The sequence below is a fragment of the Musca vetustissima genome, unplaced genomic scaffold, assembly GCF_032173495.1.
Source record: "Musca vetustissima isolate MV318-11 ecotype Yass unplaced genomic scaffold, APGP_CSIRO_Mvet_v1 utg10126, whole genome shotgun sequence".
Lineage (NCBI taxonomy): Eukaryota > Metazoa > Arthropoda > Insecta > Diptera > Muscidae > Musca > Musca vetustissima.
The window spans coordinates 1-72,089 of record NW_026889165.1 but is presented as its reverse complement, the minus strand read 5'-3'; the positions used below and the strand labels follow the sequence as shown (position 1 = coordinate 72,089).

Genomic DNA, 72,089 nt, shown 5'->3' with positions numbered 1-72,089 from the left:
ACCTTAAAAACTATTAAAACCAAAATCCGACAAACAAATTATTTAAAAAATATCGCGAAACCCCATTTTTCTAACTTCGAAAACTTTATGGTTCATTTTTACTGATCTAGGAACCAAAATATACCATGAAAATAGCAATAAGGAGGTCAGATTCAAATATATGGACGGTTTTCTGGCAATAGAAATACATCTTATTTCGAAAATAAATACATCGACCCGTTTATTCCCTACTGCATTTTATTCGCAACTGATGGTGTTAATCGGAGATAAAATATAGAATGCGTATTCGCCACCAGCAACCAGAGTTTTTCAAAAGACAATAGGATTTGACGAATAATGATGTTTTCTCCCAACTTCATGTATTGGTTTTTATTACTATTGCTTTAGAGCTGTTCATATCTTTGAATCTGACCCCCTTATTGGTATTTACATTGCACATATTTGTTCCTAGATCAATATTACTGGACCATACAAATTTCGAAGTCAGAAAAATTGGATTTCGCGAATTTTTTTTAAATAATTTGTTTGTCGGATTTTGGTTTTTATAGTTTTTAAGGTTCTGTCCTCGCGTTATATTTTGCAAAACCTCTTCTTTATTATTCTAAACATATTTGGGATGTTTTGAAGCCGCAATGACTAAGTTTAATACTCTCATCTTAAGATTAGGACGAGAAAATACCAAATATTAAATGAAATACTGATGGAGAATGTATTGAATGTAAATGTGAGAAAATACCCACGAAAAAATGCCGTGATGTAATGGAATCGTGGAATGGAATCGCTTATAGTATGTGGTTAACCGCAATTGTAACTATAAAAAGACCAAACGTGTTCAATGTAACAATTTTTTCTAAAATAATAATAACAAGCAAAATACTTTTTTGTGATAAACATTTTTGGGTTATTATATATTTCGGCCGATATCTTCGAGGCCAATAGGTCTTTCGCTGTGATTCTTGCAGAAATACGATCTAAATATGTCCACAAATGTACTCCATCATACATAATTCATTTTACATATTTAGTTTGCTGGCTTCAGGCGTATATATTCGAATTTTTTCAAATTTTTATGGAGGCAAAATACTTTTTACACTCACTGTATATACATATATGCAGAAAATAATCAACATAAGTCAATGTGTTGACATAGCCTCAATCCATAGCCTTCAGATCCCAATTGAAGAGTAAAACTAATTTTGTGCGGAAAATGGTCGACTTTATATGTCAAATTACAGCTGTTTCAGTTCATGATTAAATAGCACTTTCAACTAGCGCGGTACCCTCTTATCCATACATTGTGTGCGCTTACACACACACACCATATTCTCGGGATCTGAATTTAGGTAAATAATGGTATCTGGGAAGATTTGTCGAACATATGACACAGTTTTAAGAATAGGACGAATAAATCTACAGAACTTGAAGAGTTTCATTAGGTTAAGCCGAGCCAAGTCAAATAATCTAATGCCCGATTAACATACAATTTTGACTTCGAATTGAAATCAATGAACTTATTTAATGAAATTTTATCAAATTTAGATATAGGTGCAATATTTAATTAAGTCGTATTTTATGTAAATGATCATTAAAGTCCCAAAGTTTACCCAATTACATTAAATTTTGAATAGATCGCCCAGTTGAGGCAAGAATTCTAGCTACTTGGCGGTAATTACCTTCTAAAAGTGGACTTATATTTGGTATGATTTATATCGTCCAGGGACAAACCATTTTGAAAGCAAAAATCAATTCAGATTTATTTATATATCTCTTTGTCAATTTACATGTATAATGTGGAACCAAACCCCCACGTTAATTCGATTGTCAGAAAATTTCGTCAATATTACCGATTTTAATATAAGGCGACGTTGGCAAATTTTAATGACAAATAGTGGCTTTGTAAATACCAAAGTGATGTTGGGCATTATATAGTCGGCTTACCTCGACTGTGGTCCTTTCCTTACACAATTACCTAATATTTGTTCCTCTTCATTCTCTTATTTAAGAGATTTCTTTCATTTTATGCCTTTTAATAAGTTTACAAACACACTTCACACTTGGAAAGTGGAACAAAGTGTTATACGGCCTGTTTCACAGTAGCAACAACAAATTACTCTACACACACTTCTGGCTACTTGTCCATTATACTTGATCTAGTTCCCTCCTCCACGAATGATATAATCTCATCAATTGAAGTGTCGAACACTTAACTTCATTCAATGGCATTCTTGGGTCATACGAACTTCAGCGGCAGACTATATAAAATGACTTAAGCGATAACAGAGAAAACCAACTATAAACACACACTCATATTTCTTTTAGTTGCGTTCTTCTTCTAACCGCAAACAAAAAAATTGTTTTCTTTAGCACTCCGCACAAAAACAGTGCGGGCAATGCGTTTAGTGGTTACGATGAAATGTTGTAAAGGGTGCCAAACATAAATCTTCCAACTCATTACACTCGAAACCACAGCAGTACTCCACAACGAACAACTGGGGGAACTATAGACAAAAACAACAACTACTCATAAATAACACTTAATTTTTTTTCATTTGTTTTGTTTTTGTTTATATCGATAACATGCCACACTTAAGTTTAACGCATTCGAAAATATTCGAATCGCTTCAATGGTAGATTGTGGCAAGTTGTGAGCAATGTTTTTGGATGGGGGTTTCCGCTTGTTTGAATTTCTTAGTTCATTCATTAAGCTATTAAAAATCAATAAGTTGTTTACACAGCAAATCGACTGAGCGAGCAACTTTAAACCGCACAAACTATTTTAGACCATCTGTTATAGAATCCACAGCTAGATCGGAATAAATACCAACACACGCATTTTATTTTAGTAACATCACGTCATTTGTATAATTCCTAGAAGGAGGCGTAAAGCGAACACTTGACTTTCATGCACACTCTTCCTCCCTGTACTTCGGCACACTCAATAAGTGAAATTAACCCAAAAAGTATATTTTTGTTCTGAAGTTGTTTTATAGCTAGTTGCAACAATGAATTTAGAAATGTTGTCAACGAATTGATAAAATCATAGCTTCAAAAAGTGTTCCCCTAATTAGGATCTATTCAATCTCAGCTACATAGAACATCGATTTGCAACGATTGATGTTGGCTATAGATAAACCAGTAAGGATAGTTCAAAAGTCGGACCGGGCCGACTATATGATACCCTTCACCACTTTGTGTACATACAAGAGATGCTCATATGTACAATATCCTTTAGATAGAATAGACAAATCATCTTTGGAGGGCCATTGAATGGAAATTAACTGCGTGATGTACATTGATATTTGAACTATATTAAACAACCCATACACATCTGAAATTTATGAAACATTTAATGCCAATCATTGAGCAGAATATGTATAAGATCTACATATAAATAGACGTATATGTGGCATCCGACATTTGGTATGCTGCAACACAATTTATGCTGCAACAGAATTTATCTCGACACAAAATCCAATACACTTTATTCTGGGATCGATTTGGTACGTTGTGCACTAATTCGTCCTAAACTGACAAACTTTAGTTATTTGGACATCATTTCATGACATCGGAAAATATATATGGAAGCTATATATAAAGCTGAAACGTCTTCAATCCAATACGCTATGCAATATTTCATGTAAAGCGAACAGACAGAGGCTCCTCCATTTGCATAAAATCGGACAAAATTTATGACGGAGCTATACCTACATCGAACGTATTTCAACAACACAATATCGTGCAAATAGAACAGGATCTATGGTACGCCGCTTACATGAAATGGGAATAAAGTATAAATGTGAGCTATATTTAAATATGAACCGATTTCAAATTTAACAAAAAGTATTTTAGACTAAAATTCATACCCTAAAATTTCTTGAATATAGAACAAACATTGACTACTCGGCGCGCCATTTACATAAAATCGGACGAAAATATATAAGAAAGCTATATCTAAATCTGAACCTATTTCAACAACACTTCACGGATATCAAGCTGTAGTAACTTCAATACGGTATGCACAATTTTGTCCCAATTGGAAAACATTGACTGTTTGGGGATCCATTTACATAAAATTGGACGAACTATATATGGGAGCTATATCTAAATCTGAACCGATTCCAACAAAACTTCGCATTCATCAATGAGGACCTAATTCAGTACTCTGTGCAAAATTTGTGTGCCAATCGGCCTAAATTTGACTCTTTGGTGCTCCATTTACATAAAATCTGACGAAACTATATTTAGAAGCTATATCTAAATCATAACCGATTCCAACAAACTTCGCATACATCAATCTGGAACTAATTCAGTACTCTGTGCAACATTTTGTCTCAATCGGACCAATATTGGGAGTTTTATGCACCATTTACTTAAAATCGGACGAAACTATATATCGGAGCTATAAATAAACCTGAACCGGGTCCATCCATGGGTCAAATAAGTGACGTGTGCAAAATTTTATCCAAATCGGGTCATAAAACCAGTAAGGAAAGTTGAAAAGTCGGACGGGGCCGACTATATGATACCCTTCACCACTATGGATATATACAACAGATGTTAATATCTACAATATCCTGTTGATAGAGCATATATAGAATCTTTGGAGGACCATTGAGATGGAATCGGGCGAAATTAAATGTGCTATCTAGATAGATGTTTGAACCAGTTGAAAATCCCCATACACCTATGCATTCAGAAATCAATTAAAAATTGCATATCAAACGGACTTAGATTCTTTGGAGTACCATTTGTATGAAATCGAGTAAAATTATGTATGGGAGCTATATACATATAAACACATGGACCCAATTGACCAACCGTTGCATACACCATTTTTATTTTATTATCACTCTAAATTCAATTTAATACCCTCTGTCAAATTTTGTGTAAATCGAACAAACATAGGCCCTTCGGTGCACCATTTACATAAAATCGAACGAAAATATATATAAGACCTATATCAAAATCTGAACCGATTTCAAAAACCTTATCACAAATTTTACTCAATAGGACAAATATTGGCAAATATTGACAATCGTACGGAACTATATATAGGAGCTATATCTAAATCTGAACCTATTTTGAAAAGCAGACATCAGTCTGGACCTAATTCAATATTCTGTGCAAAATTGTGTCCCAATAGGACAAATATTGGGAGTTGGTGCATCATTCACATAAAATCTGACGAAACTATATATGGGAGTCATATATAAATCTGAACCGATTCCAACAAAACTTCACATACATAAGTATGGACCTGATTCAGTGTGCTGTGCAAAATTTTGTCCCATTCGGACAAATATTAAGAGTTTGGTGCGCTATTTACTTTAAATCGGACGAAACTATATATGGGAGCTATATCTAAATCTGAACCGATTTTCTCCAATTTCAATAGGGTTCGTCCTTGGGCCAGATCAGTGAACTGTGGCAAATTTGATCCATATCAAATCATAAATGTGACCTGTACTTTGTTCACAAAAATACATAGACAGACGGACGAACGGACATGCGTAAATCGACTAAGAAAATGATTCTATGCTTATTCTCAAAAGGAACCATGGGTCTATCTCGATTCCTTTTGCCTGTTACAACATATGCACAAAGACATAATACCCTGTACAAGAGTGTGTTGATGGTTATAATGAGAAGCAGCTTAAGGGAGCAGCTACCACAAACGAAGTTAAAAAAGAAGGAAGATCTTGACCGATTGGATTTATCATACGATTGATTCAACCAGTCCACATTTCAGTGTCAGTACTCTTTTCTGTCATTTTGATAGTTTTAATGTCCTTTTAGTACGAATTTACACAACTCCAGTTTTATCACACTCCTGATCCACATAAAAATGTTTAAGATTCCATCGTTAGCCTTTTTATATTTTTTATTATACCATTCACAACTATGTTGTCAGGGTATTATAGCTTTGTACAGCCCCTGCCCATTATAATTTGTAAACACGATACAAGCCACAGTTATGAACCAATCTTCAAGAAATTTTGTATGTAGGATGGGTTCTGACCAATGAAGAGCCATATTGTATTTGGTAAAGATACAAGCCACAGTTATGTTCTTCATTTCGGTAAAGATATTGGTAAAGATTGGTTATAGCGTATATATTTACCCCTGAAGGACATAGACCCGGGACATTTTGAGGATGAAATGGACCAAAGGCTTTATTTTTGTCTGTGTTTCTGGTTCCTCTAGAGGCCGTAATTATGGCACAAACATCGCCAATTTTTACATAGAGAAGGGGTTCAATATTTAGCGGGTCAAATGGACCCTGACTTTTGTGTGAAAAATTACAAAATTTGTATTCTATCCAAGAGGAGTGGGTGACCTTACATATGCTTACGTATTCATGTATTATTTATTTACCCATTACCACACTAGAGGGCGGAAATATTAATAGTAATATTTGTGGACTTCTAGTCGGTCAAGAGGGTGAAAATATCGCGAAATATTGCCCAAGTTTAGTATACAGAACCACACAAAGTTAGATTTTCGTGGAAGTTGTGTAGGGTATCATATGGTCGGCCCGTCCGACTATACTGCTCCGCTTACTGGTTAAATATACACTCCAAATCGAACATTAATTTTTCCCTAATAACCCATATATTATTTATAACTTCTCGAGAACAATTCAAATTAAACCTTTCGATTTCAAAATTCATAAACTTCCATATCACTGGCTATTAGCACGATTTTCACATTTCTAAACAACTATTTGTTTCCAGATTTAATAACGTCTCAAATGAATAATTAAAATTCTAATGCAGTTGAATGGTGTAATAAAAAATATTACTTTTTTATTGTACATCCGCAACAAAAACCAACAAACGAACAGACAAACTCGTAGGTAAACACGTTGCGTGTGTCCAGCATAAATATATAGAGTCGTAGCTGCGGACTAGATGGACGGATGGATGACACGATGTACTTTTCCAACAATTGAAACGTTAAGTCAACATTTGTTTAATCTTTTTGTTCCGACGCCATATAGCAGAGGAGCATGTAGGCGCGCACTCTGTAGGACGCGAGTGTATATATGGACGTACATACTAAACAACAATCTGTTGCTGTGGCATAGTATCTCAGTCTCTTTGGTCGTGAAAGGGGTGGGCAGAACAAGTGTGCATCAACAATAACTGAGAACTAGAAATAAATTCAAGCTACATAGCAGCATTTAAATCTTTTCACACATCATTGTCGGTAGTTTGGAAGAGTCAGACAGGCGTAGTGGCGGGCGGGCTGGTGGTTGTATGTTGGATAATTTTGGCATATCTTAATTTATTGTGTAGTCGTCGTCCAACGTCGTCTATTCCAAGCGTATAAAGTTTCAGACTCAATTTCAATTCATTCTAATCCCGTCTATTATATTTCAGTCTTCTAGACGAGTGTAAGAGTATGTGATGTGGTATGGTTGTTTGCTTGGATGGCTTGGATGGCTGTTATATCTCAATTTGCAAATAATGGATTTATGCATTTGATCTCATTTGCTTTCTGGATTTTTTTGTTCTTTTTTTTGAGATAATTTTGTTTATTGTTTTCATGAAATGTTTCATCCTCTGTTTCATTTCAACGAAATGGATTTAAACATTTCAATCAAATTGATAGATGAAACCTCAACATGCAAAATACTTGCGGTGTCTGTGCCGATTTAATTGATACAATTCGTAAGAATCGTAATGGTTGCTTTCTCACGACGTCTACTTAGATGGCTATTTGCTAAGATTTGAAGTGGTCAAAGTATTTGGACAAGTGGTCACAAAAAAATTAAAAATATAAACACAGAATACATTGTTCAATACAATTATATTCATTGTTTTCTGTTTAGACATTTTTGTTGTATTTGGATGGCAATTGGATTTGTTTTAAAATTATGTGTTGAAATATAACAAGTGTTCGGTATACATACATCTGTCATTAAATCGTTTAAATCTTTGTAAATATATAAAAATGCTAGGCAATTGGAATCATCCAGACATTGAGCTTCACTTTGTTGCATCCTGATATAAGTAGTATAAAATAAACATGTCGGACTTTTTCTATCCTCCAATAGAAGTAACAAAAAATTAAATGAACAGGTGGGTTATAACCTGAAAATCGAAAATGCAAAATAACATCCACCTCAGTTGGACATCTGACTAGAGACGGGCATATTTGTGAATGTACTTAACATTATCTACGAGGAAGTCTGTTATCCACTGAGAATCTGAATTTCTCTAATACGGTCACTTCAGTTGGAGGATACGGTTAGGACCTGGGATATATCGGTCAACATTTTGGTATACCCCCTTATGGATAGTAAATCTTTCTAATAAAATACAATATTTGTCCATTTTTAGGGTAACCTAAAATTTATTATTTTTTCGGCAGATGGCTGTACTAATAGATTTCTCGTAAAGTATCTATCAAACAATTTCATATTTATGCGCGTTGGAAGGGTGACATTATGCAGTAAAAAATTATTTTGCTGTTTTTTGGTTGGTGCATTCAGTTGTGGGTTACAGGGTGTTAAAAATGGGAGTGATCAAAGAGAAAATTCGGTACATTTTACAGTTTTTCTTTGACAAAGGCGAAAATGCAAGCCAAGCGGCTAAAATTGTGGATGGTGTTTATAGTTCCGATACTGTTCCGTATGTTCAATTTTTGTTTCGTAGCTTCCGTTCAAGAATTTTTTATGTTAAAGATGCACCTCGCACAGGTAGGCCGGTCGTCGAAGATGTCGATAAAATCGAAGAATTTATCGAAGTTGACCGGCATGTCGCCTAGGAGCTAAAAATAGACCATAAAGCTGTTTTAAACCACTTACAATTGACCGTGTAAAATTGAGATATGTAGAACATTTCGGAAATTCGAACTAATGTGTCATTTTTTGTGAGAAGGATTGAGTTATGTAGATAGCTTTGATGGATGAACCGATAGAGCTGGAGTGCTGAAATCGGGAAATAAGATTTCCATTGTTTGTATGGTATATGGGCACTTTCGGCAAAAGGTAAACCAAAGTCAACGAATTTGTTTCTTTAATCGTGCTTAAGCAGTAGTTGAAAGGAATCGACTTGGCAAAAATATTTGGTTGTTCGAAGCAGATCGACCGGAGAATTTTTATCTCAAACACTCCAAGAGCTACTTCAAATCCATAAAACAGCACGGGTAATACCAGCGTCTTGTAGAGTGTGAGTTTGGTCTGGCGAGATATGGCCTTGCCGAGTTGATTACTCAGACCATATTAGCATCTGTTGGCCAACACGATTCCCCTCCGGATTTCAAAGCTGATGTTATTGATTTTGTTGATGGCGGTACCGAGGTATATAAAATAGTTCACAACCTCGAAGCTGTAGTTTTCAAGTTCCAGAGTTGCTCCGAGTTTACTGGACGTCTTGCGCGTTGATACCATCAGCATAGTCTTTTCGCCATTTACTGCCAGTCCCACTTTGGCAGTTATTAAGAGGGAGTCTTAATTCATTCAAAGGTTGCAAGCGAAAAGCATGCAATGTTCGACCCATTATGTCGATGTCTTCGGCATAGGCGAGTGACATATACTGTTTGGTTTACATAGTGCCATTCCTGTTCACATTTGCATCTCGCATGACCTTTTTCAGTATGATGTTAAATAGTTCACACGACAAACTGCCACGTTGTCTGAATATCCGTTCGGTATTGAAGGGCTCCGAGAGCTCCTTTCGGACTTTGACTGCTGACTTTGTGCCAGTTAAAGTGGGAAATTCCTTATGGGGATAAAATCCGTTGCAGAGTATATTAAGAATCCAGAAGGAAAAAATAGGCTACACTTTAGAATTATGGTCTGATGATTATATACTTCACCACACTGTGGTAAATGGTATTACGTCTTTGTGCATATGTTAGTTCCTTTTGAGATTATGCATAGAATAACTTTCTGAGTCGATTTACGCATGTCCGTCCATCCATTTATTTTTGTGAACAAAGTACAGGTCGCATTTATGATCCGATTTGGATGAAATTTGGCACAGTTCACTTATTTGGCACACGGACGAAATCTATTGAAATGGGAGAAAATCAGTTCATATTTAGATATAGCTCCCATATATAGTTTCGTCCAATTTTTTATGAATGATACACCAAACTCCCAATATTTGTCCGAGTGGGACAACATTTTCCATAGCGAATGCAATTGAGGAAAGAATGATGTGTTATAAGGTTTGTTGAAATCGGTTCAGGTTTAGATTATATGTAAATAGTGCACCGAAGAGCCTATGTTTGTTCGATTTACACGAAATTTGGCAGAGTGTATTAAATTAAGTTTAGAGAGAAAAAAAAAAACAAATGGTGTATGCAATGGTTGCTCCATTAGGTCCCTCTAAAGTTTTTTTTAATTGGTTGAAATATATATGTAGATAGCACATTTAATTTCGCCCGATTTCATCTCAAAGGTCCTCCAAGATTCTATTTCTGTTCTATCTACAGGATATTGTATACATAAACAACTCTTGTATGTACCCAAAGTGGTTAAGGGTACCATATACTCGGCCTCGTCCGACTTTTGAACTTTCATTACTGGTTTAAAGTTGAATTAAGGAAAAATTTGTTTATAGAGCTACTACAAATGTGAAATCATATTTTGAAAATCAAATAAATAGAAATCAAAAAGATCCGCCTTTTTCATAAACTTGAATTATCAATAATAGGTGTATCGTTCATATGTTACCTACCCCGAAATTTAAGTCAATATTGATAGTTTTTGGTACGAAGATTGAAGAATTCTAATGAGAATTCAAAACAATAAATTAATGGCAATTAGCTTGGCACTACGTTCTTAAACTATTTTCTTAAATTATATTTATGAGTTTCATATGCGAAATTGTTTTTTGAAATTGATTTCGTGTCACTTGTAAACCATGACCCACGATGTTATAAACTTTTACTGGTATAAAGCTGAAAGTCTCTAGATTTGAAATAAAATTGTCTGAAATTGTCTTTTTACCAAAAAAAAATTGATACCTGGTACATAGTGAAATATTAGTAACATCTACAAAATTGTGAACACTTGTATGCCGAATTTCCAAAACCACCTAGTAATCTCAAACCCACCTAGTAATTTATTCTTAACAATACTTTTCATTAAGATCAATTCCCCATATTTTTTAGATGTCTGTTCTATTCGCCCATTTCTATACTATGTAACCTTTATGTGTGCGACAAGTTATTGATCGAAATATGTCCACAAATTAAATAATTTTATATGATCCATCAGTTAGCACCTCACAGTTATAAACATTTGGATATTGAATTAGCATGCACACCGTTATTAAATTATTGTTACAAATTACATATAATTTAAGAAATGCCGGTAATAATAAAAACCAGTAAGCGGAGCAGTATAGTCGGACGCTGCCGACCATACGATACCCTACACAACTACCACAGAACTCTATCTTTCTGCGGATTTTTTTTCCGAGCCTGGGTAGTATTTCGTGATAGTTCCACCCTCTTGCCCGATTAGAGGTCAACAGCACCTCTTCCTTATACTGACATATTTTCGAATACTACCAATATTCAGTACAATCCCTTCATATTCTCCATATTCCTTTCACCGTGGGTTTTGTTGTGATGCTCGGCTTATAATAGATTGAATCGGAAAAACACAAAGCAAATAAGTTTTCGGCCCACTTCATCCCAAAATTATTATTTTATCATCACCGAAAATTATAGGCGTTTTACTTGACCATAACTGGAACCTCATGGAATATTTCAAAGCGATCAGCGCTATATTTCCGACCTCTAGTGTGGTAATGGGTTACTAAATAATATCTGCGTACGTAAGCACCTGTAAACATTTAAGTGTAATTCACAGTTACACGAGTACATACGACAATACAATTGGTATCAATTTAAAGGTCAACCACCCCTGTTGGAAATACTACAGGAGTAAATATATACGTAATAGAATACAAATTTTGTAATTTTTCACACAAAAGTCAGGGACCATTTGACGCGCTAAAAATTGACCGATCTATATCAAAACAGGCATGCGTTTTCATTGGCCATGTAAAATTTCACGATGTTCGGGCAGTAATTGCGGCCTGTGGAACGACTAGAAAAACCGACAAAAATTAAGTATTTGGTACATTTTATCCCCTAAATATTAACCGATCTTTACCAAAAACAATAGGGGTCTTCATTGGCCAGAACCCATCCTACATGCAAAATTTCGTGAAGATTGATCCATAACTGTGGCCTGTATCGTGTTTACAAATTATAATTGACAGACGGACGGACGGACGAACACACATGTCTAGATCGACTCAGCTAGTCGAGTTATGACGATCGGTATACTTAAAGGTAGAGTATAGAAATATGTCATATATACAAAAGTGATATTTGCTGACGATCCAAATATATATCTTCCAAAAAAAAAAAGATAACACAAGAAACTACCGGATATAACAAAACAGAAAACATCTTCATCCCATTGCATTCGTTATAAACATGTTCGACCCTGTTAATTTTACAAAATATTTATTTAAATAGGAGATAAAAAGACATAAAAAAATCATAAAACGTCATACTTACGGTTGCATGGATGGTGTTGGAGGTGAACTGCTACTGCTGCTGGCACCAATACCACATGTTGTGGAATGCATTTTCGTTGAATTTGTTTTGTGATGTCTTCTAGCTCAGCAAAGAACAAATCATAGGAAAACAACAATGTGTTGCTTAGTTCACTCAACACGTAATTTTTGTTGTTGTATTTTTTCTTTGATTTTTTTTTTTTTTTTTTTTTGTTATAAAATTTGCAAATTATGAATACACCCGTCCTGCTAATTTTTACAATGCCACGAAATGCGTTTGCTGCTGCTCAAATCCGATTAATAATTTTGTTTACATGAACGCATAGTAATCACTGTGATATTAGGCGATAAAATTCGAAATGCACATATTTTTATAATTGGCACGTACCATATGGATTTTTTTCTATTTAGTTTCTTGTGAAGACGCTGTAACAATAATAACAAAAAATTCAAAGATCAGAATTAGCACTCATTGCACTCGTTGATTTTTTTCTTTTTGTGTTTTTTTTTATCATAGTGCAATAAAGACGCACGCGACACTTTTGGCACGGAATTGCAAATTTATACCCTCCTCCAAAGAAAGGCGTCCTTGTAGGCGTTGTCGAATCGTTTGAAACAATTATATAAATTTAGCAAAAAGAAAAATATTGAGTATATATTCAATGTCAAATATGTGCAATACAGTAGATATCGGATATAAGAAACTCAAATAAAAGCCGGAGATTTCTTTCTTATATGCGTTTTTTTCTTATATGGATATAAGAAAGTATAAGCTCAGTTCTTTTGATAATCTGTCTTATATGCATTTTTTTCTTATATGAGATGTGCTTATATCCGATATCTACTGTATTGAACATTTTTATCCTTCTCTCTTATGCACAGGTTTGATGAAAAGCAAACAAAAGCATCGCTATATAATATTACGATGTACAATCAATGGTAATTATTGGCCTAAAAACCAAGTGACAAAAAAATTGAATAAATCGGACTAACATTCAGTATAGTTTCCATATAATTGACAAATTAGGTTGGGGAAAAAGAAATCCATTATTTTTTCGGCAGATGGTTGTACTGAAATATTTCTCGTCATTTATCGATCAAAAAATCAGATTTAAGCTCTTTGGAAGGGTGACATTTCACAGTAAAATAATTTTGCTGTTTTTTGTTTAGTGCATTCTGTTGTTGGAAATGAACAAATGGAAAATTCGGTACATTTTACAGCTAAACATCGACCATAAAACAGTTTTAGGTCATTTACACAAAGCTGGATTCAAAAAGATGAGAAGTGGATCACATAAGATAACCATGTGCGAAAACGATCGAGGTCAAAGACGGTAAAGCACCTCAAACGGTGGTCAAACCACGACTAACGGCCAGGAAGGTTCGCTATGCATTTGGGGGGACTGGAAGGGGATTACATGTTATGAGTTGCTAAATTCTGATCTCTACTGTCAACAACAGGACCACACACATCAACAGTGAATCGCCAGAAACTTCGGGAGCCTGGTTGGGAAGTTTTTATGCATTCGTCATACTGTGCGCACTTGGCACCAAGCGATTATCATATTTTTCTTGCATTGCAAAATTTCTTTAATGATAAAAAATTGGTATCTACGTAGTATTGTGAAAATCGACTACTAGAGTTTTTTACAAATAGAGAGCAGGACTTCTATGAGAGAGGCATTATGAAGTTACCTTAAAAATGGAAACAACTCATACAACAAAACGGTGTCCAAATCGGACATTCGACGAAAAACTTTTATTAATTTCTCTTTCGAGATGAGCTACATGATCGGAGTTGCAATGAAAAGGAAAGCCAGAGAGATACTACATTCCCACCACTATGCGACGCGTTTCGCGGCTCATCAGGCATATTGGGTAATGTTGCTTACCAATATCTTTACTTGATAAGTTATGTCGACTATTGTTGCGAAATTGCATCTACGAATTAAATTCAACCGTGTCAAGGTTCGGACATTTGGCATCACACCGGAACATTCCTTTTCAGAGCAGATTTTTCTTGTAGTGACGGACTTTTTTTCCATACAGACTACAATATTTTTCTTCAATAAGGAGGTGGCTTTGAACGCAAAGGCGCCGGACACCAACAGATGAACCAGGGTTCAAATCCCAGCCGGGCTCAAGCTGAATTTTTGAGTTTCGTAGATGCAATTTCGCAACAATAGTCGACATAAATACAACTTATCAAGTAATCCACATTGCCCAATATGCCTGATGAGCCGCTTAACCAACGGCGAAACGCGTCGCATAGTGGTGGGAATGTAGTATCTCTCTGTCTTTCCTTTTCATTGCAACTCCGATCATGTAGCTAATCTCGAAAGAGAAATTAATTAAAAACATTTACATGAATGATCCTTCGCCCTAAAAAGGCATAAAAACAAAAACTCGAAAAACTTTTATATTTGGTATATTGAGATATATATTTATTAGTGTTCGTAGATATATTGGAAAAGGAGATGAAAATATCGATTCTCGTCTTTGGGGAACCTTTCTAAAATCGGATGAGGGAAATTTTTGTAGAATATTTGGTGGCAAAACTTTTCGTCTTGAGGTATTTAGATTACGGTTCAAGATAATAAGGACAAAAAATACACACATGGACTTGATATAGAAGGAGGATGCGTTTTCCAAAAATATTCCTCAGTCGATAGCCCTTAATAGCCGCATACCAAGATGTAAATGTTTTTCTTCATCGACTTTCGAGTTTCGATGAAAAAGCACAAAAACTTGATTAAGGGAACACCACCCATTCTCGATTTTAATTTTTCAAGATTTTCAATGGGCTGGCAAATCAATACCAATGCTTGTTAAGGTTTGTAACTTTGCACATATATATTTGAAGATTTAAAAGAGAAGAAAAATAATTTACAAAAGATTTTTGTTATTGTTTTGTTGTTGTTTTTTGTAATTAAAGAAAAGTCCTTATTTTTGATGGCGGGCATGATAACTCCTCACTGGAACATCGGAATCCGAAAATTCCAACGATGTTAGAAAGAGTACATGTCTGGCTCTCGTATGAACTAGGATTATTGACTTCGCTCTAAAATTAACAAAATGGCGGACCGTTAAAAAAATATTTTTGGAAAACCGCCGATTTTCGCCCAAACACCAAGTTAAAAAATACGGAAGATCTTTACCGATTGGCTTTATCCTAGTTCATACGATAGCTATACATTCACAGAGAAACGTGTAAAAATTTGGAATCGATTGGGTTATTAGTTTTTGAGTTATCGTGCCCGCCATTCGCAAAAGAGAAAAACGCATTTAAAGTTTGAGAAGCCCTTTAGCCGTCACTTGATGCTGACACAATAAATCGGCTATATCATCAAGAGTTGTTGAGATTTTCACTTGAGACTAGAGACATTCTTGAATTAGTGTAGAATCGAATTAAGTCAAAAATTTTTTTTTGACCCCGAGAATGGGGGGGTCCCCTTAATGGCGAATTTGTCCTTCTCGGTTGGAATTGTCCATATACTAGACCGTGAGCTCCATTTTGTGTCTCATTGTAAACCAACACGTATAAACTCCTGTTTTTGTTTAAAATTCAATATCCTTTATTGGAGAAGCGGATCTATAATATATCCGCCTTATGATTCACTTTTATTATTGTTTTTCTTAGAATATTAATATTGATAATTTTTATTTCGATATTTATTTATTCATTCACTTCTTGACACATTTATTAGTTTAAACCAAACAATAATGCACACTCTTCGGTGGAGGATATTTGCAATTCATGCTGGCCGCATATATATTTATTATATATCTTTTTTACTTTTTTTCACTTGCAATTTTATTTTCTTCCTGTGGCGTTTTCAATGTTTATATTTTTTTGTTGTTCTTTATTAATATACACGTTTTATTTTTCGCCAACTCAAATATTATTTATTATTCGGCTATTTTTACTAGCAAAAAGCACACACCGAAAAACCCAAGAAATTGTCTCACACGCAAAAATTTCGTTCGAATTAAATATCCAAAAAATTAGGTTTCCAATAAAAAAAACCTGGAAAACAAAGTTCTAACTTTGCTGACGTTTAGTTGAACACTAAAATCTCGATATCCGTTTTTAGTCAAATTCACCCCCAAATGATCTGATCTTTACATTTTTGGCGATTTGTGAGTTTTCACACCAGCACCACAAATAAATCCAAACAAAGCGGCAGATATATACGTAGATAGATAGACAGACAAACGCATGCATAGATTCGATAGACAAAAGTAATTGTATTTTTTCTGCTTTTTTTGCTTCTTCTTTAAACATTTGTGAATTGGTTGTGTGTGAATGTGAGTGCGGGGATTTATATTTTGGAAGCTGTGTGAGTAACCCACCTCATTCAAATATAAAGGTTGTTGAAATATTTGTTTGTGTGAATAAATATCATTTGTAAATTTTTGAATTTTTAAAATTTTGCTTCTTTTGTTGTTGTTTTTAAGCTATGGAGGGAGACTACGTGGAAGAGCTATAATTGCGTTGATGTGTTGGTTAATTTTATTGAATCAAATTCATTGAATTAGGTCTATATGGTTTTTCATTTAACCCTTTCAATGTAAACAAAAAATCGAATTAAATTAAATTAAAGGAGAAAAACCATTGAGAACTTAATGAGTTATTTCCTAAAATGGATTACATTTTAAATAGTTCTATAACTGAATAAACAATGCGGTCGAGACTATGCGGTTTCCCAAAAAAAGTTCGACAGTTTATTCGATATACGTATGTATAAATAAAGTGGAACTGACACGTCTGTCAATTAAAAAAGGATTATTTTTATTGCATCTTAAGTACATTATATTTATTCTTAACATATAGTCGAAATCATTTATAAAGACATATCGGCTATAACAACGAAATCCAAAAATCCCGAATTTCTGCCCTTTATAGCGCACACAAAATAATATAACTTGTAACGACGACATATCGGTTGTAAAGACCTTGGAAGCAGTTATAACCGATTTCGATTGTTTATATATTCTTCATAATGTATTTCTATTCCTGAATATTCCAAATTCAGAATTTAATTATAAATATTCATAATTCAGGTACGTGGAGAATGAAAAAAGAAATTTGCAGGAAATGTTTTACATAAGTTATTGGTCCGTTTTTTCAATGTCCACCTCATGGTGAGGGGTACAATGTGTTCGGTTCAGATATAAACCCTATATAAAGGTTCAGCTCCATTTTTCGAACTTTCCCACAGAATAAATTATAATTTTACTGTCCGGTTTCATGAACAAATATTTCTTTCCAAAAGTTTGTTATTATACATCCACGTTTCTAAATGCTTTAAATTTTTTTTCCTATTTCGATGCTAGCACCCAGCACTATTCTCAGAGTATAAAATGTCGATTTAAGGGATTTTGAATGCACGCCACATAGTGAAGGGTATAAAAAGTTCGGCACGCTATTTTGGACCGTTTTTTATGCTGAAGAATTCACATAAGCACAGTTTCTTCTTTCTGTATCGTTTAATATGTTTCTATACCCTCCACCGTAGTATGGAGGGTATATTAATTTTGTCATTCCGTTTGTAACTCGTCGGAATATTCTTTTCCGACCCTAAAAATATAAATTATTGGTCAGAGTAAAATTCTAAGACTATCTAGCCATGCCCGTCCGTCCGTCTATCATGCTCTTCTGAAGGAATTGAGATAGGGTGCTGAAATTTTAAATACGGTTGTCTTTTGTCTGCAGGCAGTTCGAAGATGGAATATATCAGTCCACGTTTAGGCATAGCTCCCATATAAGGGTACCCCCCAATTTTCGGTATTTTGGGGTTCTTGAGCTCGTTTTTCATCTGAATTTTCTGAAATTTGGTTTCTTATTGGCTACTTAATTTCTCCACAAAAAAATTATAAATATAGATCCGTTTTTTCTGGTAGCCCTCGTATAACGGTACCCCTTAATTTTCAGTATTTTGGGAGTTTTGTTCGTATTTTTTCTACCTACAATTATTAATATTCGCCCCCTTTTTGGGATGTGGTACAATGGTAAATGGGGCACCAAATTCCCTATATATCTTTCGATTTGCACGAAATATGGGAGATGTGTGTTAAGTTTCGTGAAAATCGGTTTAGATTTAGATATAGCTCCCATATATATTTTCGTCCGATTTTAGGTAAATAGTGCAACAAATTCCCTATATATCCTTCGTTTTGCACAAAATTTGGCATAGCGTACTGAATTGAGTCTAGAATGATGCATGGTAAGTTTCGGAAAAATCGGTTGAGATTTCGATATAGTTCCCACATATACATATATATTCGTCCGATTTTAGATAAATGGTGCACCAAACTCTTAATGTTTATCCGATTAACACGAAATTTTGCACAACGTATTAAATTGAGACTTGGATGTCTTTATTGCGTTTTGTTGAAATTGGTGCATATGCAGCCATAGCTTCTATATGTATGTATGAACGGGTGTCTGATTGAAATTAAATGTTTAATAGTGCGGCGTACCGAATGGAGTGTATCAACTTTGCTATAAATCGTTTTCCATAAATTTGTCCGATGGTACGCTGACGACTCTAAATCTATCCGAATGAAATTAAATTAAGCATAGGTTGTAGAGAGACATGAGTATGAACATTGACATGCAATTGTAAGGATACATATGTACACAATGTTCGGTAATTAAGGTATAGCCTGCAATACCAATTTTCATATTGAAACAGCAGCTTCCACCATATAGGTCCACTTTTTGGTATGTTCCCTATATTATTATTTCAAGTACCTGCGAGTATACCTATGGTGGAGGGTATCCAACGCTCTTTCGCTTATTGTATTTGAGATGGGTCCCTGTATCTGTAACGTGAAACATTGTATAAAGACCATGCCAGGAAAATCAGTTTCACACAATTTGGTTGTCAACTTCGCCACCATCCAAAGTGTTTAACTGCATTTATGGTAAACAATATAGGATTTTCCGCCTTGGTGCGTCTTACACTTATGCGGTAGTTGTTACCGAACAAGAACAATTATTTACATTTTATTGATTGCCATTGCTCATTTGTTTACCCCTAGTCTTATCCGATATGTTTTGGGGAATATAACATTAATGATGTCAACAAAAATTACCCAATATAATTTAAAAAATTGTATTTAGCGAGGTCAACAATGCTTTTAAGTGGGTTTCTTCGGGTTTGATTTTTTTGATCCTAATGTGTTTTGGACAAAATCCGCCGCCTTTCCAATGATTAATGCTTATTTCGATTCATAAATGATGAGGTACGATATCCAACACTTAGTAAATATACTTATTTATTTGGTCATGTGTGTCTTTACATATATAAACCCTTGGAAAACCTGAAGCACTATATTACATTTACTGCTGTTGAAAAACCGGTCGAGAACTCCAAATGAAGGCTTTTTGATAACTTTTTGCCATGAAATTATATTTCAAATTACAGGTATATCAATTTTCCATAACAAACATGTTAGTTACAATATCGGCACAACTATTCAGAACTCTATATAAAATAAGAGTGTTTGTCGTGATTTCAACAGATACTGTTCAATTATTGTTATTCTCCATCATTGCAATTTCCATTTAAAAATATTTCCACTCAGCGTTGTTGTATACGGTGTTAGTGATTTTAGGGTTAAGTAAATACATAAATCAGCCATCTTGATATTTATTGTTTTTCTTTCCACATTTTATTGAACATTTTGTTTCGTTTATTTTTCACATTGCGAGTGAGTCATTGATTTGGACGAGACCATTCACCGGCATTGTATCAATGTTTACATTAACTTTCTCTACATCATTCAACAATATTTTGCTATCCAAAAGTAAGAATGTCTTATATATATTCAGATATTAATGTATGTAGCGATACTTTGCTTTGGCAAGGAAAATTTATTATTCATTACTACCTCAGATCATATGTGATTATGTTTTTTACTCTCGTTTTGGAAATTATTCAAAATAACACATCACAAGAATATTTAATACAATAGGGTGGAACTTGGATACAAAAATACAATGTATGTTGCCAGTTACAATTGTACAGAAATTAAAGAGAATATATACACATATTCTATTTCGAATATGAATCAAAGGAACTCCATTAAATTAATAAACTATTCACTAGTAACTGAAATGGCTAATATTGTTCTATCTCGAAGACAACACATCTATCACGAACCTGTCAAAAATTGTTGATCTACATCATAAACAAGAAACACAATCTTCTTAATGAAACAACAACCAATTTGATGTCTAATTGATTCACTATCATTCATCTAAGATATTTTAAATAAAATTATCCATATCATTACACTGTGCCGCTACAAAAACTAGGCCGTCTGTCTGTCGGCATTTTATTTGTTTTATGTGCAGGGTAATTGTTAGCGTTTCTATTGTTGCTAGTTTTCGCTTCCATTTCTTGTGGCAAAGTGTTATGTGAAATTTTCCATATGGCCTCTCCCACAACAAGCACACAGCAAATCTCTATAGACCTTAAAGACCACATTAATTGTTTTCAAATATGGATATGCGGTATAAATATAAAATTCCTTTTATACCAACATAAACGCAATGCCAGTGATAGTTTACATATCGATATATTTATGAAAATATGGACACGTACATAGATATAATTGTTTTATAAAATAATTTTCTATCGATTTTAGAGAAAACTTTTAAAGGTTGAATGACTGATGTCTAATGAATGAATAAAGTCCATTCATTTGATATTTTTCACAATTAAAAAATATTAAATCAGCCCTAATTTCTTCTGGTGTGATCAGTGATCTCGAAATATTGTCCTTGAAATGTTCCTAGAGACTATTTTCAGGTTTCTGCTAGCAAATAGATTTAAAATGGATAGTGTTATAATACTTTAAACACGTGGGTAAATATCCGAGTATTCACCCAAATATTGGGTAAAAACTTGACGTAGGCTGCCAAAAATTGTATTAAATATTTGTTTATATGAAAACAATTTTTGATATGAAAAATGGGGTCTCTGAGCACATATTATCCACATTTTACAAATTTGGCTTTAGTTTGACATAGAGAGTTCTAAATGTATGCGAAATAACCTTGCAGAAATTTGTCGGTGTATGTCCACGTTATCGTATAGCCTTAATACGATGGTAACCTACTTTTGAGTATTTACCCAAATATTGGGTAAACTTGATGAACAATTTAACGTATACTTTTGAATTTTTTTTTACACTTTGGTATAATCAACATATGCATCCTAACAGACATCGCATTTTCAAAGGACTTTGACATCAAATTAGACGAACTGATATCTGCTATATGTGAATTGACTTACACATATGTAATTTTGCAAGCTATGCTAAATTTAATTTTTATCGGCAGTTTTAGAGAACCGTTTGTTTACAAAGTGCTACAGCATACCTTTATACCTTGTGCAAAATGTTGTATCAATCTGACAAAAATGAGGAGGTTAGTGCACCATTTATCTAAAATCGGACGAAAACATGTTTGGATGCACTATATTAATCTGAACATATTTTAACAACACTTGGCACATGTTAGGCTATACTAACTTCAGTAAATTCTAAAAAATTGTGTGCCAATCGTCCACACTTTGACTATTTGTTGCACGATTAACATGAAATCGTGACAAAACGGTTGTTCCATAGGAGTTCCCAGTGCGACGGTCTACTTGATATTGGGTAAATATTGGGTAAACTTGATGAACAATTTAACGTATACTTCCGAATTTTTTTTTTTTACACTTTGGTATAATCAACATATGCATCCTAACAGACATCGCATTTTCAAAGGACTTTGACATCAAATTAGACGAACTGATATCTGCTATATGTGAATTGACTTACACATATGTAATTTTGCAAGCTATGCTAAATTTAATTTTTATCGGCAGTTTTAGAGAACCGTTTGTTTACAAAGTGCTACAGCATACCTTTATACCTTGTGCAAAATGTTGTATCAATCTGACAAAAATGAGGAGGTTAGTGCACCATTTATCTAAAATCGGACGAAAACATGTTTGGATGCACTATATTAATCTGAACATATTTTAACAACACTTGGCACATGTTAGGCTATACTAACTTCAGTAAATTCTAAAAAATTGTGTGCCAATCGTCCACACTTTGACTATTTGTTGCAGGAGTAGGAGTTCCCAGTGCGACGGTCTACTTGATCTTTCCATCGGATTCGTGGCCTTCCCCTTCTGTGTGCACCATCACTTTGCTCGTTTTTTTTTTTTTTTTTTTTTTTTTTTGAATGAGGGTATCCCCTCCCCCATTTTCACAACATGGCCTAGCAGATCGATCCGTCTGACTATGTCGACAAGAGCTGCCTCATCTGCTTGCGCAAGTACCCATGCTTCAGATCCATACACCAGTACGTCTCGTCTTATATAGTTTGGTCTGACGAGAGGTGGCCTTGCATTGAGTTGCTTACTCAGAACGTAGAAGCATCTGTTGGCCAGATAGTAGCATTCACCTCCATAGTAGCATTCACCTCCATAGCAGCATTCAACTCCGGATTTCAAAGCTGATGTTATTAGTTTTGTTTTTGGCGGTACGAACCTGTAGTATTCAAGTTCCACAGTTGGTCCTAGTCTACTGGACGTCCTGCGCTTTGATACTATCAGCTCATATTTGCATCTTGTATAATCTTTTCCAGCAGGAAGTTGAATCCTCTTTTGGTATTGAAGGGCTCGAGAGGACCTTTCCATTCCGTATTAATTTTGCAGAAATGCCGAACGCAGTCATGGCTTTAAACACCTCTGAACGGATAGGGCTATCGAATGTGGCTTTATAGTCGACGAATAAGTGGTATGTGTCGATGTGATTTTCGTGGGGTTTTCCAGGATTTGGCGCAGAGTGAAAATATGGTCAATGGTGGATTTGGCAGATCTGAAGCCGCATTGGTATGGACCTATTCCTATATATAGTTGGCACATATCGTCTTGTTTTTTTTTTTTTTTTTTTTTTTGTGCACGGGACACAGGATGCTGAGATCCTAATCATTGGACATGCATCCCTTTAGTCAGATTGTACTAATCAGCTGGTGCATTCTGATGACCAGCATCTGACCACTGGTCATGAATAGTTCGGCTGGCAATCCATCGGCACATGCCGCTTTATTGTTCTTCTTCACCGCCACTATTTGATACCAGAAGCTTTTGAAAATGTTTGTTCCAGATCCTCAAACACGTTGTCAGTATCTGTAACCAGGTTTCTTCATCTCGTTGGTAGAATTTCCGGACTTCATTCTGACACCTGTACATTTCGATTTGATTACGTTCAGGTTTTCTTGTTCTTTCTTCGCTTTTTCTGAAAATACGTTTCTCCTCTCTACCTTTCTCCCGATAATTCTCCTTCGCATTACGTGTTGCTACTGTCTGCAGGGTTGCCCTATACGCTGCGTTTTCACATCAGTAGCATTACGACACTCCTGATCGCACCACGGGTTTCTTAATTTTTTTATTAAAAAATCCTTTATGATGAACACATAATTGCAACCTTTACATTTATTACAAAAAATAACGGACAACCCACATATCTAAATAGATTTTGCTAGTAAAAATATGAAAAAAAAATATTCGACATACATTTTTATGCAACACCATAGTCAAAACACACATGTAAAATTTAATAGTTTTTTGTTTCTTTAAAATGTTTACAGTCTCATTAGACCTTTTATGTACAAAAACGAAAATACAAAAATGCAATACTCCCCCAACAAAAAATAATAAAATTTAAATTTTTTGGTGGTAATAAAAAATTCTAGAAATTTTATAAAATAACATATTTTTTCAGTTTTTTATTACCATTGATGTGTACCGCGTTAACCGCAAACCAATTTTTCTTCTTTTCTCGCTCTATCTGTGATGAAACATATATACAAACCATAACTTAGCCATTATAGTTTGCGGAATTGAATTGAAAAATTGTGCTCACCTTCCCACTGAAAACAACAAAAATCATTTAAAAAAAGAATACCACACGAAAAAATATATATAAAACTTAAATTAAATCGAACATCAACGACAAACACTAATTTATGTTATTGGCCAAGTTTAAGGTATAAACGGAAGTTATAACCAAAAAATATGGCCAAACTGCAAAACGAAAAAAAAATAGTAATCAACAAACAAAAAACCAAACACGACAAGTAAAAAATATATATTTGAATGATGGCCAAAAAATCGGTTTTATTCGACATCGAACAAACAGTTGGACATATAGGAAAACAAATGCATGCGCACATACACACACTCATATTTATAGCATTTAATTAAATGGTCAACAATAATGGCCAACAAATATCCCAAATTTGGCTGTGGCGTTGTTTGTTCTACGATTATGTCCACCATTGATTTCGTTATATTCGAAATGTGGAACCCCCAACTCTTAACACACAAAAAAACGTTGTTGTTTATTTGTGCGAATGCAGAAATGGATGGATGGATGATACCACCACGAATACCGATGGCACATTTAATTGGTCAAGAAAAATGTTGTTTAACTGTCAGTCAATTTTTGATGTGCTGACGCCACGTTGACTACAACGAAATGTGTGAACTGTGGACGCGTGCCTTTAATGAAATGGTGTTCAATGTTGTCATCGACCTGGTGAAAGAATGTTTTGAGAGACTTTATGTTTCCTTCCAAAATATGATGAGTATATTGACTTTGTCATTCTCTTCGTACCTCTGAGAATTTATAATTTCAGAACGACTCATTGGTGATAAAGACGAATATTTTAGAAATTATCCTCTTCCATATATAATTTAGGATAGGACCCGTTCGCATCACCTCGAAATATTCACTGGGGACACTATAAAGTATACTGTGGTTCAGAGTATTATGTCTTTGTGCATATGTTTGTAACAGGCATACGGAAACGAGGTTCCCTTTGGGAATATGCATGCGATTTATGCATGTCCGTCCGTCTGTCCATGCTAAAGTGTAAACAAAGTAGATGTCGCAGTTTTTATCCGAATTAGCCTACGGACGAATCTTATTGAAATTGGAGAAAATCGTTCAGATTTACATATAGCTCCCATATATATTGTTGTCAGATTTAAAGTAAATGGTGCACATAAGACCCAAAGTTATACCGATTGTTACGAAATTTGGTATTGAGTCTAGATTGATGCATGCTAAGTTTCGTGAAAATCGGTTCAGATTTAGATATAGCTCTCATATATATTTCGTCCGATATTATGTAAGTGGTGAACCAAAGCCCCTGGATTTTTATTCGATTTGAACGAAATTTGGCATAGCGTACTGTATTGAGTATAGAATGGCATGTATTAAGTTTCATTAAATTCTTGGCCTTTCCCTACTATATGAACCATCGATTATATGCCTTTTGAGCTGAGACATTTTCATCCATTCTCAAAACATGGTCTAGACACCGTTGTCGCTGCAGCTCGATATTCTGACTATGTCGATGTCCGTGTATAGAGTGAATAGCTCGTGGTTCATTTCTTTGACTACCTCGAGCTGCAGTTCTCAAGTTCCACAGTTAATCCGAGTCTACTGGACGTCTTGGGTGTTGATACCATCAGCTTGATACCATCACCGTTTACTGCCTGACCCACTGTGGCAGACTCCTTCTCAATTTGTTCAAAGGTGGCTGTTACCGCTCTGAATGTTCAACCCATTATATCCATGTTGGGTATTTACTATATTGAATCGGTAATACAACTACTTACACCCTATTTCTGTTACCAAATCAATTTAGAATGGATAGTTTTAAGATACTTTAAAGACGTGGGTAAATACCCGAGTATTTACCCAAAAATTGGGTACTTACTCATTAACTGCCGAACCACCTGACATAGGTGGCCAAAATTTTGCTTACCTGTTTTTAATGTCAAAGCAAATACTGAAATGGAAAATGGGGGTCCTGGGTCCAAGTTTTGACATAGCCCCCCTAAAAACGGTACCTCCCTATTTAAGGTATTTTTTGTCTATTAGACACATTTTACGATCAAATTGACTGTAACTTCAAAGTTCTCTATGGGTACCAAATATCCATGAACAAATTTATAGATGTAAGTCCGAGTTTTCTGGTTTCCATTTAAAAATTTGCTTTGACATTAAAAACGTGTAAACAAAATTTTGGCCGCCTATGTCAAGTGGTTTGGCAGTTAATGAGTTTATACCCAATTTTTGGGTAAATACTCGGATATTTACCAACGTTTTTAAAGTATCGTAAAACTATCCTCTCTAAATCGTTTTGATAACAGAAACCTGGAAATAGGGTATAAGATGTTGTATTACCGATTCAATATAGTAAATACCTTAAATAATTTACCGGGAATATACCCTGTGGGTATTTACCCACTTCCCATCTCTAGTCATTGACTATTGGCTTCAGTCGTTCACACAGCTCGTTGGATAACATTTTATATGCTATGGGAAGGAGACTAATTTCACTATAGTTGGTACACATCGTCTTGTCTCCTTGCCTGTGCTAGGGGCACAGGATGCTGAGGTTCTAGTCATTTTCCATGCATTCCTCTAGCCAAATTGTACTAATCAGCTTAGGGATACGCATTCGAGCCGACTTTTCGACTTTTGCCTCTGAACAAAAAAAAAATTCTGACATTCATATTCGCTCATATCCTGGTCAGGTTTCAATAGTGGGACAACTCTACATTCTTTTCAGGAACTATTTGTGTAACATATGACAAATTGAGGTCTAATGTCGAATACTCAACTCCGGGTTGTAAGCAGCTGAATAAACCTGAATTTCCATAGATGTGCCCCGACCGAACACAATCCTTCAGATGACTCAACGTTTTTATGAAGTATGTACATGTTCATCCCCATATTGCGGTGGTAACTACACGGCTGGGAGGGCTCTTATTCGATGTAACTTTTTGACCTATAACTCTTAGGCTGATAAGTCAAAAACTTCATCATCTATAAACGTCTGATTTGTTCTATCTTTGACTTATGAATTAAACTTTTGGGCCAAATCCCATTTATTACCCAAGTCGAAAAATTAATCAAAACTATTTGGCAATATTGTTCGCAATACTTTTCTATAAGAAAATTACTTCCCAAAACTTACGAAAATATCTCAAATCATTATGAGCGATGCGCTAAGTAATATTCGTCTGTTCTACTTTTCAAAAGCCAATATTCGTCATTCCTTTACACTGTACTTTGTTGGGTTGACGTCAACACCTCATTTTCCCATAAATTCACTGCCCGCAAAAAAAACATACCAACACCACTCGATTTCTATGAAAACCCAACGAAATTGTTACATTATTTGTATGCAACATTACTCAGTTGTGGTATTCTTTTTGTACATGTGGATCCACGTGGGTGTGGGTGGGAGCTATTGTCTGTGTTTATTTTCTTTGCTTGCCAATAAAACCAAACAAAAATGAAAATAATTCCGAACATTTTCCATGTTTACACCCGCATACATATTTTTTTGGCCCAGCAAATAGATGTTTTACACCCAAATAACAAATAAATTGCAAATAAATACTTCCACAGATGAATCAGCAAAACAGAAAAAACAATTATTTGATTTTAAAAAAGTGTACATATTTTTAAAATTTTTAAATTGGTTATGGACTTCAATAGGCCTAGTCTGTAATTTTTAACAACATTCGATATTGTTTACATTTCTTTAGTTATTGTAAAAACAATAAAACAAACAAATGAAGTTGTTGTAAAATAAACAATGTCGAATGTTGTTAAAAGTTACAGAATAGGTCTACAGGGCTTAGAAATTTTTACTGAAAAAGAAGTAAAAAGGTGTCAGTCGGTGTTGCCGACTCAGCCTATGGATTGCGGTCTTCTGAATTACCAGAAGAAGTGGACCAATGGGTCCCATCTTCGAACATTGATCTAGGCTTGGTAAAGATAATAGGCTCTGCAAAATTTGTTTCAAGTCTGAGATTCCATTCCCCTGATACTTGATTCATAAATATTAAATACTCCAAATTGTGAAAAGAATTTGGTCCAAAGAAACATGGGCTCTAAAACAAATATTTCGAGAGACATATTTTATATACCCTTATTAGCCATAATGTTTTTTATAAAGAAGATAATAAAGAATTCCAGCTGATTTTTAATAATGCTCCTGTATTCAGCTCTTTTATAAAGACTCGCCGCATCCAGCCGTTCTCCTTGATTTTATTTCCTCTCCCTTCCTTTATTTCTTCTATAAAGAATCTCTACCTTCAGTTTACTTATAACGACTCCTGTCATCGCTCTTTTATAAACACTCCCTGCCTTCAGCTCTTCTAAAACCACTCCTTGTCTTCATTTCTTCTATAGATACCTTGTCTTCATCTTTTCTATAAAGACTCCCTTCAGCTCGTTAAAAAAACACCTTTCTTCAACTTGTTAAAAAAACTCCTTTCTTCATCTCGTCTATGAAAGAGACTCCTTTCAGCTCGTCTATGAAAGAGACTCCCTGCTTCAGCTCGTCTATGAAAGAGACTCCCTGCTTCAGCTCGTCTATGAAAGAGACTCCCTGCTTCAGCTCGTCTATGAAAGAGACTCCCTGCTTCAGCTCGTCTATGAAAGAGACTCCCTGCTTCAGCTCGTCTATGAAAGAGACTCCCTGCTTCAGCTCGTCTATGAAAGAGACTCCCTGCTTCAGCTCGTCTATGAAAGACTCCCTGCTTCAGCTCGTCTATGAAAGACTCCCTGCTTCAGCTCGTCTATGAAAGACTCCCTGCTTCAGCTCGTCTATGAAAGACTCCCTTCAGCTCGTCTATGAAAGACTCCCTGCTTCAGCTCGTCTATGAAAGACTCCCTGCTTCAGCTCGTCTGTAAAGACTCCCTACTTCAGCTCGTCTATAAAGACCCCTGCTTCAGCTAGTCTATAAAGACTCCCTGCCCTTCAGCTCGTCTATAAAGACTGCCTGCTTCAGCTCGTCTCTGAAAGACTCCCTGCTTCAGGTCGTCTATGAATAACTCCCTGCTTCAGCTCGCCTATGAAAGACTCCCTGCTTCAGCTCGTCTATGAAAGACACCCATCAGCTCGTCTATAAAGACTCCTTGCATCAGCTCGTCTATAAAGACTCCTTGCTTCAGCTCGTCTATAAAGACTCCTTGCTTCAGCTCGTCTATAAAGACTCCCTGCTTCAGCTCGTCTATAAAGACTCCCTGCTTCAGCTCGTCTATAAAGACTCCCTGCTTCAGCTCGTCTATAAAGACTCCCTGCTTCAGCTCGTTTATAAAGACTCCCTGCTTCAGCTCGTCTATAAAGACTCCCTGCTTCAGCTCGTCTATAAAGACTCCCTGCTTCAGCTCGTCTATAAAGACTCCCTGCTTCAGCTCGTCTATAAAGACTCCCTGCTTCAGCTCGTCTATAAAGACTCCTTGCTTCAGCTCGTCTATAATGTCTCCTGCTTCAGTTCGTATATAGAGACTCCCTGCTTCAGCTCGTCTATAAAGACTCCCTGCTTCAGCTCGTCTATAAAGACTCCCTGCTTCATCTCGTCTATAAAGACTCAAATCTTAGCTAATCTATAGAGACTCCATAAATTCCGTGTCCCTCGGGTCTCTCTAGAGAATTCTTCAGCTTCATCTATTGATCTTTTGTATAAAATTAATAATATTAATGTTATATTGTATTTTATTTTTAGGATACCTGTAAAAACGCCACATATTTTTGGCCACTGAAATCCAATAAAAAAATGTTGTAAGTATTATTTTTTATTATTACAAATTTCCCCATATGTACATAAAAATCATGTAAATAAAAATATGTATGTAGTAACATAATATTTATTTGCATTACATGTTTGTATTTTCCACCCACTTCATTGAATTTCTTTTGCATTACACCATAAATATTTACATTAACATAATTTACATTTGGTTTCATAAGAACATAAACTCAAGACAAATTTGGAATACTATGAACACAAAAGGCGGTATTTAGTACAAAATTCTAAATTCACCTCATTCAAAAAATAACATAAAGTGCATACATACCAACACCGGGTATTCGGTGTATATATTTTTCTGGTTTAAATATTCAAACACAGCATGTGATCGACCGCATTTGTTTAGATTTGGTTTTGCCACAAAGTGTGGCAAACTGCCTATTTCCGTAACCACTTCATTTCTCACTTTGGTTGCTCAATGTAAACGATGTGAAAGACTAAAATTAGAAAAATCACTATTTTGTTAACATAATTCCATTCAGAACACCAATACAACGCATACATTGTAATGGTGTTACCTACACATGTCAAAATTGAGATCATTTTTTTTATTTCTCGTGAAGTAATCTTTGGTCATTCAAAGAATAATGTATGAAATTATAGTATCAACGGGAGATTGATGATCAATAAAGATGGAGTTTTTGCGAAATCAATGAATGAATTATGAAAATAGCCGTATGTAATGTTGTAATGTGTCATCGCCTAAGTTTATGTCGAACTTGTGATTTTTCCATTTCTAAATAATAGCCTACCCCAATATGTCATTAAACATAGCTAAGCAAAATCGATATAAGATTATCTTAAGGAATAAGGCAATCAATCAACGAAATTTATATCACATAAAACTTATTCTAAGAACTATGGACGCTGAATCTATCTAGCGTCCAGTTTCTAGGGTTATTTTCTTTAACGGATCGATGTCTATACGGATTTTATATATTAGAAATTCATCTCCCAAGTAAATAACTTCTAAAAGGCTCAGAAAATCTTTAAGTAGCATTTTAAATAGACATTGCTCTTTGTTTCTAAATCTTTTATGTAAATTAGAAATACGGCTTACAAAATTGAAAATAGAGTTTTATGTAAAAGGTGCTCCTGATGACCTTTTTCTCCTGTGCACCAATCGGTCGATATGTTTTGCTTCGAGTATTGGCCATCTATAGAGTAGAGCCCTTTTCATACCCCCACCATAGTATGGAGTGTATATTAATTTTATTTTTCCGTTTGTAAGTCATCGAAATAATCATTTCCGAACCTATAATGTATATATTCTTGATCAACGCCAAATTCTATGGATGGAAAGCCAAAATGTTGCACAGAGTTGTCTTTTGTCTGCAAGTAGGTCAAGGTTCATTTTTTCTGATAGCTCCCATATAACGGCACCGCCAATTTTCAGTATTGTTGGGTTATGGAGGGTATTTTTTGACCGAATCGGCTTTACAAGATTCCCCCCAGGGAGTCTTGTAATTTGGTATTTTATAGTCGTATATGGTATTTTAATATTTTTAAACCCCTCACCACATGGTACAGGGTATTATGTCTTTGTGCATATGTTTGTAACAGGCAAAAGAAATCAAGATAGACCCATGGTTCCTTCTGAGAGTATGCATAGAATCACTTTCTGAGTCGATATATGCATGTCCGTCCATCTGCTCAAGGATGAACCCTATTGAAATTGGAAAAATCGGTTCAGATTAGATAGATATAGCTCCCATATATAGTTTGAGCGATTTTTTGTAAATGGTGCACCAATGCCCCAAAATATGGCCGATTGCCACAACATTTTGCACAATGTTCTATAGTTAGTAAACATACTGTGTGGAAAGTTTCACTGAAATCGGTTCAGATTTAGATATAGCTCCCATATATAGTTTAGTATGATTTTCAAAATATGACCGATTTACACAAAACTTTGCAAAACGTAATGAAGTTATTATAACACAACGTGTGTCAAGTTTTGTTGAACTCGGTTCAGATTTGGATATAGCTCCCATATATAGTTTCGTCCGATTTTCAGTAAATGGTGCACCAAAGGTCCAAAATATGGCCGATTGATACAACATTTTGGCACAAAGTACTGATGTTAGTATAAACTAATCGTTTCAGATTTATATATAGCTTCATATATATTTTCGTCCGATTTTAAACCAACATTAAATTTAATTAAATTAAATTCTTAGCTGAGGTTTTTAGGTCTTTTATTCAGTAGAACTCCGCAAATCACAAGCTGAGTGTATATATCTGTCGGCAACACCGCCTGATACTTTTTTCTTGTTGTTATAACAAAGTATATATAATCTTATTAGTTATGAGGCAAAATTACGAAAATACCCCATATTCGAGGACAGAAACTCTATCACAAAAAAAGGCGAACAGAAAGAAACCCGAACTTGGGTAAATAAACTTAAAATTATTATCTCCATCTTATATCCTATCACACATTTCCATATCAATATTCCGAGACATTATTATAGAAAATGTCCGAAACATTCTCATGGCCTAGATGGTATATTTATCTGAAATATATGCCGATACTTTTCACCGATCACATAGTTCTAAGTAGGATGAACCGGCAACATAACAATCTATCCCAAAGAAAAATGATATAAGCAAGTATGCATGTGTGTATTTATTTTTTAAATAACTCGTAATTTTGAAAATGAAATGTTTATAAAATATTCAAATTATTCAATATAAGGATAAACCTGTCCATCTGCATTAGGTATGCTACGTGACTTTGTAAACATATTACGTAAGTTTTTCTGATATTTTCGATGAGTTTTACGAACGCGTTTCACCCAGTTTTTCTTTTTCAAATCAGTTGCAGAAACATCCATTTTATATGAATCCTTTGTGAGCCACTGTAAATAATAATATCCCTTTTTTATATTATTAATATCCAAAATAACCAGACAATTACCTTTATTTCATTTTGTCTACGCCTCTTTTCCAATTCAATAGACCGGGCAGCACAATAGGGTCGCACAGTTATATAATAGACAATTTCAATTATGGAAAATATACTAAAACCCATAAAGAGACCCAATAGACCACCAGTATTGGCTGCAATTAGAAAAAGGGGTTAATATTCTTAAATATGTTAATTTATTTTCTTTCCTACACAAAAACTCCGTAAAACCAAACATTTCCGATTTTGTTGTGCCACGAAATGTATTCGACAAATAATAGAAATGCATTATCGACAAATCGCTAATCTTTGTATCTGGCGTAAAAATACCCGGTGGAAAATCATCTGAAGTACGAAAATCGCCCAAAACCATTGAGGACGATGTCAATGTCGTTCGATAATTCAATTCAAAACATCCCGGCAAACAAGAATCACACGAAGCACTCTTATTGGATGATTCAATCTCCGATTGCACCTGAGTTGTACAACGATTATCATTTGGTCCACAAATCGGTACCGTCGGATCAATACGTGGTAAATAATACAAAACACATGAACATTTCTTCATCAAAATTTTAGCTTCACATTCCAATTCACAATTTTTTCTAGAATAGGTTCGATAGTAAACCAAATCTCCTTCGTCCGAGAATAAACAGCGACGTACAGATTTTTTAATGTATCGAATGCTATCCACAGCATCCTGATAGATGGGTTCAATGGGTATGCGAGCCTCACGACCTGCCGTCATCAGGAATCCATAATTGCTGATTTTTGGTAATTCAGCAGGATTGTGCACCAAGACCTGTAAATGGTAGGAATTAGGACAAATTAAATTTTTAGTAAAATTAACTTCGGTGAGAATTACCTTAAAACCCACACACTTCGTTTTACTGCAATAATATTCACTCGATGATACATTCAATACAACTGTGAGACCCATTCTGCTACCAGTTCCACCTGAAACTCTTGGATAGTAATGTAAAGGCAAATCCTTTGGATAACCCTTTTCCGGAGTCCAATCAATGGCTACATAATGACTATCCGAATTCGGTATGAGAGAGTTTTCTTCACTATAAAACGAAACAGATTTTATTAGGAAACCCAAATATTTGCAGAACTTTCTGAGCTATAGGCGTGGATTTTTTAAAGAATATTTTTACGAGGACTTTCACAGCTATAGGCGTGGATTTTTTAAATAATATTTTTTCGTGGACTTTCACTGCTATAGGCGTGGATTTTTAAAGAATATTTTTTTTCGAGGACTTTCACAGCTATAGGCGTGGATTTTTTAAAGAATATTTTTTTGAGGACTTTCAAAGCTATAGCCGTGGATTTTAAAGAATATTTTTCTAGGACTTTCACAGCTATAGGCATGGATTTTTTAAATAATATTTTTCGAGGACTTTCAGAGTTATAGGCGTGGATTTTTTAAAGAATATTTTTTCGAGGACTTTCACAGCTATAGGCGTGGATTTTTAAAGAATATTTTTCGAGGACTTTCACAGCTATAGGCATGGATTTTTTAAATAATGTTTTTCGAGGACTTTCAGAGTTATAGGCATGGATTTTTTAAAAAATATTTCTTAAATGATATTCTTGAAGGACTTTCACAGCTATAGGCATGGATTTTTTAAATGATATTATTGATGGACTTTCAGAGTTATAGGCGTGGATTTTTTAAATTATATTCTTGAAGGACTTTCAGAGTTATAGGCGTGGATTTTTTAAATGATATTCTTGAAGGACTTTAAGAGTTATAGGCGTGGATTTTTTAAATGATATTCTTGAAGGACATTCAGAGTTATAGGCGTGGATTTTTTAAATGATATTCTTGAAGGACATTCAGAGTTATAGGCGTGGATTTTTTAAATGATATTCTTGAAGGACATTCAGAGTTATAGGCGTGGATTTTTTAAATGATATTCTTGAAGGACTTTCAGAGTTATAGGCGTGGATTTTTTAAATGATATTCTTGAAGGACTTTCAGAGTTATAGGCGTGGATTTTTTAAATGATATTCTTGAAGGACTTTCAGAGTTATAGGCGTGGATTTTTTAAATGATATTCTTGAAGGACTTTCAGAGTTATAGGCGTGGATTTTTTAAATGATATTCTTGAAGGACTTTCAGAGTTATAGGCGTGGATTTTTTAAATGATATTCTTGAAGGACTTTCAGAGTTATAGGCGTGGATTTTTTAAATGATATTCTTGAAGGACTTTCAGAGTTATAGGCGTGGATTTTTTAAAAGATATTCTTGAAGGACTTTCAGAGTTATAGGCGTGGATTTTTTAAATGATATTCTTGAAGGACTTTCAGAGTTATAGGCGTGGATTTTTTAAATGATATTCTTGAAGGACTTTCAGAGTTATAGGCGTGGATTTTTTAAATGATATTCTTGAAGGACTTTCAGAGTTATAGGCGTGGATTTTTTAAATGATATTCTTGAAGGACTTTCAGAGTTATAGGCGTGGATTTTTTAAATGATATTCTTGAAGGACTTTCAGAGTTATAGGCGTGGATTTTTTAAATGATATTCTTGAAGGACTTTCAGAGTTATAGGCGTGGATTTTTTAAATGATATTCTTGAAGGACTTTCAGAGTTATAGGCGTGGATTTTTTAAATGATATTCTTGAAGGACTTTCAGAGTTATAGGCGTGGATTTTTTAAATGATATTCTTGAAGGACTTTCAGAGTTATAGGCGTGGATTTTTTAAATGATATTCTTGAAGGACTTTCAGAGTTATAGGCGTGGATTTTTTAAATGATATTCTTGAAGGACTTTCAGAGTTATAGGCGTGGATTTTTTAAATAATATTTTTTCGAGCACCATCTAAGCGTAGATGTTTTAAAGAATATTTTTTCGAGCACCATCTAAGCGTAGATTTTTAAAGAATATTTTTTCTAGCACCATCTAAGCGTAGATTTTTTAAAGAATATTTTTTCGAGCAGCGTAGATAAGCGTAGATTTTTTAAAGAATATTTTTTCGAGCAGCGTAGATAAGCGTAGATTTTTTAAAGAATATTTTTTCGAGCAGCGTAGATAAGCGTAGATTTTTTAAAGAATATTTTTTCGAGCAGCGTAGATAAGCGTAGATTTTTTAAAGAATATTTTTTCGAGCAGCGTAGATAAGCGTAGATTTTTTAAAGAATATTTTTTCGAGCTAAGCGTAGATTTTTTAAAGAATATTTTTTCGAGCTAAGCTAGATTTTTTAAAGAATATTTTTTCGAGCTAAGCGTAGATTTTTTAAAGAATATTTTTTCGAGCTAAGCGTAGATTTTTTAAAGAATATTTTTTCGAGCTAAGCGTAGATTTTTTAAAGAATATTTTTTCGAGCTAAGCGTAGATTTTTTAAAGAATATTTTTTCGAGCTAAGCGTAGATTTTTTAAAGAATATTTTTTCGAGCTAAGCGTAGATTTTTTAAAGAATATTTTTTCGAGCTAAGCGTAGATTTTTTAAAAAATATTTTTTCGAGCTAAGCGTAGATTTTTTAAAGAATATTTTTTCGAGCTAAGCGTAGATTTTTTAAAGAATATTTTTTCGAGCTAAGCGTAGATTTTTTAAAGAATATTTTTTCGAGCTAAGCGTAGATTTTTTAAAGAATATTTTTTCGAGCTAAGCGTAGATTTTTTAAAGAATATTTTTTCGAGCTAAGCGTAGATTTTTTAAAGAATATTTTTTCGAGCTAAGCGTAGATTTTTTAAAGAATATTTTTTCGAGCTAAGCGTAGATTTTTTAAAGAATATTTTTTCGAGCTAAGCGTAGATTTTTTAAAAAATATTTTTTCGAGCTAAGCGTAGATTTTTTAAAGAATATTTTTTCGAGCTAAGCGTAGATTTTTTAAAGAATATTTTTCGAGCTAAGCGTAGATTTTTTAAAGAATATTTTTTAGCTAAGCGTAGATTTTTTAAAGAATATTTTTTCGAGCTAAGCGTAGATCTTTTAAAGAATATTTTTTCGAGCTAAGCGTAGATTTTTTAAAGAATATTTTTCGAGCTAAGCGTAGATTTTTTAAAGAATATTTTTTCGAGCTAAGCGTAGATTTTTTAAAGAATATTTTTTCGAGCTAAGCGTAGATTTTTTAAAGAATATTTTTTCGAGCTAAGCGTAGATTTTTTAAAGAATATTTTTTCGAGCTAAGCGTAGATTTTTTAAAGAATATTTTTTTTTTAAAGAATATTTTTTCGAGCTAAGCGTAGATTTTTTAAAGAATATTTTTTCGAGCTAAGCGTAGATTTTTTAAAGAATATTTTTTCGAGCTAAGCGTAGATTTTTTAAAGAATATTTTTTCGAGCTAAGCGTAGATTTTTTAAAGAATATTTTTTCGAGCTAAGCGTAGATTTTTTAAAGAATATTTTTTCGAGCTAAGCGTAGATTTTTTAAAGAATATTTTTTCGAGCTAAGCGTAGATTTTTTAAAGAATATTTTTTCGAGCTAAGCGTAGATTTTTTAAAGAATATTTTTTCGAGCTAAGCGTAGATTTTTTAAAGAATATTTTTTCGAGCTAAGCGTAGATTTTTTAAAGAATATTTTTTCGAGCTAAGCGTAGATTTTTTAAAGAATATTTTTTCGAGCTAAGCGTAGATTTTTTAAAGAATATTTTTTCGAGCTAAGCGTAGATTTTTTAAAGAATATTTTTTTGAGCTAAGCGTAGATTTTTTAAAGAATATTTTTTCGAGCTAAGCGTAGATTTTTTAAAGAATATTTTTTCGAGCTAAGCGTAGATTTTTTAAAGAATATTTTTTCGAGCTAAGCGTAGATTTTTTAAAGAATATTTTTTCGAGCTAAGCGTAGATTTTTTAAAGAATATTTTTTCGAGCTAAGCGTAGATTTTTTAAAGAATATTTTTTCGAGCTAAGCGTAGATTTTTTAAAGAATATTTTTTCGAGCTAAGCGTAGATTTTTTAAAGAATATTTTTTCGAGCTAAGCGTAGATTTTTTAAAGAATATTTTTTCGAGCTAAGCGTAGATTTTTTAAAGAATATTTTTTCGAGCTAAGCGTAGATTTTTTAAAGAATATTTTTTCGAGCTAAGCGTAGATTTTTTAAAGAATATTTTTTCGAGCTAAGCGTAGATTTTTTAAAGAATATTTTTTCGAGCTAAGCGTAGATTTTTTAAAGAATATTTTTTCGAGCTAAGCGTAGATTTTTTAAAGAATATTTTTTCGAGCTAAGCGTAGATTTTTTAAAGAATATTTTTTTCGAGCTAAGCGTTGATTTTTTAAAGAATATTTTTTCGAGCTAAGCGTAGATTTTTTAAAGAATATTTTTTCGAGCTAAGCGTAGATTTTTTAAAGATAATTTTTTCGAGCTAAGCGTAGATTTTTTAAAGAATATTTTTTCGAGCTAAGCGTAGATTTTTTAAAGAATATTTTTTCGAGCTAAGCGTAGATTTTTTAAAGAATATTTTTTCGAGCTAAGCGTAGATTTTTTAAAGAATATTTTTTCGAGCTAAGCGTAGATTTTTTAAAGAATATTTTTTCGAGCTAAGCGTAGATTTTTTAAAGAATATTTTTTCGAGCTAAGCGTAGATTTTTTAAAGAATATTTTTTCGAGCTAAGCGTAGATTTTTTAAAGAATATTTTTTCGAGCTAAGCGTAGATTTTTTAAAGAATATTTTTTCGAGCTAAGCGTAGATTTTTTAAAAAATATTTTTTCGAGCTAAGCGTAGATTTTTTAAAGAATATTTTTTCGAGCTAAGCGTAGATTTTTTAAAGAATATTTTTTCGAGCTAAGCGTAGATTTTTTAAAGAATATTTTTTCGAGCTAAGCGTAGATTTTTTAAAGAATATTTTTTCGAGCTAAGCGTAGATTTTTTAAAGAATATTTTTTCGAGCTAAGCGTAGATTTTTTAAAGAATATTTTTTCGAGCTAAGCGTAGATTTTTTAAAGAATATTTTTTCGAGCTAAGCGTAGATTTTTTAAAGAATATTTTTTCGAGCTAAGCGTAGATTTTTTAAAGAATATTTTTTCGAGCTAAGCGTAGATTTTTTAAAGAATATTTTTTCGAGCTAAGCGTAGATTTTTTAAAGAATATTTTTTCGAGCTAAGCGTAGATTTTTTAAAGAATATTTTTTCGAGCTAAGCGTAGATTTTTTAAAGAATATTTTTTCGAGCTAAGCGTAGATTTTTTAAAGAATATTTTTTCGAGCTAAGCGTAGATTTTTTAAAGAATATTTTTTCGAGCTAAGCGTAGATTTTTTAAAGAATATTTTTTCGAGCACCATCTAAGCGTAGATTTTTTAAAGAATATTTTTTCGAGCACCATCTAAGCGTAGATTTTTTAAAGAATATTTTTTCGAGCACCATCTAAGCGTAGATTTTTTAAAGAATATTTTTTCGAGCACCATCTAAGCGTAGATTTTTTAAAGAATATTTTTTCGAGCACCATCTAAGCGTAGATTTTTTACAGAATATTTTTTCGAGCACCATCTAAGCGTAGATTTTTTAAAGAATATTTTTTCGAGCACCATCTAAGCGTAGATTTTTTAAAGAATATTTTTTCGAGCACCATCTAAGCGTAGATTTTTTAAAGAATATTTTTTCGAACACCATCTAAGCGTAGATTTTTTAAAGAATATTTTTTCGAGCACCATCTAAGCGTAGATTTTTTAAAGAATATTTTTTCGAACACCATCTGTGTTATAGGCGTGGATTTTTAAAAAATATTTTTTCGAACACCATCTTTTTTTTAAAGAATATTTTTTCGAGCACCATCTAAGCGTAGATTTTTTTATAATTTTTCTTACCTGTAATTTAGCAGTAAAAATTTCGAATCCAATGCATTAAATGTGCAACACAATCCATCATCCGTTAATACGGAATCGAAAATATTAGAACAATTTTCAACGAGAGAACCAAAGCTACAAAATAGAAGCATGCGGTCACAAGGTTGAGCCACCTATAAGATATATATTACTTCGATTGACTAAAAAAATATTTAGATCAACTGCGTACCTCAATTAAAATGGCTTTAAAATATTTCCAAAATCCCAAATATGTCATCACCACATCGTTAGCATCTTGATCGCACAAACTCATTAGCAATGAAAAATTTGAGCTGGTCCTAAAAAATATTTACCAGGTCACTTAATTGGTTCTTATAATTTTCTTTTAAAATTCCTCACTTTGGAATATTTTGTACTTTACTCTTCTGAGCCTGATTCAGATTACATATGGTTATTGCAGGAAATGGTACCTCAGTGCTTAGGGTCTGCTTTGAGCTAGTCGATATAATTATGGGTGTAGCCGACCACTTCACATATACATTGGATATGAAAAATCCAGATACAATAACCACACAAACAAAGGCCAAGCCAAAGAAAACTCTTAGAAGACAGCATACATTTTTTTAATGGAAAAATAAAATAAGATTGGAAAAAAATTAATACAATTGTAACAGGTCCTGTCTAATTTATCCAACCTTTCCGATATGGTAATTTTATCTTCTGCAATATATTTCAAACCATGTAGAGATGTATTTTCCAAATAATCTTTGATATTCCTTTTGACAGCCTCCTTGGTGCAAATATTATCCTCATCACTGGAATAGTTTGGTGGTGGTTGGTCATAATCTTAAATAATAACACGAATTTCAAAAGAATTCTTCCACCAAAAACACATTTACACAAACATACTTATAACTTTACTTTCGCTTAACTTTTTATTGTTATAACGACTCAAATTGTTTTCCTTAACCGACCAATCCATTATCACTTTAAGAATTTCACTTCAACACTTTTCACAATTTTCTTTTTTGGTTTTCACTTTTATTTTTACCACTCCTTGAATTGCGAACGATTTAACACACACAAAGTTAATTACTTTTATGATTTTGCGGAATGGATGAGTTCTCCTTTTTATAGTAGCACTGATTTTGATTTGCTATTTTTGATAAGTTTTGAAAAGTTTTCCGAGTAAATAAAACGAGCTGTTTACTGTATCGATATAATCATGTTGACATAAAGCTGTTCCAGTGTACACCTTTTTGAAAGCGATTGCATAAGCACTGGACAAATGACATTTGACATGCGAAGACATACTGTATAGACTGGATTCAATTGACTCAAATTCATTTATGAAATGGAATTTTTGCGAGGATAAATAGTAGACATTTAATAGCAAGGCTAGACTCTTTAAAAAGTAGCGGGTCAATAAAGGTATGGATTTTGCTGTGGATGTTTTAATTAATTTATTTCAAGCACTTTCAGACACATAGGCGCGGATTTTTTAAAAAAAATATTTGAAGCTCTTTCAGCCACATAGGCGTGGATTTTTTAAAGAAATTATTTCAAGCTCTTTCAGACACATAGGCGCAGATTTTTTAAAAAAAATTATTTCAGCCACATAGGCGTGGATTTTTTAAAGAAATTATTTCAAGCTCTTTCAGCCACATAGGCGTGGATTTTTTAAAGAAATTATTTCAAGCTCTTTCAGCCACATAGGCGTGGATTTTTTAAAGAAATTATTTCAAGCTCTTTCAGCCACATAGGCGTGGATTTTTTAAAGAAATTATTTCAAGCTCTTTCAGCCACATAGGCGTGGATTTTTTAAAGAAATTATTTCAAGCTCTTTCAGCCACATAGGCGTGGATTTTTTAAAGAAATTATTTCAAGCTCTTTCAGCCACATAGGCGTGGATTTTTTAAAGAAATTATTTCAAGCTCTTTCAGCCACATAGGCGTGGATTTTTTAAAGAAATTATTTCAAGCTCTTTCAGCCACATAGGCGTGGATTTTTTAAAGAAATTATTTCAAGCTCTTTCAGCCACATAGGCGTGGATTTTTTAAAGAAATTATTTCAAGCTCTTTCAGCCACATAGGCGTGGATTTTTTAAAGAAATTATTTCAAGCTCTTTCAGCCACATAGGCGTGGATTTTTTAAAGAAATTATTTCAAGCTCTTTCAGCCACATAGGCGTGGATTTTTTAAAGAAATTATTTCAAGCTCTTTCAGCCACATAGGCGTGGATTTTTTAAAGAAATTATTTCAAGCTCTTTCAGCCACATAGGCGTGGATTTTTTAAAGAAATTATTTCAAGCTCTTTCAGCCACATAGGCGTGGATTTTTTAAAGAAATTATTTCAAGCTCTTTCAGCCACATAGGCGTGGATTTTTTAAAGAAATTATTTCAAGCTCTTTCAGCCACATAGGCGTGGATTTTTTAAAGAAATTATTTCAAGCTCTTTCAGCCACATAGGCGTGGATTTTTTAAAGAAATTATTTCAAGCTCTTTCAGCCACATAGGCGTGGATTTTTTAAAGAAATTATTTCAAGCTCTTTCAGCCACATAGGCGTGGATTTTTTAAAGAAATTATTTCAAGCTCTTTCAGCCACATAGGCGTGGATTTTTTAAAGAAATTATTTCAAGCTCTTTCAGCCACATAGGCGTGGATTTTTTAAAGAAATTATTTCAAGCTCTTTCAGCCACATAGGCGTGGATTTTTTAAAGAAATTATTTCAAGCTCTTTCAGCCACATAGGCGTGGATTTTTTAAAGAAATTATTTCAAGCTCTTTCAGCCACATAGGCGTGGATTTTTTAAAGAAATTATTTCAAGCTCTTTCAGCCACATAGGCGTGGATTTTTTAAAGAAATTATTTCAAGCTCTTTCAGCCACATAGGCGTGGATTTTTTAAAGAAATTATTTCAAGCTCTTTCAGCCACATAGGCGTGGATTTTTTAAAGAAATTATTTCAAGCTCTTTCAGCCACATAGGCGTGGATTTTTTAAAGAAATTATTTCAAGCTCTTTCAGCCACATAGGCGTGGATTTTTTAAAGAAATTATTTCAAGCTCTTTCAGCCACATAGGCGTGGATTTTTTAAAGAAATTATTTCAAGCTCTTTCAGCCACATAGGCGTGGATTTTTTAAAGAAATTATTTCAAGCTCTTTCAGCCACATAGGCGTGGATTTTTTAAAGAAATTATTTCAAGCTCTTTCAGCCACATAGGCGTGGATTTTTTAAAGAAATTATTTCAAGCTCTTTCAGCCACATAGGCGTGGATTTTTTAAAGAAATTATTTCAAGCTCTTTCAGCCACATAGGCGTGGATTTTTTAAAGAAATTATTTCAAGCTCTTTCAGCCACATAGGCGTGGATTTTTTAAAGAAATTATTTCAAGCTCTTTCAGCCACATAGGCGTGGATTTTTTAAAGAAATTATTTCAAGCTCTTTCAGCCACATAGGCGTGGATTTTTTAAAGAAATTATTTCAAGCTCTTTCAGCCACATAGGCGTGGATTTTTTAAAGAAATTATTTCAAGCTCTTTCAGCCACATAGGCGTGGATTTTTTAAAGAAATTATTTCAAGCTCTTTCAGCCACATAGGCGTGGATTTTTTAAAGAAATTATTTCAAGCTCTTTCAGCCACATAGGCGTGGATTTTTTAAAGAAATTATTTCAAGCTCTTTCAGCCACATAGGCGTGGATTTTTTAAAGAAATTATTTCAAGCACTTTCAGCCACATAGGCGTGGATTTTTTAAAGAAATTATTTCAAGCACTTTCAGCCACATAGGCGTGGATTTTTTAAAGAAATTATTTCAAGCACTTTCAGCCACATAGGCGTGGATTTTTTAAAGAAATTATTTCAAGCACTTTCAGCCACATAGGCGTGGATTTTTTAAAGAAATTATTTCAAGCACTTTCAGCCACATAGGCGTGGATTTTTTAAAGAAATTATTTCAAGCACTTTCAGCCACATAGGCGTGGATTTTTTAAAGAAATTATTTCAAGCACTTTCAGCCACATAGGCGTGGATTTTTTAAAGAAATTATTTCAAGCACTTTCAGCCACATAGGCGTGGATTTTTTAAAGAAATTATTTCAAGCACTTTCAGCCACATAGGCGTGGATTTTTTAAAGAAATTATTTCAAGCACTTTCAGCCACATAGGCGTGGATTTTTTAAAGAAATTATTTCAAGCACTTTCAGCCACATAGGCGTGGATTTTTTAAAGAAATTATTTCAAGCACTTTCAGCCACATAGGCGTGGATTTTTTAAAGAAATTATTTCAAGCACTTTCAGCCACATAGGCGTGGATTTTTTAAAGAAATTATTTCAAGCACTTTCAGCCACATAGGCGTGGATTTTTTAAAGAAATTATTTCAAGCACTTTCAGCCACATAGGCGTGGATTTTTTAAAGAAATTATTTCAAGCACTTTCAGCCACATAGGCGTGGATTTTTTAAAGAAATTATTTCAAGCACTTTCAGCCACATAGGCGTGGATTTTTTAAAGAAATTATTTCAAGCACTTTCAGCCACATAGGCGTGGATTTTTTAAAGAAATTATTTCAAGCACTTTCAGCCACATAGGCGTGGATTTTTTAAAGAAATTATTTCAAGCACTTTCAGCCACATAGGCGTGGATTTTTTAAAGAAATTATTTCAAGCACTTTCAGCCACATAGGCGTGGATTTTTTAAAGAAATTATTTCAAGCACTTTCAGCCACATAGGCGTGGATTTTTTAAAGAAATTATTTCAAGCACTTTCAGCCACATAGGCGTGGATTTTTTAAAGAAATTATTTCAAGCACTTTCAGCCACATAGGCGTGGATTTTTTAAAGAAATTATTTCAAGCACTTTCAGCCACATAGGCGTGGATTTTTTAAAGAAATTATTTCAAGCACTTTCAGCCACATAGGCGTGGATTTTTTAAAGAAATTATTTCAAGCACTTTCATCCACATAGGCGTGGATTTTTTAAAGAAATTATTTCAAGCACTTTCAGCCACATAGGCGTGGATTTTTTAAAGAAATTATTTCAAGCACTTTCAGAACTATACTTGAAGAGTAAAGGTGTTTTATTTATTAATAAATTAAACTTCTGCGCCCTTTATATTGTGGTTTATAAATTGTAGGTATATCCATATCGTTAATTTCTAATAAATCTGCATTCATATTAGCTGGATAATAGTTTATGTTTTGGGAAATTCTGCGACCATAAGGATTTACAATGAACGGAGATAAATAATTGCGACGAACTTTCATTCCTTTCGGGCTATATTTGCTGACATTTATTTTTCTGGCCTGCTTTATCGATATTATTTTCGATTTTTTCCTACGAACTTTACGGCAAGGACGAATGAGTGTATAAAATATTATTTCCGCCAGAGATATGAAACTAAAACCAAAAAATAAACCAATGAGGCCACCAATACTGGCTGCAAAGAATTGAAAATAGATTATTTTAAAAATAACGTATTTACGAAAATATTCTCAACTTACACATAAAATCTGTCATGCCAATAAATTCCGTTTGTTTATTACTATGAAATGAATTGTCCTTATAGTACATGTTCAAGATGGCAATATTCTTTTCGACATATTCCTCCGACATATCTCGCAGTGAGGGATTATTGCTGACAAAAACCCCATGTTCCAATGGTGTGGAAAAAAATTCTGCATAAAATTTCAAATCATAGCAACTGGGCAGGCACACCTCATCACATTCAATTTCATTGTCATTATCGTCATTTATCATCGAGTGCAGACGAATCCGCTCAACACATCGACTGTCATAAATACTACACACGGTTTCATTTTCATATCGCTTCGGCATATAGTGCGGTAAACAACGACAATGGCGCATCATCGTTTTGGCAATACACTCCGCCTCACAATTCGATTCAGTATATGTTGCAAAATAGTTTAACTTGTGTTCATCTTGAAATTCACATTGTCGATATTTCAAATCGACAGAATGTAGTTTTTGATCAGCCTCCAATTTCTCCATACGCACACGAGCCTTTGTTTCATATCCTGCTGCCAGCAGTAGACCAACTTCACGGACATTGGCTCTCTCGTTGGGGTTGTGCATGGCCATTTTGAAGCCAACACTATTCGTTGACGAACAATTATATTGATCCACTTCGGCATTAAGTATCACGGTGAGGCCCAATGATTCTCCAGTACCGGCAGCAGTTCGAGGATAAAAATGTTTTGGTAATTTCTTGGGGTAGCCAGATTCCGGATTCCAACTAATCGCTTCATCCATGTCACTGTGATTGCTATAGGTTTCCTTGATGAGAGATTGTGTGCTGGAAAACAACAGAATTAAAACTTATCTCAAGGTGAAACATTTTCTACATACCCTTCGGCATATAAAAATTTCGGATGCACCAAATTAAAAGCACAGCACAACCCCTCATCGGTTACAATGGGGTGGAATATACGCAGACAATCGTATTTAACACCGCCAAACCAACAAGAAATTATCATTTTCTCACATGGCTGTGATATCTGAAATAAAATCAAAACCCTTAGAACCAATTTACCAATTTACTTCTATTGAGCCCATTTGTTTACATCCGAAATAAATTCATTTAGACTACTCCAATCGTCTATGGTATTGGCCACCGTTACGTTCACTCGCCGTTTGCACAACATTTGTATCAAGGCATATTCCACAGAATCTCTGAGATTTAAAAATCAGTTATTATACATTTTTATTAAAATATTTTTACAAATTTTTACTTTTGAAAATGTTGTATCTTCGCCTTGTACGCCTTATTCATATTGCATATTGTCAGGGCTGGAAATGGTTCATTGGTAATATATGTTGGTTTCGGGTTGATACTGATGATAACCGGTGTGGTATTCCATTTGCTGTATACCTCACTAATAAATATTCCCGCAATAACAACGACCGATATAAAGGACAAGACAAAGTAAATTCTATAAGAAAGAAAAATACAAAAAATCAGCAAGAAAATCCACGCCTTTAACTCAGATAGTCCTCGAAAAAAATACTCTTTAAAAATCCACGCCTTTAACGCAGATAGTCCTCGAAAAAAATAGTCTTTAAAAATCCACGCCTTTAACTCAGATAGTCCTCGACAAAAATACTCTTTAAAAATCCACGCCTTTAACGCAGATAGTCCTCGAAAAAAATAGTCTTTAAAAATCCACGCCTTTAACTCAGATAGTCCTCGAAAAAAATACTCTTTAAAAATCCACGCCTTTAACGCAGATAGTCCTCGAAAAAAAATAGTCTTTAAAAATCCACGCCTTTAACTCAGATAGTCCTCGAAAAAAATACTCTTTAAAAATCCACGCCTTTAACTCAGATAGTCCTCGAAAAAAATACTCTTTAAAAATCCACGCCTTTAACTCAGATAGTCCTCGAAAAAAATACTCTTTAAAAATCAACGCCTTTAACTCAGATAGTCCTCGAAAAAAATACTCTTTAAAAATCCACGCCTTTAACTTAGATAGTCCTCGAAAAAATACTCTTTAAAAATCCAAGCCTTTAACTCAGATAGTCCTCGAAAAAATACTCTTTAAAAATCCACGCCTTTAACTCAGATAGTCCTCGAAAAAATACTCTTTAAAAATCCACGCCTTTAACTCAGATAGTCCTCGAAAAAATTCTCTTTAAAAATCCACGCCTTTAACTCAGATAATCCTCGAAAAAATACTCTTTAAAAAATACTCTTTAAAAATCCACGCCTTTAACTCAGATAGTCCTCGAAAAAATGCTCTTTAAAAATCCACGCCTTTAACTCAGATAGTCCTCGAAAAAATACTCTTTAAAAATCCACGCCTTTAACTCAGGTAGTCCTCGGAAAAAATACTCTTTAAAAATCAACGCCTTTAACTCAGATAGTCCTCGAAAAAAATACTCTTTAAAAATCCACGCCTTTAACTTAGATAGTCCTCGAAAAAATACTCTTTAAAAATCCAAGCCTTTAACTCAGATAGTCCTCGAAAAAATACTCTTTAAAAATCCACGCCTTTAACTCAGATAGTCCTCGAAAAAATACTCTTTAAAAATCCACGCCTTTAACGCAGATAGTCCTCGAAAAAAATAGTCTTTAAAAATCCACGCCTTTAACTCAGATAGTCCTCGAAAAAAATACTCTTTAAAAATCCACGCCTTTAACGCAGATAGTCCTCGAAAAAAATAGTCTTTAAAAATCCACGCCTTTAACTCAGATAGTCCTCGAAAAAAATACTCTTTAAAAATCCACGCCTTTAACTCAGATAGTCCTCGAAAAAAATACTCTTTAAAAATCCACGCCTTTAACTCAGATAGTCCTCGAAAAAAATACTCTTTAAAAATCAACGCCTTTAACTCAGATAGTCCTCGAAAAAAATACTCTTTAAAAATCCACGCCTTTAACTTAGATAGTCCTCGAAAAAATACTCTTTAAAAATCCAAGCCTTTAACTCAGATAGTCCTCGAAAAAATACTCTTTAAAAATCCACGCCTTTAACTCAGATAGTCCTCGAAAAAATACTCTTTAAAAATCCACGCCTTTAACTCAGATAGTCCTCGAAAAAATTCTCTTTAAAAATCCACGCCTTTAACTCAGATAATCCTCGAAAAAATACTCTTTAAAAAATACTCTTTAAAAATCCACGCCTTTAACTCAGATAGTCCTCGAAAAAATTCTCTTTAAAAATCCACGCCAATGGTAGACCTCTGAAAAAATACTCTTTAAAAATCCACGCCTTTAACTCAGGTAGTCCTCGGAAATATACTCTTTAAAAACCCACGCCTTTAACTCAGATACTCCTCGAAAAAATACTCTTTCAAAATCCACGCCTTTAAATCAGATAGACCTCGAAAAAATACTCTTTAAAAATCTACGCCTTCAACTCAGATAGTCGTCGAAAAAATACTCTTTAAAAATCCACGCTTTTGATACTCAGATAGTCCTTCAGAAAATACTCTTTAAAAATCCACGCCTATTTGTCTGATGGTCTTTCAAAAAATATTCTTTAAAAATCCACGCCTATTGCTCTGATGATTCTTGAGAAAATACTCTTTAAAAATCCACGCCTTTAACTCAGATAGTCCTCGAAAAAATTCTCTTTAAAAATCCACGCCTTTAACTCAGATAATCCTCGAAAAAATACTCTTTAAAAAATACTCTTTAAAAATCCACGCCTTTAACTCAGATAGTCCTCGAAAAAATACTCTTTAAAAATCCACGCCTTTAACTCAGATAGTCCTCGAAAAAAATACTCTTTAAAAATCAACGCCTTTAACTCAGATAGTCCTCGAAAAAAATACTCTTTAAAAATCCACGCTTATTGATATCAAATCCTTCAGAAAATACTCTTTAAAAATCCACGCTTATTGATATCAAATCCTTCAGAAAATACTCTTTAAAAATCCACGCCTTTAACTCAGATAGTCCTCGAAAAAATACTCTTTAAAAATCCACGCCTTTAACGCAGATAGTCCTCGAAAAAAATACTCTTTAAAAATCCACGCCTTTAACTCAGATAGTCCTTGAAAAAAATACTCTTTAAAAAATCCACGCCTTGTAAGGTCCTCGAAAAAAATACTCTTTAAAAATCCACGCCTTTAACTCAGATAGTCCTCGAAAAAATACTCTTTAAAAATCCACGCCTTTAACTCAGATAGTCCTCGAAAAAATACTCTTTAAAAATCCACGCCTTTAACTCAGATAGTCCTCGTAAAAAATACTCTTTAAAAATCAACGCCTTTAACTCAGATAGTACTCGAAAAAAATACTCTTTAAAAATCCACGCCTTTAACTTGATAGTCCTCGAAAAAATACTCTTTAAAAATCCACGCCTTTAACTCAGATAGTCCTCGAAAAAATACTCTTTAAAAATCCACGCCTTTAACTCAGATAGTCCTCGAAAAAATACTCTTTAAAAATCCACGCCTTTAACTCAGATAGTCCTCGAAAAAATACTCTTTAAAAATCCACGCATTTAACTCAGATAATCCTAGAAAAAATACTCTTTAAAAAATACTCTTTAAAAATCCACGCCTTTAACTCACATAGTCCTCGAAAAAATACTCTTTAAAAATCCACGCCTTTAACTCAGATAATCCTCGAAAAAATACTCTTTAAAAAATACTCTTTAAAAATCCACGCCTTTAACTCAGATAGTCCTCGAAAAAATGCTCTTTAAAAATCCACGCCTTTAACTCAGATAGTCCTCGAAAAAATACTCTTTAAAAATCCACGCCTTTAACTCAGGTAGTCCTCGGAAATATACTCTTTAAAAACCCACGCCTTTAACTAGAAAAAAAATACTCTTTAAAATCCACGCCTTTAAATCAGATAGACCTCGAAAAAATACTCTTTAAAAATCTACGCCTTCAACTCAGATAGTCCGAAAAAATACTCTTTAAAAATCCACGCTTATGCCTAGGAAGTTTCCTTAAAAAATACTCTTTAAAAATCCACGCCTTTAACTCAGATAGTCCTCGAAAAAATACTTTTTCAAAATCCACGCCTTAACTCAGAAAAAAAAATACTCTTTAAAAATCCACGCCCATTGCTCTAATAGCCCTCCTGAAAATACTCTTTAAAAATCCACGCCCATTGCTCTAATAGCCCTCCTGAAAATACTCTTTAAAAATCCACGCCCATTGCTCTAATAGCCCTCCTGAAAATACTCTTTAAAAATCCACGCCTTTAACTCAGACAGTCCTCGAAAAAATACTCTTTAAAAATCCACGCCTTTAACTCAGATATTCCTAGAAAAAATACTCTTTAAAAATCCTTTTAAACATTTAAGTTTTTTTACAGTATTTTTTTTTCTATATTATACACTATTTGCTCCAACTCCGAATACCTCTCCAATGGATATAAATCTTCATTGACCAAGTAATTCAAGCCATGCAATGTGGTATTTTTACAAAATTCTTTAACATTTTGAACCAGAGAATTCCACAATCCTTTCTTTCTATTATCACTAACAACACTTTCCAACGATTTTGAACTTTCCGAACTACAGGTTGAAGCCATAGTGGCTATGAAGAAACTAGGAAATTTTCCAAATACCTTAACATTTTTATAAGCCCTTTTTCAAGGACATCAAACCATTAATATCTGTTGTTAACATTATTTTGCTACAACTTGTGAAATTAAGGGAATGAATGAGACGACTTCTTATAAAAATAATTACTTTATTAACTATGTACTTCGTTAATAACATACGGAACTTCCTGATTATTAAAATGAAACCTAAGTGTAGTTTCTATGTTAATTTTAACCATGTGTATTCTTCTTGTTAAGGAATAATATAGAATAGTTTTAGGAGAACTATCTGTGCTATAGGCGTGGATTTTTAAAGAATAATTTTAGGAGAACTATCTTAGCTATAGGCGTGGAGTTTTAAAGAATATTTTTAGAAGAATTCTCTAATCTATAGGCATTGATTTTTAAAGAATACTTTTTGAAGAACTATCTTAGCTATAGTCGTGGATTTTTAAAGAATATTTTTAGGAGAACTATCTAAGCTATAGGCGTGGATTTTTAAAGAATATTTTTAGGAGAACTATCTAAGCTATAGGCATGGATTTTTAAAGAATATTTTTAGAAGGACCATCAGATTTATAGGCATGGATTTTTAAAGAATATTTTTAGGAGAACTATCTGTACTATAGACGTGGATTTTTAATGAATATTTTTAGGAGAACTATCTAATCTATAGGCGTGGATTTTTAAAGAGGAGAAGTTCTTCAGGATCTATAGGCGTGGATTTTTAAAGAATATTTTTTGGAGAACTATTTTAGCTATAGGCGTGGATTTTTAAAGAATATTTTTAGGAGCACTATCTGAGCTATAGACATGGATTCTTAAAGAATATTTTTAGGAGCACTATCTGAGCTATAGACATGGATTCTTAAAGAATATTTTTAGGAGCACTGCATATAACTCAGATATGCATGGTTTTTTTAAAGAATATTTTTTTTAGAACTATCTAAGCTGTTAAAGCATATTTTTAAGATAACTATCTAAGCTAAAGGCGTGTATGTTTAAAACATATTTTTAGGATAACTATCTAAGCTGAAGGCGTGGATTTTTAAAGCTTTGTTTTAGGATAACTATGTAAGCTAAAGGCGTGGATTTGTAAAGCATATTTTTAGGATAACTATATAAGCTTAAGGCGTGGATTATTAAATAATATTTTTTCAGGACTAGGAGCACTATCTGAGCTATAGGCGAGGGCCCAACTCAAGGCTTAGATTTTTAAAGTAATAATTGTTCGAGGGCTATCTCAACTTAAGGCTTGGATTTTTAAAGGATATTTTTATTTATATAAAATATTTTTCGAAGGACTCTCTGAATTAAAGGAATTATTTGAAAGGACTTTCTGAGTTAAAGGTATTGTTTTAAAGGACTTTTTGAGTTAACGGTGTTTAGTTTTTATGGAATATGAATATTTGTTATCTATATGATTTTAGGGTTAACCAGGGCTATAAAGGAATTTTTAAGGTTATTAATTGAAGCTATAAGGGTCGACTTCTTAAGGATATATATTGAATGAGCAAGGGCTATAAGCAAGGATTATTTTGATATTATACGAATGATATTTCAAGGATATCCAGCTATAGCGGTAATTTCTTAAGGATATTAGTTGAAGGATAAACTTGAAAGTTTTAAGGATATTATTTAATGGATAAGTTTGGATTTTTGAAGGCCTCGATCGTCAAACGTAGATTTTTAGGGTTCTATGAAAAATGTTTAAAATATTGTACGTTCTAATCTTTTTTAGAGAATTCTATGAAATTAAAGACATAGACTTTATAAGCAAATTCATGATTGACATCTTGAAATTAAAGACACAGACTTTTAAGAGAAGTGTTCAGGTGCTTTTAGCAATAAAAGACAGGAATTAAAAAAATATTCGTTAGAGGCCTCTAGCTATTAACTTGACGTAGACTTTTAATGGAAAGCCTGTAGAAGATCCCAGCAATTAAAGGCTTGAAATTTTTAAGAGGATTCTTTAGAGGCTTTGCGCAATAAAAAGCGTGCGGTTTTTAAGCGAATTTGTTAAAGGCATTCATCAGTAAATGGCGTGAAATGGCTTCTAGCATTTTTAACGGCGTGGACTTCTAAGGGGACCCCACACATTATAGGTATCAAAAAATTGAATTTTGGTTTTATATTTAATTCGAACATACGATAACTCAAAAACTAATAATCCAAACCCTTTCAAAGTTATGATACGAACTAGGATATATCCAATCCGTCAAGATCTTCCTTTTGTCCTTCTTTGGTTTCAAAAAACAGCAGCAAAATTATTTCAATTAATTATCTTAAACTACAAGTCTTCATGTGCTTAGCCGTTTGAAAATAGTCAACATTTCAAAGCGAGAATGGGGGGTCCCCTAAAAATAAAATCCTTATAAGCTCCTAGTTATATAGTTCATAATCCGGCAATAAAAGAATTTCCAAAGTTTTTACACACAAAGCAGACAACATTTATTTAAATAATCATTATTTTATAATTTTACTACAAGTTAACACCGATTTTTCATAGATTCCGTTAGACATGCTCACTGGCAAAATGGTAATTGAATTCTATCATCAACTGGAACATCAAATCCATATGTAATGGCATATGGAACTTTTATAATTTTTTCATTACGATACTCAACATTGGATGATGAGGTGAATAACTTCTTACAGCGAGACTTTAAGGTGGCACGTTTCTTTATCCATTTTGGTGAATGTTTTCGAACTTTTTTCAAACTTTTCAATGATTTGTGATATTTTCCAATGGTGCGACAAGGATGTATGACAGCATAATAGATACACTCGGCAATCGATAGGAAACTAAAACCCAAAAATAAGCCCATCAGTCCACCAACACTTGCTGCGAAAGAAAATTTAATTTGTTAGATATAATTTGGTTTTCCTTTTCTTATTTTAATTAACTTACACAAAAAATCTGAAAAATCTATAAATTCCGTTTGCAAATTACTACGAAATGTATTCGAGCTGAAAAACATATGCACAATGGCTAGATTTTTCACAACATACGAACGTTTCATATTGGCAAGATTACGATTACTAAAAATCAAACCAGTATGGGCCAACTTTGTTGCGAACGTATTAATCGGATAGTCAATTTCAAAGCAACCCGGCAAGCATTCATCAAAACATGACGTTTGACTATTATAAATTCCCAAACGTACCGCCCTGGCACACTTGGCCTCGTTGATGCTGCACACGGTAACATTATTATAGATTTTCGGCATATAAAAACTAATACAGCCGCAATATTTCCACGACAACAGGGCGACACATTCCATTTCACAATTTCTCTGAGTGTAATGGGCAAAAAATTTCAATTTCCCCTCATCATGAAATAGACATTTCCGCAATCTCTTTGACATTGCCAATAATTGTTTATGGGATTCGGTTTTAACCGGTATTATTCGTATATTTGTCTCTTTACCCGGTTCGATAAACACTCCAGTGTCGTGGACATTCGGCGTCTCGTTGGGACTATGTAAGGCAAATTTAAATCCAATACTATTCGATGAGGAACAATAATATTTATCCTCTTGAACATCTATCGCCACTGATAGACCCAATGATTCGCCAACACCTGGCACTTTTTTCGGATAATAATTTTTGGGTAAATTTTTTGAATATCCTGCCTCGGAATACCAATCGATGGGTGTTTGTACCGGTGTTACATTTGGATAGGATAAGGGAATGCTAGAAATAAATTCGAATATATACATTTTTTTCTAGTTATTCATTTTTAATGATCAAATTTTACTTACTGAGAAACATACATAAACATCGGATGTAACATATTGAAGGTACAACACAATCCTTCATCGGTTACCAAGGGATAAAACAAATGACTACAGTTGTAATATTTTCCACCAAAACGACATTCAACCAACATATCTTTACATGGTTGAGAAATCTGCCGGATCGAAAATATTTTTAAAATCAGTTATATCTCATATCTCAAAATGTACCCACATTCACGATAAATTGTTCCACATGATTCCAATTCGTAATTGACTTGATCGCTGTCTGATTTACTTCACGTTTACACAGCAGCTGAACTATTGTAAAATCTGTGGAATTCCTGTAATAAACAATGATAAATATTTTTTTTATATCAGAAATATGAATGATAGCATATTTTGTCTAAAAGATTGAAAAATACTTACCTTGAAAATTTCTCCGCCGTGTGATTTAAGGCTTGATTTAAATTGCAAATTGTTACAGCCGGGAAAGGTTCATCAGTAATTGCAGTTGATTGAGGATTAATACCCACTATTACTGGAGTATTGGCCCATTTCTGATAGACATGAACAATTAAATAGACAGCAGCAAATATCACCGTTACAACAGATACACCAAAGAAGCACCTAAAACGATAAGTAAAATTTAAATAGCATAGAGAAAATGTTAACTTTTGGACGGATACCCAAAATTAATTTGAATATATCGTCAGCTAAAATGCAAAAAGGCGTAACTAACAAAAGCATAATTGTGTAGGATAAGCAAAAAACTGTTTTGAATGAAAACAATAAACATGTCATGTGAAATGAAAAAGTATGTCCGGCAGGGTGTTATTGCATATGAAGAATAATAGACTATATTTTTTTTAACAAATTTAGTTATTTAGTTTAATGGCAGTCATAACAATTAACTAAAACCGTGAATTTTGTGTTAGTTACGCCTTTTTGCATTTATCAAATAAACCCACTTGTAGTTACGTCTTTTTGTTTTTTGTTAATAGAAGCTCCTTTTTTGACCGCAGACGTGTAAAACTTTTTCAACACATGTAGTTTATTGACATTCACAATATTCATTCAAAAAGTCAATTTTCAATTTTTTGTTAGTTACGCCTTTTTGCTTTTTAGCTAACGATATACAAGATGTGTTCTTATGCTGCATGTGAACATCTTTGTCCAACAATTTTTGTATCTGATTGTGTGTGTAGAATGAATCTATGTTGGTTCCATTAGCAGTTTTCTTGACAAAAGTCGCAGAGCCAACAACAAAGCAAAATTTGTGGGGAACCAGAATAAAAAATAAATAATTATTTTTTTATTTCCGAAAACTATTTGTAGATCTACGGAGCAAAATTTTGGTTGAAGGTGAGACTAATATCTTCCAATTTACTGCTTGTTAAAAGACAATTTAAAAATTCACTATGTGAGTTTTTATACTCTTTCGACCCAAGCTTAATGATCGAAAATTTGCAATGAAAAGGAAAGCCAGGTGAAGAACCTACGCACCTACCATTATGCGACGCGTTTAGCAGTTGGTTAAGCGGCTCATCAGTCATACTGCGCTATGTGGCTTCACAAAGGCCGTATGTCGTATGAAATCTTTTTTTTTTTTTTTGATAATATCTGCAATAACTCCTAAGTTTATGAACGGTCGCAGACGGTTGCAAAATTCAGGACAAAGAACTATCAAGCAAGAAATCAAGCAGGTTTGAATTGAGATCTTCTTGGTTTTTGTTATCGTTTTGGTTTTTGTTTCGTGTATAAACAATTTCAGTATTATCAAAATATAGTTCATTACAATGTGTATTTTTATAAAAATAATTAAAATAATTAAAAATATAATTCTCTTAGAAGTTTAATAAAAACAAATGAAAACCAGTAAGGAAAGTAGTAAAGTCGGACTGGGCCGACCCTTCACCACTTTGGGTATATTCTACATATGCATCCTAACAGACGTCGCGTTTTTGTTATCTAACCGATTTCAGGGAATCTTGCCAGGGACTAATTATACCCTACAAAACTATGATGTCAGGGTATTATAGCTTTGTGCAGCCCCAAAATTTTGTAACGCCGCGAAATATTGGTCCTAGACCCACCTTTAAGTATACCGATCGTCATATCTCGACTAGCTGAGTCGATCTAGACATGTGTGTCCGTCCGTCTGTCCATTATAATTTGTAAACATGATACAGGCCATAGTTATGGACCAATCTTCACGAAATTTTGCATGTAGGATGGGTTCTGGCCAATGAAGACCCCTATTGTTTTTGAGAAAGATCGGTTAATATTTAGGGGATGAACCAAATACTAAATTTTTTTCGGTTTTCTGGCCCGAACATCGTAAAATTTTGCATGGGAAGGGGATCGGGCCAAAGAATAAGCATGCCTGTTTTGATAAAGATCGGTCAATATTTAGCGGGTCAAATGGACCCTGACTTTTGTGTGAAAAATGACAAAATTTATAATATTCGGAAAATATGTCAGTGTGAGGAAGAGGTGCTGTTTACCTCTAATCGGGCAAGAGGGTTCAAATATCACGAAATATTGCCCAGGCTCGGAATAAACATCCGCAGAAAATTTGAGTTTCGTGGTAGTTGTGTAGGGTATCGTATGGTCGGCCCCGTCCGAATATACTGCTCCGCTCACTAGTTTATATTACATCAGTACGTTGTGTCAATCGGCCCACCTATGGATCTTTTGAAATAATTTAGTACGCTGTGCCAAATTTCGTGCAAATCGAAACGTATATAGGGACTTTGATACACAATTTACCTTAAGGGGACCCCCCCCCCCATTCTCGGGGTCAAAATTTTTGTTGATATAATTCGAATCTACACTGATTAAAGAATGTCTCTACAAAATTTCAAGTGAAAATCTCAAGAACTCTTGAAGATATAGCCGATTTATTGTGTCAGCATCAAGTGACGGCTGAAGGGCTTCTCAAACTTTAAACGCGTTTTTCTCTAAACATTTTTTTGCGAATGGCGGGCACGATAACTCAAAAACTAATAATCCAATCGGTTCCAAATTTTGCAACGTTTCTCTGGGAGTGTATAGCTCTCGTATGAACTAGGATAAAGCCAATCGGTGAAGATCTTCCTTATTTTTTAACTTGGTTTTTGGTAACAAATCGGCAATTTTCCAAAAATATTTTTTTAAAGGTCCACCATTTTGTTAATTTTAGAGCGAAGTCAATAATCCTAGTTCATACGAGAGCCAGACATGTACTCCTTCTAACACCGTTGGAATTTTCGGATTCCCATGTTCCAGTGAGGAGTTATCATGCCCGCCATCAAAAATAAGGACTTTTCTTTAATTACAAAAAACAACAACAAAACAGTAACAATTTTTTTGTAAATTATTTTTCTTCTCTTTTAAATCTTCAATTATATATGTGCAAAGTTACAAACCTTAACAAGCATTTGTATTCATTTACCAGCCCATTGAAAATCTTTCCTTAAATCGGACCAAGAAACTTTGCACACATCATTATAGACCTTATTCATTACGCTGTGCCAAATTTCGTGCAAATCGAAAGATATATGGGGAATTTTGGTACACCATCTGAGGCAATTTTTCCGAATTTCAATAGGGTTCGTCCTTGGGCCAAACAAATGAGTTGTGCCAAATTTCATCCAATACGGATCATAAATGCGACCTGTACTTTGTTTACAATTTAACACCAACAGACGCCAACATATTCCCAAATGGAACCATGGGTCTATCTCGATTATTTTTGCCTGTTACAAACATATGCACAAAGACATAATACACTGTACCACAGTGTGGTGAAGGGTATAAAAAAAACTATAAACTTTAAAACTAATCTTTTAATATGGTTCGAAATTACAAATATTACATAAAACGTGATTGTATTGACGAAAATGCGATAGAAAAATGCTATTTCTGATGGTGGCCTTGAGACGTCATCGTCCGTTGCTAGAAAATACAGCCTTAAAAGTCAAACATTGAGTCGCGTATTAAAACAAATAGAACCCTTAGAGGATCTGAATTCCAAGCAGACTTATAGCAATGATAATTACCAGGCTATGACAATGGTGCCGAATGTGCCCCATCAAATGCCGAGGTTACCCCGGGAAGGTCCCCGCCCCCTAAAACTTGAATCAATCCAGTTACTCCCATGGTGCGTTGTGGTACACTCCTGTCACACAGACAGGCGGATATATCTAAATTAACTTTAAAATATCTGAAATAGATTTGGTGCAAATACGCTCGTGTCTATATTTATATTAGTTACATTTTCTTCAAATGTTTATTAACCGTTTTTTACACTCAGTGGAATTAAAAAGCCTTCATTAAGTGTTGCATATAATGGGTCAGAAAGTCAATGAGGTCGACTTTTCAGTTTGAAACCATTATTTGACAGTAATACTTAATACTTCAAGGTCCGGGTCCAATATCAATGGATAAAATATCCTCTAGCAAACAAATTGGGCTTTCCCCACTTTTCTTTTTTGTAGTTTTCCGGTTCTTGATGCATGTAAAGTATAGCCCATTAACGGGATATTCGAATATGGCGGACACGGTACAGACACTCAGTTTTGAAAATTGCGGTAGGACCTTGAAAATTGGGCACTTTATTTTTAGCAAAACGATTAAGTAAGGAGGATTGACATACGCCATCACATGTTAGAAGAAACTGCTTGATGTTGGTCTCCCTATACACCCAGGAATTCTTAGTAAAGTCCTCCGTACTTTTCCATTCTCACCCTTATAGGTCGTTTAGATCGTGAGTAGTAAAATTTGGAACAGGAAATGTACCAACGTTTCGCTGTCTTCCCCAAAAGCTCTACACTTGCTGCTTCCTACGCATCTAATCTTGTGTAAATGTTTCCGCAGGCTGAGATGTCCTATGAAAATACATATCAGCCTGCTGATTTCCTATTTGTTATATTTTCAGTTGAGTCTACCTATAATAATATTTTTTTTTTTCTTTCCGTCGCTTTTGCCCATGACCTCAATTCTAGAAGTGTTGCGTAAATTCAAGTTTATAATATGAATCTAATTTTTTTCTTTAATATTAGGGGAATTTGGTTGAAAAAACATACCGAAAATACTGACATTTTGTTAGCCAATTTGATTTAAAAATGTGTCCATAATCACCAATATAGTTTCATGGTTATACATGGATCCCATACAAACACCATGCTTCATGAACGTTCATGAACTTCATACGTTGAATTTTCTAACCCATTTTTCCAATTAACTTTATAGTTTTCGATTATTAAAAACTACTCACCTTTCACTCGGCTTCAAATTCGGATCCACAATATACTTCATTCCATGCAGCGTAGTTTGGCGACAAAATTCTTTGGTATTTTGCCAAAAGATTTCCCGTACACTTTGTGTGCCATAGATTTGGCCAAATTCCCGGATTTTCTTGATATTTTTCCAAAGCAGCATTTCACCGAAATAAAATATCCTCCAACGAACTTCAGGGCACTTCAAAACACTTTGAATTTTCTAGTCAAATGCATACATTTATATAATAAATTTTCTAATTCCATTATTTTCTTTAGAACATACACATTACGACCAATGAAAATATTTAACCATATATTTCCATTGGTTAAATATGTTCACTTACTATTTCCCTTTATGTCCCAAAGAAAACAAAAAAACATTCCATGGTGTCTATTACAATATATTGCACTTTACTTTCGATTACATTTTATTAAATTACATAAACATTTATTATTGTTGTTGTTCTAGTTTATTTTCGATAATAAAATTTGTTTATTTGGATTTATTATAACCTCGATTACTGTTCCATGACGGGCGTTTATTGAAAATATCATTATCCAATTCCGGACTCTGCCGACGACCCATAATAAAATTTGGGGGTGGAAACATTTGTAATTTTTTCGATTTCGTTAAATGGTCGGGTATGCGCATAATTGTCCTTTCAGTTGGACTTACAAAGCGAACCTGATAGTCGCGGACATCTTGTGGAGGTTTCGATTTGGATTTCGATTGATTTAGGCGATCATGTTTTTTGATTTTGTGATAAGGCCGCAAAATGGCATAGTAAATGAATTCGGCAATCGATATAAAACTGAAGCCCATAAAAAGGCCCATTAGACCTCCGACACTGGCTGCAAGGAGAAGGAGCAAAAGTAATCATTATTTCAAATTCTATTGAATTTATTCAAAATACTCACACAAAAAATCTGTAATTCCCACAAATTCCGTCTGCTTGGTGCTGCGAAAGGTGTTATCGGTGAAATAGAAATGTGCCACACCCATACTCTTCTCCGCATAATCACTTGCCATATTCTTAACCAATTTATTGGAAATTTCAAAACCCTCATGCGAAATGGGCGCGGAGAAGAAATCACTATAGAAATTCAAATCAAAGCAGCTTGGCCAACATAAATGTTGACAATCTTCCAATACGGCTAGTGACCTATTCCTATTGTGTTGTGCCATTTGTTTCACGCATGGCGTATCAATAATACCACAAATCTTAGTATTATTCTCAATCAATGGCATATAATAGGCCAAGCAATTACAACGCTCCAGTAAACGACGCGCTTGACATTCCATCTCACAATTCCGTCCATTATAATACGAAAAATAAGTCAAATGTTCCTCTCCATCAAACAGACATTGACGATATTTTCGATTGATTGATTTCAAATTCAAGGCAGCTTCAGTTTTATCGGGTCGTATACGAATTTTCGTCTCATAGCCTGCCGGCAAAAGGGTACCAATCTCTCGTACATGTGGCACTTCAGCCGGACTATGTAAAGCCATTTTAATACCCACACTTGATGTTGAGGAGCAATAATAGTCATTGATATCCACATCAAATGTGATGCTAAGACCAAGTGTCTGTCCGGTACCAGCCGCTGTACGTGGATAGAATTTGTCGGGTAAATTATCAGGATAACCTTTTTCAGGATTCCAATTCACAGCAACGGCATCATCCGTGTAGGGTAGCTCACGTTTTCTGGGTACGCTGTGGAATAGATAGAATTGATTTAGATTATGAGGATTTGGTATTTTTTTAGCTCATTGACACATACTTTTCTTTGTACATATATTTCGGATCTAATTGATTGAATACACAGCATAATCCCTCATCTGTTACAATGGTTCGAAAAATATCTTTACAGTTGTAATCCAGTCCACCAAAGTTACAACCAATTATCATCTCTTCACATGGTTGGGAAATCTGTAAGAAGAGAATCATATATGAAAAATATTCTTTAAAAAATTCACGCCTTCTGATAGTCCATGAAAAAATATTCTTTAAAAAATTCATTCTTTAAAAAATTCATGATAGTCCATGAAAAAATATTCTTTAAAAAATTCACGCCTTCTGATAGTCCATGAAAAATATTCTTTAAAAAATTCACGCCTTCTGATAGTCCATGAAAAAATATTCTTTAAAAAATTCACGCCTTCTGATAGTCCATGAAAAAATATTCTTTAAAAAATTCACGCCTTCTGATAGTCCATGAAAAAATATTCTTTAAAAAATTCACGCCTTCTGATAGTCCATGAAAAAATATTCTTTAAAAACTCCACGCCTTCTGATAGTCCATGAAAAAATATTCTTTAAAAAATTCACGCCTTCTGATAGTCCATGAAAAAATATTCTTTAAAAAATTCACGCCTTCTGATAGTCCATGAAAAAATATTCTTTAAAAAATCCACGCCTTCAGTTAGTGCATGAAAAAATATTCTTTAAAAAATCCACGCCTTCGGTAAGTCCATGAAAAAATATTCTTTAAAAAATCCACGCCTCCTGATAGTCCATGAAAAAATATTCTTTTAAAAATCCACTCCTTGGATGGTTCTAGAAAAATATTCTTTTAAACATCCACTATTTCAGTAATGCTTAAAAAAATTTTCTGTACAGATCCAGGCCCTAATATTCCTTGAGTATATTTTCTATAAAAACTCACGTCCAGATAGAGCGTAAAGACATATTTTTAGAAATTCCCCTCTGTACTTACATTAACAATAAAATCTTCGAATAAATTCCAATTGATAGCCGATGCAATTGTTTGATTGACTTCTTTTTTGCACAATAGTTGCAGCATTGCATATTCACTGGAAAATCTAGAATATAAAATCAAATATTTTCGTATTTCACACCACTTCAACACCCTTTTAAATTTCAATTCCACTCACTCATTATACACTTCGGCTCTCTTCTTTGAAGCCTGATTTAAATTACAAAATGTAACCGCCGGAAATGGTTCATTGACAATAAAACTTGGCTGCGGGCTAATACCGACAATAACCGGCGTAGAACGCCACTTGGCATAAACATCGCGTATGAAGAATATCGACAGCAGGACAACAGCGACAAATGATAATGCAAAAAATATCCTTTCACCAGGATACAATTGCTCATCGACAACATATTTTAGACCGTGCAATGTTGAATGTGTACAAAATTCCTCAGTATTTTCACTGAAAACCTGTTTCAAATTAACCGAACTTTCACGCTTCATCAGCAACGGTTTATCCATACTTGTCCTCAAGGGAACATTTAATTTGGGACGATTCAAAGTACTCATAGTTCGGAGTTGTAAGCGATACTGATAGCTGATGATACTTGGGATTCATTCATATACCTATTTTATTGCTGTTGATTTAATTGAACTTGATTCGGTAATTACACAGCGGTGTAATTTTAAGTTTTGGTGTGTTTAGTTTAACAAGGGGGGTGGTATGGAAGGTTGCGTTACCTTTACATATATCCTTAACTGATTGTTTAGATTGCATGTTGATTATTTCAACCGAAAAAAGAAAATTGTTATCTTTTTTAAACGAAAATAAATAAAATGCATTGGCTCCTCAGTGGCCAATTGAAACCCTTTGTCAATTAATGCATCAATTAGAACAAGGTTACGTGATTGAGTAATCATGAAAGGGTCGTTGTTGTCTAAAAAAACATTCATGCTCATTCTATCTTGAACAATCCATGTCATGTCAATTAAGTAATTTGTATGCGTTCGGGCTTTTCAGGGAGAACGACATGTTCCCAATCCACATGCCGGAAATGTGTTCCTGATATTATTTGTACTAAGACCAAACGTGTTTCCCTTGGCAGAAGTTGTTCCTCTGCTGCTATGGATGACGTCTGGTCTCCGATTGTAACATTTATGCAATCTTATCCTTCTTCTACATATGCATAATATTCAGACCTGTTTGATATGCGCAATGGTCTAGTGATTCAATCTTGTAACTTCGGAGCGATCTCTACAGATTATGAGAATCTTTTCTGACGTGCCTCTGTGAAAGAAGTCTAAACATAAGGCAGTGACAAGATAACACCTAAGTAGGTACTGCATCAACAACATTTGGATTTAACGGCGGGCGGGTACGATCCCCGTGTCCTTATAAAGATGTTATCATAAGGAGATATCATCTTACAGTTTTCAGGATGGAATTCTGGCTGGTCTGACTGTTATTCAACTAATTATGACAAGCATTCAAAAACTACACTAGCGCAGTATAGCTCAACACTGACCGGGATACGGCTTTATAAGAGGTCAACAAGTTATTTTGTCAGGGTCTCCACTACGGCCACCAATAACTTGGGGACTTTTAGGTGATTAATTCTGTATTCAAAAACTACACTAGCGCAGCATAGCTCAACACGGACCGGCCTACGGTTTTATAAGAGGTCAACAAGTTATTTTTGTTAGGGTCTCCACTACTGCCACCAATGACTTCCTTCTCCTTCTACTTGATCTTAATCGAATTTTTATCGAATTCGTGGCCTCATTCTTTCTCATAATATGACCTAGCCAACGTAGTCGCTGAAGCTCGATACGTTTGATTATGTCCATGTCCGAGAATAGATGATGCAACTCATGGTTCATTCAACGGCGATATTCACTGTTCACATAGATCTTTCGGGGATTTTTCTCTCAAACACTCCAAGAGCTGCCTTATCTGCTTGCGTAAGTACCTATGCTTCAGATCCATACAACAGCACGGGTAGTCTTGTAGAGTGTGTATTTAGTCTGGCGAGAAGTGACCTTGTTTTGAATTGTTTACTCGAGACCATAGCAGCATCTGTTTCCCAACACTATTATTCTTTAGATTTCAAAGCTAATGTAAATAGTTTTGTTTATGGCGGTACCAAGGTATACAAAATCGTTCATTACATCGAAGCTGTAGTTTTCAAGTTCCACCGTTGGTCAAAGTCTACAGGACGTCTTGCGCGTTGATACCATCAGCTTGGTCTTCTCGCCATTTACTGCCAGTCCCACTTTGGCAGACTCCTTCTCAATTCGCTCGATGCTGGCTGTTACCGCTCGCAATTTTCGACCCATGTCGATGTCGTCGGCATATGCTGTTTGGTGTACAGAGTACCATTTGCATATCCTATGACCTTGTCCAGCAGGATGTTAAAAAGGCCACACGACAAACTGACACCATTTCTGAATCCTCGTTTGGTATTAAATGGCTCCGAGGTGTCCTTCCCGACTTTAACTGCTGACCTTGTGACACTCAAAGTTATCCTGCATAGCCGTATTAATTTTGCAGGATTGCCGATAGAGATAGGATAGAGCTGGCGAATGTGGTTTTATAGTCGGCGAACAGGTGGAATGTGCCGATGTGTTTTTCGTTGATCTTTTCCTGGATTTGGCGCATGGTGAAAATCTTGTCAATGGTGGATTTGTCATGTCTGAAGCCGCATTGGTATGGTCCAATAATGTCATTGACCATTGGCTTCAGTCGCGAAGCCAATTGCGGGCTGTTACCGCTCGCAATGTTCCACCCACTATGTCGATGTCGTCAGCGTATGGTGTACCATATGCTGAATCTCGTATAACCTTAAAACCCTTAGTACTGGTATTCTATAGGTATAAAGTCGGATGTCGGAGTCTGTAGACGAAGATGAAGAGGTGGTCGGGCTATAGCAGTCATATATTATCCTTGTGGAGACATAGGTCAGCGTCTTAACCTCTCCAATGATTCGTTAAAGGAATTGGAATTACCAATTATTAGGTGGTTAATGTCGTCTAAAAGTGGGCTTATATCCGGTAAATAACTGTTTGCACTGTTATTATATTATATTTTTACGTGGTTAAAAATAATCGTTCTACGGGATGCATTGGAAACTTATTTTCTGGCAAGACATGCAGATCATAATTTCCATCGTATTCTTCAATGCGATTTAATTCAGAATAACCTCGAAAATGCATCGATTTTCAATATCATTGCATCTCACCTGGATTGATCTGTTGTGAATGAGATTCATAAACTTTACAAAAACCAGGGATTTTTATCATCCCGATAGACTCTGCTTGAAGTCATCGTTGGAATCAATTCAGTAAACCGCCTACCTTGGAAATTATGATTAACATTCAATGATTTCAGTGTACTGACTTTCTTTGGAGAATTTCCATAGCTAATACTTTATTCCTTCCATATTTTCTGTCATTCGTATACTAACCCCCCATTCGCGGTCATTCTTCCTAATTACATCCTTTGCATGTTTATTAGCCACCGTTGTTCCCCACCGCAACTTTTTATTAACATTAACCAAATTGAAATGTAAACATGGTTATCGGGATCGCCTGTCGGAAATTAGCAGACAGTAAGTTGTCACGTGTTTGAATGTAACAAATACTTTTATTAACATTGTTGATATTTGAACAAACTATCCTTTCCTACGCATTGTTTGTACTTTTATTACCAAAACATGAAGTATGAACAATTACAGATTGTGGTTTACCCCTAGTAGTTGTTGGGTTAATTTGTAGCCAATTTAGTTGTTAACGTAGTTAAGTGTTGAAATTATGTTTGTAATTTTGTTGTGGGTCTATTTATATGTCGATTGTTGACATGTGAAGTTTAATTTCGGAAACAAAATAACTCTTTCAGTAAAACAATTTGTTGAATCCTTTTTATTGATATTGATTGATAAAAAAAGCGGGAATACTACGTTGAATACAAAAATATAATAAATGTTTATTGTATTTTTACTTAAGTTTAGCAATTCAGGTCATTGTTCTTTCAATAATTAGTTTTATCTCGACGAACGGATTGAATCTAGTAATGATGTTCATTATACAATTGATTTTATGTCGACGACATGAGTGCTTCTACTAATGTCTGATTCTCTGATACACTCTATCATATGGTGGAAATTAAGCATGTTATTTTTTAATTTTTAAAACAAAATATAAAGAATAAAATTCTAAAACAATTTACCATACCGAGGCTACCACTAAAAATCAAATAAGAACAGACTGGGACTGCAAACTCTCCTACAAATTCCAATGTGAGCAGTTCCCTGCAGACAGTGACACGATACAATCGCATCGCTCCGCTGGCCTACAATGTTTTTACCACAAGACAAACAAAAATTAATGTAAGTGGAAAAACTTGAACGAAACTTCCAATCATTCAAAAATTTCAGGAATGATTAAAAAATTTTAAAATTTAAGCAACCATTGAATAATGGTTGGTGATACATGGTAATTTCAACATATTTCTGTTCTGCTCCTAGAAAATGCATCGTTCATACCATTCATATACACAACAAGATCAGTGAAATTTTGGAGTTCATGAGTCAAAGGAGAATATTGGACGATGCGATCCAGAAAACAAACTGTAGCTTACAGCATTGCGATGATTACAATGTTGTGGGGAAAGATCGGACAAGAGGCGGAAGTGGGGACCTGCATTCCTATATTACACCATTTTGTCCCGCACAGACCAATATCGTTTAAGCTAGACTCTAGTGACGCATACATAGATTGTAAGGAGGTAGTAATCAAGTGTGAAACTGCCAAGGTAGATTTGCTAACTAAGTATATACCGCCGATTTGGATCCGGATATCAGTCCGCTTCTAGAAGGTAATAACCGTCTGGTACTAGAGGATTTCAATGCCCAACAAGAGTTGTGACATTCCGTCCTAGGCAGTGTTGCCAAAACTTTGTTGATAAAAAATGTTAGATTTAGTTAAAAAAAAATTCCCGGAAATTGCTAAAAAAATTAAAAATAGTGCTAGATAAAAGTGCTAAAAATGTTTATAATAGAAATTAGTAGAATTGACTTTAAATTGATATTTTCGGATTTTCATTAGGTACAAATTTCCCACCAAAAATGATCAATGTGGGCTATGTTTCCGGATAGGCCCTAGAGAATGAAATTTTGTGGACGTCCGACACGTTTGACCATGCTTCGACATTTGATGGGGCACATTCGGCACAATAGTCATAGCCTGGTAATTATCACCGCTAAAAATAATCCTATAAAACACGTTTAAAGTTTGAGAAGCCCTCTTGTTGTCACTTGATCCTAACACAATAAATCGGTTATATCTTCAAAAATTGTTGAGATTTTCACTTGAAAATTTATAAAAAAAATTCTTGAATTAGTGTAGGTTCGAATTAAATCAAAATACAAAATTATTTTTTTTTAAACCGAGAATGTGTGGGGTCCCCTTAAAGGAGTATTTTTTAACGCACTCAATATTTTGTTTATCATTTTTTCTATCAATCTTCCTAAAACATTACATTTTAAACTTTTTAATACAAAAATACATTTTAATTAATGACTTTTAATACCATCTTAAAATACGAAAAGTTTTATACACGAAATACTTAAAAAAAGGGATGGAAATATTACCAAAACATCTGTAAAATACAAAAAAACCGTGCATCTACATAGGCATAGCTAGAGATTTCAAACTTTGCTACAGTTATTTATGGATCAAAGCTAGTACAATGAGAGATTCATATCGAAAACGCCAATGTCGAATGTGCCGCAGTCTCCTCTATGCAGAAAACTGTCAAAATTAAGGTTTGCATATAGTCCTTATATTAAAGTACTGCTCTATCTTCTTTACTTTAGATTTTACATTCATTCTCTGGGTTCTTGTAGCATATATTTTTGCGGACAATTTTCTTCAAAGGAATATTCCCCATATTAAGGATCCATCTTTTTGCATCCTTTTAAGGTTTAGAACCTTTCCGACCGAAGTGGCTGTAATTTAAAAATATGTTTGCTGAACTTTTTCGATGTAGGTCCAACTTTTGACATAACCCCAATATAAAGTGGAACGCGACTCATTTTCGATATTCTGAAGTGGCTATAATTTGGCATTCCGGATTCACAGTGAATAAAAGCTCCTTTCCACAAAGTTTCCGATCTAGGTTCATGATTTTTGCACCAAATAAAGTTCTAACTGGCTGAATTTGAAATTTTTTAGCTGTTTACAGATGTACTGACACTTTTTTAACATTTGGGTCAATTTGAAATTGAATAATGCCCAAAATTTTAACTAATTCCAGAAAAAAATAAAAATGCTAGAAAGGTGCTAGATTTTTTGGTGCTAAACTATTTGAAAAGTGCTAAATCTAGCACTAAAAGTGCTAAATTGGCAACACAGGTCATAGGTAGTGGCCAGAGGGGTACAGCGTTGGCTGAGCAAATTGGTAGTTCAAAATTGTGCACGTTTAATGAAGATGCCTCCACGAGGATAAGAGGAGGTTGCCACCGTTTGCCAGACATCAATATTTTGGAACGGTTAATGATAAATTACGTAATCTGGCAATCCTTCATTTCACTCTGATCAGATCACCTTCCTCCGTCGACAGACCACCAGACTTTATTACCTCTGAAGCTCTTTAATACCTCTGGCGCGCCCATTGTATAAAACCAATAGGGCTGCTACAACAACAACAACCTCTGAACCCTGTTCTTTCCTGAACCATGGTTTCAGAGAGTTTGACAATCACCGCTTCAGAAAGTTGCCCATTCTCTCAGATTTTGGGGTATTTCAGAAATTTTCGCAGAATCATCACTACTCGCTTCATACTTCCCAGCAGAGGCAAAAGTACTGGCCAATTAGCGTGATGTGCTCGTCGTAAAGGATGGCAGGTGTTTAAGTTCGATACATTGCTTATGGCAATGTATATGTTCGATACATTGTTTCCCCTTCTACAGCATTACAATTAACCACTTTAATTGGCCGCTCTTCGGAGCCCAATGGGGAAATCTTCTCTGCATATCTTCCAGGAGCCTCATTCGCCTAGTTCGGATTGTAGGGGAGAGTTTCGCTCTCTTCTACTATATCTCCTGGAAGCCACATTCGCTTAGTTCGGATGCAGAGAGGCGCTTTCCAATGCTGTGGTCGTAGTTGTTGATCACGGCCTTGCTGTTGCTTTCATGCCCATCGCAACATCACTTGCTTTTTAACTCTCGTTGATCAAACTTACATTCTCGCTTTCGTTGCTAAAACATCTCTCGCTATCGTCGTTAACGCACGTTAAGGTAAAGTCTTGTTTCTCACGAAACCCATTAACTTTACAATAAAGATTGAAAATATTTACTTAAACATATCTTTCGTTTTTCTTTTCTTTATTTTTGGGGTTTCACTGCATCTCGGTATCACGCCAACATTTTGATCCGTTCGAGCCGGATACAAATTAGCATTTCGTTGTCGGATCGTATACCAACAATTTGTGACGTTGTTACTAATCTCGTTTTTTCCCTATTTTCGAAGGAGAAATACATCATCCCCCCTCACCAAACACAACACCTCATCATCACCAAATCATCAAAAACATCATCCACAAACAACATAATATATCAAAAGGTACGTAGTTCAGTTCCTTTATATTGAGCATACCGCGAGTGTTGTCATTTTTTACTTTCGATTTACAAAAACAAATATTCAATATTTAATTTTGTTAAATTTGTTCGCTATGTCACGCATTGGTCGCCCTACAATTACCTTAACGTGTGCATTCCTAAATATACAGTCCACTCATTGTCGCATATCACTGCTTTAATTTGTTAGCCAGTGATCTATTGTGTAGTGCTTATTTGTATTTCTCACTAAAGTCTACATATACACCCCCGCCTTCTCGTTGACTTCGCCAGCCACTAGTGAGAAAAAGTACTAACAACAATACGAATACTCATCGTGCCCTTTTTCTAATTTCTTTGTTATTCTTAAACCTACCAACCATTTCTATATCGAATCATCTCTCGTTGTTTGGTCGAGTAAACACAACAACAATAATCGAATATTCCACGTGCCTTTTTCTAGCGTCTGTTTATTAACATTCGATCTACCAACAAATAAATTCTCTTCTCCACTATTACTGTTTCAATCTTTCGATTCCCAACACTCACTGTTGGTTCATTCTCGTTGTGTTGTTGATCGGGTGATATCAACAACAAATATCACTCTCGCATTCCAGCCGCCTTGTTTAGTGTGAGCCGACTAACAAACAAACGTACCAACAAGTTCTTACTCTCCCCACACATCTCTGTTGGTTCGTTGTCGTTGGTCTGTTTGTAGTGCGTTAGCCGCTCACTCAACACTGCTTGTGTTTTATTCCCTTTTGTGCGGTATTCGTTGTTCACCACTGCACAGTGGGTCCGTATGAAAAATAGTGGATTTTTATAATTAATTTTTTAAAAAACAGTTAATAAAAAATTGTTTTTATATTTGTTGGTCTATTGTAGATTTTTGGACTTTTACCAAAAAATACCCTACTTTCGGCATTTCACAAGCGCATTCAAAGCATTAATTTGTTGTTAATTAAAAACTCTTTTTGGGCAATTTTTATTGAAATTTTTTGCGAAAAAATAGATATTTACTTTTACAACAAAAATTATTTGTCTGTAAAATTATAGCATAATTTGAAATTTCGTGTACCCTACTGTCGGTAATTGCGGTTTTCAAATTATTTTCCTAATTTTTGTTCCTTTTTTTGGAAATTTCACAAAATTTGTTGTTTTTAGTTGTTCCTATCGACTATATTTCCTCTTTTTTCACCGATACTATTGCAAATTCGACTGTGTGTACCCTACATTCGGTTCTAGTCGACCTCAAACAGTAAAAATATAGATTTTTTTGGACTTTTTTGCTTCGCTATCGTTTGTTTTTCTATAGAATCATGTCGGTCACTCCATTGACACAATTTATTCGCGCTTCAGATAATGTGGTCAAATTTATTGCCTCATACCATATACTTAAGCCAGAGACTCATACAATTTTCAGCCTTGAAATTCAAAGTTCGGAACTTCAAGAGTTATGGTCTAACAAATCGGTATTGAATCAAATCAACCTTCTGCTCAAATTAATAGTTCTAGTAATAGTTTGAATATGAATATCCAAAATTCATCAAATATTGTTCAAACAGAATTTCCAAATCCTGCAGAAGTTTCCATTTCTAATTGGAGTTTGCCTCCAATAGTTTCAAATACCATGCATTACCTCAACTTACCACCGTGTGAGATTGAGGAATTTCATGGAGACTTCTTGTCGTGGCCCACATTCCGGGATCTTTTCTCTGCTATATTTATTAACAACTCTCGATTAAGTGACATCGAAAGGCTTTGTCACTTAGTTCAAAAAACAAAAGGTGAAGCTAGGGATATTGTGTCTAAGTTTCCACTCACCCATAAAAGTTTCGCTATGGCTTGGCA

The 72,089-nt window shown here is 34.2% G+C and overlaps 4 protein-coding genes across 4 annotated transcripts; all 4 read right to left on the bottom strand.

Annotated features, from left to right (window-relative positions):
• Positions 1-32,931: 32,931 nt before the first annotated feature.
• Positions 32,932-40,865, bottom strand: LOC133336886 (pickpocket protein 28-like). Its single transcript, XM_061545160.1, has 9 exons — positions 40,793-40,865; positions 40,579-40,729; positions 40,283-40,483; positions 40,113-40,221; positions 39,905-40,056; positions 34,021-34,225; positions 33,369-33,957; positions 33,168-33,310; positions 32,932-33,108 (listed from the first exon to the last, which is right to left on the bottom strand). The coding sequence occupies exons 1-9, from the start codon at positions 40,863-40,865 to the stop codon at positions 32,932-32,934; spliced, it is 1,800 nt and encodes a 599-aa protein (XP_061401144.1).
• Positions 40,866-44,961: 4,096 nt separating this feature from the next.
• On the bottom strand, positions 44,962-50,891 carry LOC133336885 (pickpocket protein 28-like). The gene is made up of 6 exons (XM_061545159.1): positions 50,719-50,891; positions 46,627-46,827; positions 46,459-46,567; positions 46,244-46,392; positions 45,379-46,190; positions 44,962-45,314 (listed from the first exon to the last, which is right to left on the bottom strand). Exons 1-6 carry the CDS (start codon positions 50,889-50,891, stop codon positions 44,962-44,964), a joined length of 1,797 nt encoding a protein of 598 aa, XP_061401143.1.
• A 2,537-nt stretch (positions 50,892-53,428) lies between these two features.
• LOC133336884 (pickpocket protein 28-like) lies at positions 53,429-60,064 on the bottom strand. The gene is made up of 6 exons (XM_061545158.1): positions 59,901-60,064; positions 55,070-55,270; positions 54,876-54,984; positions 54,668-54,816; positions 53,815-54,599; positions 53,429-53,748 (listed from the first exon to the last, which is right to left on the bottom strand). The coding sequence occupies exons 1-6, from the start codon at positions 60,062-60,064 to the stop codon at positions 53,429-53,431; spliced, it is 1,728 nt and encodes a 575-aa protein (XP_061401142.1).
• A 333-nt stretch (positions 60,065-60,397) lies between these two features.
• LOC133336883 (pickpocket protein 28-like) lies at positions 60,398-61,417 on the bottom strand. Its single transcript, XM_061545156.1, has 2 exons — positions 60,823-61,417; positions 60,398-60,756 (listed from the first exon to the last, which is right to left on the bottom strand). Exons 1-2 carry the CDS (start codon positions 61,415-61,417, stop codon positions 60,398-60,400), a joined length of 954 nt encoding a protein of 317 aa, XP_061401140.1.
• Positions 61,418-72,089: the final 10,672 nt, after the last annotated feature.

Excerpts from the sequence above, each read along its gene's own strand:
- LOC133336884 (XM_061545158.1), bottom strand. The coding sequence starts at position 60,064 with ATGCTGCTTTGGAAAAATATCAAGAAAATCCGGGAATTTGGCCAAATC. Across the intron at positions 55,271-59,900 it reads AATTTGAAGCCGAGTGAAAG|GTGCTTCTTTGGTGTATCTG; the intron begins GTGAGTAGTTTT and ends TTATCGTTTTAG. Across the intron at positions 53,749-53,814 it reads AGATTTTTCAGATTTTTTGT|CAAGTGTTGGTGGACTGATG; the intron begins GTAAGTTAATTA and ends TTTCTTTCGCAG.
- LOC133336885 (XM_061545159.1), bottom strand. The coding sequence starts at position 50,891 with ATGGCTTCAACCTGTAGTTCGGAAAGTTCAAAATCGTTGGAAAGTGTT. Across the intron at positions 46,828-50,718 it reads GATTTATATCCATTGGAGAG|AATTTACTTTGTCTTGTCCT; the intron begins GTATTCGGAGTT and ends TCTTTCTTATAG. Across the intron at positions 46,393-46,458 it reads TAAATGAATTTATTTCGGAT|ATATCACAGCCATGTGAGAA; the intron begins GTAAACAAATGG and ends ATTTTATTTCAG.
- LOC133336886 (XM_061545160.1), bottom strand. The coding sequence starts at position 40,865 with ATGGATTGGTCGGTTAAGGAAAACAATTTGAGTCGTTATAACAATAAA. Across the intron at positions 34,226-39,904 it reads TTTTTACTGCTAAATTACAG|TGAAGAAAACTCTCTCATAC; the intron begins GTAAGAAAAATT and ends TTCGTTTTATAG. Across the intron at positions 33,109-33,167 it reads GTAGACAAAATGAAATAAAG|TGGCTCACAAAGGATTCATA; the intron begins GTAATTGTCTGG and ends TATTATTTACAG.
- LOC133336883 (XM_061545156.1), bottom strand. The coding sequence starts at position 61,417 with ATGGCTTTACATAGTCCGGCTGAAGTGCCACATGTACGAGAGATTGGT. Across the intron at positions 60,757-60,822 it reads GGGAATTACAGATTTTTTGT|CCAGTGTCGGAGGTCTAATG; the intron begins GTGAGTATTTTG and ends TTCTCCTTGCAG.